Source organism: Elephas maximus, chromosome 11 (genome assembly GCF_024166365.1).
Source record: "Elephas maximus indicus isolate mEleMax1 chromosome 11, mEleMax1 primary haplotype, whole genome shotgun sequence".
Lineage (NCBI taxonomy): Eukaryota > Metazoa > Chordata > Mammalia > Proboscidea > Elephantidae > Elephas > Elephas maximus.
The window spans coordinates 90,528,687-90,600,775 of record NC_064829.1 but is presented as its reverse complement, the minus strand read 5'-3'; the positions used below and the strand labels follow the sequence as shown (position 1 = coordinate 90,600,775).

Below are 72,089 nucleotides of genomic sequence, written 5' to 3'. Positions count from 1 at the left end.
AACCATTTATTAGTGGAGAAGGGTGAGTATTTGCTTAGGGGGCATTGAGTTTATGTTCATGATGGTGGAATGATTCATAAAATGAGAGCAATAATCATGGCACAATGTGAAGAATGTAATCAATGTTACTGAATTGCATATGTGTAAATTGTTAAATTTGTGAAGGTTTGTTGTGTATACCTTTACCACACACACAAAAACATCAGTAAAAGGTATAAAAAACATTACACATGCCTTGACAGCAATTTAAGCAGGACACAATCAGGGCACAAAGAGTTAAGTTCTGGACACATATTGGACTTAATACCTGGCCCAAGACCATCTCTGGTAGTCTCTAGTGGTAAACTCTGAACTCAGACTTCTGTGACTCAGTTTCCAATTATTTGGAGGCGTGAGGAAAGGTACCATGAGGAGACAGAGTTGTGATTTCCCATGTTATTCCTTCTCAAAGCAGCAATCCCTTCCCACCCTGTCATTGGGCCAAATCCAACTCACACTCTTGTCGTCAGTGTAACTCAGTCCCCAGGATATACTTCCCCAACCACCTATTTCACATTAGAATCCCTCTAACGTTGTTACAAATTGCCAATCTGACACAAAGGGTCCTTGTCTTTTCCTGAGTAAGAATACACACGAAAGACAAACTTTATCTTCAGCAAGCTTTGTTTTGCTTGAGTCAAGCAAAAGGAGTCAGCAGGGATCTAAGCCTCTCCAAAAGACTGACTTGAAAAGGGAAGCAAGGCTAGGGCTTATATGGGTTCGGTGCAGACAATAGAGTAATTAATATTTAGTGGGCTTCTTTCAAGGGGCACGTACTTCTCAGAATGGCAGTGTATGGTAATTAGGTTGTGCACGCATCTGGAATCTAAGATGGAACCCGCTGATATTCAAGATGGAGTCCTCTCGGCAGCCCTTGGCATCACGTATTATGGGATATAGCACAAGAGCACTTGATCTTTGGCACTACATCGCCATCTTTGGAGGGCTAAGAAAGGTTAAACAGCAGTCACACTTTGTTCTTCTGTGCATGTGGACCCTGTAAAGGAGGATGAGACTAGAAAAACACTAAGAAGGAGATAGTAATTCATGGGTTGTTTCAATCTTATGTTGACGGGGGGGTTCCTGTTTACCCAACTTCTAGACGGTAATCTTTTAACATCTCTTTTGTTCAGCTGCTGGCACAGTTAACCCTATCTGTTCAATGTGATTCCAGTGGAATCCTGAATTCCCTGTGAATTGACAAGAGATCCACAGAGTCCCTTAATAGATAAGAACATGACCTACAGTAAAACCCTCACTTCTTGTGACTCCACTCAGTGACTGGGCAGCTAAAAGAAAATGATTGACCTTCCTGAGCCTTCATTTTCTTATAGGAAATAAATTATTGCATACACAGTTCTTTGCACCATAGGTCAACATAAGCATTTGGTGACAGAGGTGGTATAGAATTTTCAGTTTGGTGCAATGAGCTCTAAGACAATTTTAAGTAAAGCATGCTTAAGCATCAATTCTGGGCCTTTCCATTGAATGGTGCTCCGTGAGTGTCCCTAGGTCTTCAAGTTCAGTGCAATTGAGTTGATGGGAAATACCTTCCTGTTCAAGAAGAGATTCTCTAAGTTTGTAGGATTCCCTTAGTATTACCAACATCTCTCTGAAACATTTCATGTAGTTGGAGGGAAAAAAAAAGAAAAATCTTGATCAGACAATGCTCCCTTAATGTAACAAACTGGATTTAAGTATAATTTGTCTTTGCTACAATTGCCATGTTACTTCCATTTTCCATACCATCAACCCGGCAATGCACATTCAGTGCCCAACTGAGTTCCAAAGACTGGCCTTTGGGCATACACCATAAGACAATTTCAGTCATATCACATTGTCAATAAATGAACACATAATGAAAACAGAATGTGGTTATTTCCCCTTCAAAACCGACTTAAAAAAAACTTTCTGTGTCCTTCAATGTTAAATACTCATTCAAACACAAAATTAGTCTGTTGCTAAGCCTTATGAATCTTGAGAAAAAGCTTCCTGTTCAAATTTCTGCAGTTAATTATTAGCTTGAACCAAGGATTAAGTCCTTCTGAGGCAGAAATAATTACATAAAGTTGTTACATACATAGAATTCCAGCATCATTTAGGCTTATGTGACCTCGGCTGGCACCCATGAATCTCAGTATCTAAGAACCTGGAAGTGATTGGAATTAGACAAATTATACACATAAATGAGTAGCAGCATATTTAAGATCGGAGGATATTAAAAATTCTACCAATTTTATCAACACATAAACATTAGGCAAACTACTCAGGACATTTGTGAATATGGCTTACTCATTTTTTCCAGATTAAGTATTGTTAATCTAAATTATTTCTATGATTAGAATCCCATTTTTTCATGTGCTATAAACAAAGCATTGAATGTGGTGGATTCAAAATTTAGTCCATTAGTAGCTGAGTGTCCTATGAAAAAGTTCCAAGAGAATGAAAAGTACTACAGGACGGAGAATGAGGGTACAAATTAACGTTAATGGTTTCAAAATCCCTTTGTTTTGAAAATACACCCATCATTCATTAATCTTCTGCTTGTTTATTGACCTTGTAATCTCAGAAAGTACTCTGAGATAGCTAACGATTACTCAAGCTAACTCTAATTTGCTACATGCCAAAAAACCAAACCCTTTGCCATCGAGTCTATTCTAACTCAAAGTGACCCTGTAGTCATCCCTTTAACCCTCCTGATTTTTATAACTGAGACTCAGGAAGGAACCTTCAGCAAACCTTGCATTTTTCTGTACCAATCCATCATTTGCACCCAGATCGGATTTCTTAAAGGAGTGTCTCCAGCAGCATCAGAACTGAGAGCCAACTTCTTCTAAGACTGCTAACACTGAAACAATAAGGCCAAGCTTTTCAGGCGTCTTTGGGATGGTGTCATAGATTGAATTGTGTCTCCAAAAAATATGTGTCAACTTGGCTAAGCCATGATTCCCAGTATTGTGTGATTGTCCACCATTTTGTCTTCTGATTTTCCTATGTGTTCTTAACCCTACTTCATATCACCAAGAAAGCAGTGCCGAGAGCAAAGTGTGCCCTTTGGACCTGGGCTTCCTATATAGAGAAGCTCCTAGAGCAGGGAAAGATTGATGACAAGGGCCTTCCTCCAGGGCCGACAAAGAGAGAAAATCTTCCCTTGGAGCTGGAGCCCTGAATTCGGACTTCTAGACTCCTAGACTGTGAGAGAATAAATTTCTCTCTGTTAAAGCTATCTGCTTGTGGTATTTCTATTATAGAAGCACTAGATAACTAATGACAGGCCAAGGAAGCCAGGAGTTGCTTGGCCATTAGCAAGCGAAACCTTAGGTGATGGCAATGGGTGTGGCTTAGTTGGGAGCTGCTGAGACAAAGCAGAACCTGCCACCTCCTTTCCATTGCCCTCAGAGCACTGGGTGTGGCTCCAGCCATTCAAACCCAGTTTACTAGCCTTCATGCCAAATAAAAAATGCACTATGTCTTACTGCACCTGTGTGCCATGATAACCTATGCAGTCCATAATGTTTATATGCACTTCCTTGTGAGTTTTTTTTTTTTTTTTTTGTGAGAGACAGTATAAAAGATTCTGCCTTCCTTTGTTCAGAGAGTTTGATTTGAGGTATACACCTCCTTGCTCCTTGCCTGAACGTTTGCAATAAACACCCTTCCTCCCTCCTCACCTTGGTGTTTCTTTATTGACGAGAAGCTGTACTGAGCAGAACCTGTTTTAGGTAACAGTAAGGCCGAATTTGGTATCAAGAGATTGGGGTGCTGCTCTAACAAATACATAAACTGTGGAATCAGTTTTAAAACTGCGAATGGATAGATTCTGGAAGAGTTTTAAAGTGCTTCACAGTAAAAGCCTGGATTGCCTTGAAGAGACTGTTGATGGAATTATGATTGTGAAAGAAAATTCTGGTGAGGACTCAGAAGGAAATGAGGAAAGCTATTAAACTGGAGACAGTACAGATGGCGAGAAGCAACAGCAGAACCGGGAGACCAGCCCAAGATAGCACTGGAGACAACCCACAGAGTATGAGAGCTGAGCACCTTTGGCAAGAGACTTCCTGGTGGAGTGGGGTGCCTCTGGGGACTTATCAGTGGACCAGCTAATCTTGCCAACTCACACAGCAAGAGAGCTGAGTACCTTCTGGCCAAAGTTTACTGGAGAGGGGGGTGACTCCTGTTGTAGGGGAAAAAAAATCACAAAGTTTAGTCAAGCAAAAGGAGAGTTTTATTCGGCATATATTCAAAAAGGCAAAAGTGAGAAGCAGATGAGCATGTTGCTAGAGCCATGTCTGCCCGAGTCCAAGAAAGTATTACAGAATAAGCAAGGATGGGAAAATGGACAAGCATGCTGCCACAGCCATGTCTGCCTGAGTGCAGAGAATATTACAGAATAGACAGAAGTGGGAACACACACCAGCGTGCTGGCACAGCCATGTCTGTCTGAGTCCAAGGAAGGTTGCAGAGTCATCAGTATATATTAACATTACAAATGGGCAAAACCATTGAGAGCTTCACCTTTTCAGATTGGCTGGAAACTGTGATCCTACATTTTGAATTGTCTTTCTTGACAACCATTGGTACAGGTTCCAGTAACGACAATCAGGAGGGTCTTCATTGGTCCAACAAATTTCTATTCACTAAATGTTAATAGAAAAAGATAAGAATGGGAAATCTGTGTTCTGGCTTATGTGAAAGGTTCCCTGAAAGATGTTTTCCAAGATTATCTTAGCTATTGTCTTTATATCTCGGGGCCCATTTGATATGTCCTTGTAAGTCCTTGTGGGCACAACTCCAACTGGGTCACATTCTCTATGCTCAAGGACAGGGAATAATGACCCCAATATTATTTCCTAAATCACTCCAGGCACTTACTGGTGAAGCTACAGAGCCTTGGAACACTTGCCTCACCAGGGCAGAGGCCAAGGAACCAGGAAGCAGAAGCTGAAGAGACAAGGAAGACAGGAAGCAGAGCTGCCTCAGTCTCAAAGGGTGGAGTCACCACTCAGATGAACTATGAGAAAGGGGCCACCCAAAGTCAAGGGGGCAGCGTTGCCATCCCATTGGGCCTGGAAGGTGGAGGAGAAGCCCAGGGCAGAGGAGCCTCCACTTGGAATCCAGACATTGTGGCCAATACCTAGAGTCTGGAGGGCAGGGCCACTGTGTAAATGACCTCAGAGAACAAAGGATTATTTTTAAGGCTTGAGGGCTAATGTAATGTGTTCCACTGACTCACTTGGTGCCTGTTATCCCTTCTTTCCCTCTAATTTCTCCCATTTGTAATGGAAATGTCTAGTTTGTGCCTGTTCCACTATTATACTTTTGATAAACATAGCTTGTATTCTAGATTTCACAGACAAAGAGGAATTTTTGGATTTTGGGCTGAGTTGAATTAAGACTTTTGCTATGATATGATGGGGAGAACATGTTTTACACATTGCAAGGATGTGAATTTTAGGGGGGCCAAATGGTGGGAAGTCATGGATTGAGTTGTGTCCCCAAAAAATATGTGTCAACTTCACTAGGCTATGATTCCCAGTATTGTGTGGTTGTCCACCATTTTGTCATCTGATGTGATTTTCCTATGTGTTATAAATCCTGCCTCTATGATGTTAATGAGGCAGGATTAGAGGCAGTTATGTTAATGAGGCAGAGCTTAATCTACAAGATTAGATTATATCTTAAGTCAATCTCTTTTGAGATATAAAAGAAGCAAGCAGAGAAATAGGAGGATCTCATTACCACCAACTGAGAAGAGCTAGGAGAAGTGTCATTTGGACCTGGGGTCCCTGCACTGAAAAGCTCCTAGAGCAGAGGAAGATTGTTGACAAGGCCTTCCCCCCAGAGCCAACAGAGAGAGAAAGCCTTCCCCTGGAGTTTCGTTAAAGCCATCCACTTGTGATACTTCTGTTATAGTAGCACTAGATAACTAAGATAGCTACTGATTATTTGTGGTTTGAGGAAATTCCTTTCCCCAACAACACACATACTGCTGAAAGCTTGAAATTCTAGTGGGATGAATTTGTGGTGAGGAATGGAGATGTCATCGCACTTGCTTATTCAAAGTCAGATAAGAAAGCAGGATTTGAAACTGAGGAAAGCTGTGGATTGTTACCAATTGTGTGCCTTCTCTATGCCTTGAACTTGGAGATTATATATGTACACAAACCCATTGCAGTTGAGTCAACTTGGTCTCATAGCGACCCTATAGGACAGAATGGAACTACCCCTTAGTTTCCAAGGAGCAGCTGGTGAATTCCAACTGCTGACCTTTTGGTTAGCAGCGGAGCTCTTAACCATGTATATATACATATATGTGCATGTGTGTGTGTGTGTGTGTGTGACCAAAACCAAACCAAACCCATTACCGTCGAGTGTATTCCGACTCACAGTCAACCTATAGGACAGAGTAGGACTGCCGCATACGGTTTCCAATGAGCAGCTGGTGGATTTGAACTGCCAACATTTAGTTAACTGCCGAACGCTTAACCATTGCTCCACCAGAGCTATATATATATTTATATAAAAAACCCAGTAACCCAGTGCCGTCGAGTCGATTCCAACCAAAAACCAAACCAGTGCTGCCGAGTTGGTTCCAACTCATAGGGACCCTATAGGACAGAGTAGAACTGCCACATAGAGTTTCCAAGGAGTGCCTGCTGGATTAGAATTGCTGTCCTTCTGGTTAGCAGCCGTAGCACTTAACCACTACACCACCAGGGTTTCCATATATATATATATGGATTGCTATGCGTCAGAATTGGCTTGACAGCAACAGGTTCATGTTCAGGTATACATACACACATATATGTGTGTGTGTGTGTGTGTACATATATCTACATGGCCAAAATGTTGTCCTAATGTAGCTTTTAGTCAGAAAGAGAGATTAAGACAAGAAATTATAATTCAAAGGGATGTGGCAAATGGAATATTGTACAGTTTGGGGGGCAGTATAGGAGACAATCCTATTCCATGTTTTGGTGTTCATGTATGGTTGGTTATAAGGGACAGACTACTAAAGAATTTCTGGATAAAAAAATCACGTACCCTGAGATGTCTACAATGAATGTGAGAGAATTAGGTGAAGAGGGAACATAGCAGGGTAGGTTATACGTATAGAGTTATAGAGTTTAAAGTTACTGAGGTATATTCAAGGACCAGAAAAGACATGAGTAATTGCTTTGGAATTTGGGAGTAGGGAAGGGCAGAAAGTGAGGTTGAATATGTCTAAATAGTAAATTAAAGTGAAACCTGTTAAACCATGCTAAGAAATTAGGAAAACATACCAAATGCAGTGGAAATCCACGGAAAAGATCTAAATGGACGAGGGATAAAACATGCATTTAAAGATCACTAAGGGCTCTGTAAGTTGAAGGAATAAGTGTGTAGAATAAGAGTAGAAAGTATGAAGTTAAATCAGCAGACCGGAACAAGCAATAACTGTGATTAGAACTAGAAATTACACAGGAAATGGAAGAATTAGACCATATTGAGCAATAGTTAGGCCGTTTCAAAGGGATTGGGTCTTTGATTGAATAGAGCGGGGCTTGTCAACTTTGTAACTATTGACATTTTGGGAGGCTGACCTGTGCACTGTAGGACATTTAACCATGTCCCTGGACTTTATCCATTAGATGCCTGGAGCACACTCTTACACCATTCATGACAAACATGACAAACATAAACTTCTCCAGAAACAGAAAAATATCCCTTTTGTGGCACGATTGCCTGAAATTGAGAACTACTTGATTAGATGTTGAGAAAGAGAGAAACCTGCATCTATATCTGGAATTTCAGGCCAGAAGTACTAGGTGAAAGTTGGTGCTGTACCTTGAGACAGAAAGAATTGGAAGAAAACCATAACTATCAGAACTGGCATTAAAGAAATTAAGAGGCTTCATAGTTTTGATATGCTAGGTATAATATAAAAAGCGGAGAAATGTGAGTGGATTTAACCTAGAAACAAAAAAGTAAATACTAAGAAAGTGCATTTGTGTACTAGTCTATCGTGTCTTCGGTGTGTTTGCTTTTCTTTCTTTTTTTTTTTTACTTTATTTTCTCTTATATATTGTATATATTTCTCATGTATATACATATGTATGTATATACATATACACATATACATTGTGCTTTAGAGGAAGGTTTACAGAGCGAATTAGTTTCTCATTAAACAATTAATACACACATCTTTTTGTGACATTGGTTGCCAACCCCACGACGTGTCAACACTCTCCCCTTCTTGATCTTGGGCTCCCCATTTCCATTTGTCCAGTTTTCCTGTTCCCTCCTGCCTTCTCATCCCCACTCCTGGGCTGGTGTACCCATTTACTCCCGTATACATGATTGAGCTATGTGTATTATTGTTTGTTTTATAAGTCTGTGTAATCTTTGGCTAAAGGGTGAGTCTCAGGATTGACTTCAGTACTGAGTTAAAAGGGTGTCCAGGGGCCATACTCTCAGTTTCTCCAGACTCTGTCAGACCACTAAATCTTTTATGTGAGTTAAAATTTTTTTCTACATTTTTCTTCAGCTCTTTCTGGGACACTCTATTGTGATCCATGACAGAGCAGTCAGTGGTGGTAGCCAGGCAACATCTAGTTGTGCTGGACTCAGTCTGGTGGAGGCTGTGGTAGTTGAGGTCCATTAGTCCTTTGAACTAATCCTTCCCTTGTGTCTTTGGTTTTCTTTATTCTTCCTTACTCCATGTGGGGTGGGACCAGTGAAGTAACTTAGATGGCTGTTCACGATCTTAAAAGTCCCCAGGCCCTACTCGCTGAAGTAGGTTGGAGAACATTTTCTTTATAAACTCTGTTATGCAAATTGAACTAGATGTGCCCTGGAATCACGGTCCCCAGCCCTCAGCCCAGTAAGTCAATCCCTCAGACAGTTTGAATGTGTCTAAGAAGCTTCTATGACTTTGTCTTGGTCAAGTTGTGCTGACTTCCCCAATATTGTGTACTGTCTTACTCTTCACCAAAATTACCACTTATCTACTGTATATTTAGTGTTTTTCCCTCTCCCCCCACTCTAGTAACCATCAAAAACTGTTTCTTTCTGTGTGTAAACCTTTTCTTGAATTTTTATAATAGTGGTCTCATACAGTATTTGTTCTTTTGTGATTGACTTATTTCACTCAGCATAATGCCCTCCAGATTCATCCGTGTTGTGAGGTGTTTTGAAGATTCATCATTATTTATTGTTGCATAATATTTCATTGTGCGTGTGTACCATAGTTTGTTTACCCACTTATCTGTTGATGGGCACTTAGATTTTTTCCATCTTTTTGCTATTGTGAATAATGCTACAATGAACATGGGTGTGTATGTCTATTCATGTGACAGCTCTTATTTCTCTAGGATAAATTCTTAGGAGTGGGATTGCTGGATTGTATGCTATTTCTATTTCTAGCCTTTTAAGGAAGCATCATATAGTTTTCCAAAATGGTCATACCGTTTTGCATTTCCACCAGCAGTACATAAGAGTTCCAATCTCCCCACAGCCTTTCCAACATTTGTTATTTTCTGGGGGTTTTTTGTTTATGTTTTGATTTGTGCCAGTCATGTCGGGGTTAGAGGGCATCTCATTGTAGTTTTGATTTGTATTTCTCTAATGGCTAATGACCACGAGCGTTTCCTCGTGTGTCTGTTAGCTGCCCAAATGTCTTCTTTGGTAAATTGTCTGTTCATGTCCTTTGCCCATTTTTTAATTGGATTATTTGCCTTTTTGTTATAGAAGTGTTGGATTTCCCTATAGATTTTAAAAATTAAGCCTTTGTATGATATGTCATAGCCAAAATTTTTTTCCCAGTTGATAGGTTCTCTTCTTACTCTTTTGGTGAATTCTTCTAATTTTTAGAAGATCCCAGTTATCTAGCCTATCTTCTGGTGTTCGTATTGTTAGTTATGGTTTGTATCCTATTTACACCATGTATTAGGGCCTCTAGCCTTACCCCATTTTTTCTTCTATGATCTTTATATTCCTTGGTTTTATATTTAGTTTTTTATTTATCTTGAATTAGTTTTTGTGTATGGTGTGAGATATGGGTCCTGTTTCATTTTTTTTCTAATGGACTTCCAGTTTTGACAATCCTATTTGTTAAAAAAGATTGTCTTTTCTCCATTTAATGGACTATGGGCCTTTGTCAAAGATCAGGTGACCGTAGGTAGATGAATTTACATCGGGTTCTCAAGTCTGTTCCATTGGTCAAAATAATGGTTTTTATCGAGGTCACTTACTGAAGCCATCCTGTCCTGTTTTTTTAATATGTTTTGATATTGTGTGTTGTGTCCGGGACTTTCAGGAATTATTTTCTCCATTTATTGATTGTAGATTTGTTTGCTTCATCCTGCTTTTTTGTTTTATTTTGTTATATCTGGGCAGGCGGGCTGGGTGTGTTTTGTTGCTTGCTCATCTGTGGGCTTGATAATTCTCCCCACATTCTCCAGGTGGGCAGAGCACGTCACTTAGCTATGGTGTGGCAGGGCAGGTCCAGGGGAGGTGGAAGGGTGGGGATGGATCATTTATGGCATGAATAGGGGCCAGCATGGCAGGGATGGTGGGCAGTGCAGGATGAGGTCTAGGGCTCTGGTGGTCCACACAGTGCCACTCAGGGGTGTGGCACTCAATGCATGGTGTTGATCGGCAGAAGGGAAGGGAGATGATGTGATGTGTGGAGCAAAATGGGTGAGAGAAAGAAGAGACTGGAACAGAAGCAAAAAAAAAAAAAATGAAGAGAATTGAAGTAAATAACACGGCAGTGTGGAGGGTTTCAACAGTGAGGGCAGGGTTGACCCAAGGAGGCTGTGTGCCAGTGGCTTTCTAGCTATGTGTTGCAGCTTAGGCTGTTGAAAAGGGACATGTGAGGCACATGGCGCTAGGTGGGTGAGAGAAAGGAAAGGAAGAAGGGAAATAGAGAGAAGAAACAAACAACAAAAACAAAAATAAATATGGTGCTGAGGGAGTTGGCTGTTGCAGGCCGGGCAGAATCGTGTGGTGGCAAGTTTGTGTCTCTTTTGCAGGGCAGCCCAGCACAGCTCCTGAAGAAGAGGCGGAGGCAGTGCAGGGCCTAGGTGGGAGGGAGAAGGAAAAGGGAGAAGGGCAAAGATAAAGAAAAAAAAATATGGTGCCAAGGGAACTGGCCTGTGGGGGTGGCAGACCTGGGAAGGTTGCGTGCCAGTGGCTCTCTAGCCAAGTGGTGCAGCACAGCCCTTCGAGAAGGATCAAGGGCAGTGCACAGAGCTAGATGGGCATGAGAAAGGAAAAGAAGGAAGGGAGAGAGAGAGAAGAAACAACAACAACAAGACATGGTGCTGAGGGAGCTGGCTGGGGAGGTCAGCACATACCTGGAGAGGGCACATGCCAGTGGTTCTCTAGCAGTGCAATGAAATATGGCCCTTTGAGAAGGGGTGGGGATGGCACATGGGGCTAGGTGGTCAGGAGACAGGAAAGGAAGGAAGGGACAGAGAGAAAACAAACAACAACAACAAAAAACCCAAAACAACAGCAACACAAAACAAACAAACAAAAATGGTGCTGAGGGAGCTGGCCAGTAGTTGCAGCAAGAACTCGGGAAGGTCATATTCCAGTTGCTCTGTAGCCAAGCAGGGCTAGGTAGGCCAAGCCAGCTAGTTGGAGTGGCACAGACTTGGGGAGGCTGTGTCCCAGTGACTGTCTAGCTGAGTAGTGGAATAAGCAAATATATAGAATTCAAAGATTTGTAGTGGTTACCAAGGCTGGGAGGGAGGGGAAAAGGGGGGGTTTTTGCTTAGGGGGCATTGAGATTATGTTAATGATGGTGAAATAATTTGGAAAAGGATAATGAGGATGGTTGAGAATTTGAAGACCGTAACAAGCGTCACTGAATTATACATGTAGAAATTATTGTATTGGTAAATGTTTGGATGTATATATTTTCAACCCAATAAGAAAAAGAGAAAAGAAGAAGAAAACCCTATCAAGAACAGTTCTATTCTGACACACATGAGTTTGCCATAACTCATGGTAAACTCAATTGCAACTGTTTTTTTTTTTTTAATTTTGTATTCTTCATGAACAGAAGGTAAAAAGAGAATTTCTATAACTCATTTGCTCATTCCTCAAATACTTAGGCATACACAAAATGAGCCAGATTATACAAGCAAGTGAGCACACATGAATGAACCATACAGTCACCTTTTCTCTCCCATATAACTTGCAGTGTCGTTTGGATCATGGTTTGATCATATTCATGGCTGGCTGTCAATGAGAGGAAAGGAGAATTTCCTGATAATTTCATATGAGTTGCTGCATCAGGTAGCTGTTCTTCAAAAAACTTTACTCTTTCTTACCCCGTATCACAATAATCTAATTTCTGACACCAGCCATTCCCCCCACAGCAGTCACTATTTCTATACGGGTTTTGATAATTTGTTGCAAGGGCCATTGGCCTCTCTGTCACTGACTGGCCCAGCTCATAGCCAGTGTAGCAGCTAAGTTCTCTCAGATACTGCTCACCTAGCAACAACTCTCATCCATGGGCCTCTGTGCTGTCAGGCCATTTTTCAGGTGGCTCTCCTCTGTAGTCTTGTCCACTGCTAAATGGCCCAGTTCACAGCAAGTATAATGTGTTGCTAGGCTGTCTTAGCTGCTCCCTGCCATTAGGCCTCTCTGTCATCAAACCTCCCTACTGCTGGCTCTCTACCACTGGCTTCTCTATCACTAACTGGATGAGGACATAGCCAGTGTAGCAGCTTCAGAAACACTTGATCCCATATGATTCTGTTTCTCTGCCAGTCCACTCTTAACCAGAATCTCTTTCTCAACCAGAAGCCCTCTCAAAATTCTGCATTTCAGACATTTATATATCCCAATCCTCATCCATTACAAGGCAGGGCCTCCCTAATCATACCAGAGTTCAACCAATCCTCACTTCACATGAAATATTAATATACCACACAAAAGGATCAAACCATACAGTTGGTTACACTTCACTCAGGAAATGTCAATCAATCTGGGTTATCTTCTTGGCAAGAGTAAAAAATCACCTGTGGTAGAAAATAACCTGGGTACTCCCCCATTGCCCAAGTTGCTTCTCCAAGAACTAGGGCAAAGGTAAGTCCTCAGGGCTTAGGGGGGAAATCTCCCAAGCTGTTTTTTCAAAGAACCAAGCCAAAAAGGCCACATAAGTGTACTCGTTGCCAGTATACAGAGGATCAGTCGCTTCTAGGGCAAGAAACTAAGCCCAGAAGAACTCAACTCAGTTCTCAACAACATATCCTTCAAGGTCATGAAAGATAATAATATGAGCAATTGTTCCCTAGCCCCAAATGAGGTAATGGATCACAGCAAAGAGAAATTGATGAGAAAAGGTAAGCATTTTCTGATTTCAGAACATGAAGGAAATGGACAGATGTTTCACCTGCTTCTGTTAATACCCTCAAGACATGGGACAAGGGAAGTGTTTGAATTTTTAGATCCAGATACATGTGTGGTTACACTGCTAGGAAATTGTGGAAGTTATCCTCAGATTGATTCCATTGTATCAGTACAATTGAGTGAAGGTTATCATCTGAGAAACAAAATGGGGAGAAGTTATTGGAGTTAAAGCAAGAAAAGGGTATGCTCTTTATGGCATCATGACTGGGGGTCAGTAATCATAATTTTGAAGGAAGATTAGTGAGCAGGTTTGTCTGTATTATGTCCTTTTGTGTTTAAAGTTAGGTTTATCTTGGATTAGCAGAAGATGAAATGAATTCTGCATAGTGAGAAGTGGCAAGGGAGCTGAAGGTACAAGACAGTGATTATAATAATCAGTATTGATATTTAATGTGAATAATGAAGTAAATTAATTCATAAGGAGAGAGCAGGCAGTGAAAAGGAAGTAGAACCAATAGACTAGGAGTCTCAATGAGTTTGAAGTACTGGAGAAAATGAGGTGCTCACGCGAACGATCAGGAAGTACATGTTACATGCTGTCAAGTTGGTTCTGGCTCATAGTGACCCTATGTACAACAGAATGAAATACTGCCTGGTCCTACATCATTCTCACAATTATCGCTATGTTTGAGCCCACGGTTGCAGCTGCTGTGCCAACACATCTCATTGAGGTTTTTCCTCTTTTTCGCTGTCTACTTTACCAAAAATGATGTCCTTCTCCAGGAACTGGTGCCTCCTGATAATGATAGCCAACGTATCCAGGAGCTCCTTAGCCATTATCAAGCAAGACCTGCTACTCCTGTTCATTATTAAGCAAAACCTTAAGCAAAAATGCTATGCGTGGTTCAATTAGCAGCTGCTCAGACTAACCAGCGGCTACTCTCTCCTGTCCATTGTCCTCAGTGTGCTGAGTGTGGCTCGAACCAGTCAAACCCAGTTTACTACCCTACACACCAAAGGAAAAAAATGCAATTTGTCTTATTGTGCCTGTACACAGTGATAACCTATGAGCCCATAATGTTTGTATGTACTTCCTTGTGAAGGACGGTATAAAAAGTTCTGCCTCCCTTTGCTTAGGGAGCTGTATTTGAGGTATACACCTCCTTGCTCCGTGCCTGTGCACTTGCAATAAATGGTGTTCCTCCCTCCTCACCTCGCTGTCTTTACTGGTGAGAAGCCATACCAAGCAGGACCTGCCCAGGGTAACAAATTCAGGAGACAACAGATGGGACCAGCACTGCCCTACTCCTGAGATCACTTTCAGCTGATGAGAACTGACTCCTTCTCCCAAGTGCACACCAGTAACCTTTCTCCAGGGGAGATTTGTTTCGGCCCTCGAGGCCAGAGCTGACCTCAGACCCCTCAGTGGCAGACCACATGAGGAGGAGAGAGATTGTCATCAGGTTCCCCAGGAAGAGGGTAAGACTCCCTTGGTGAATATAGAAATAAGTTCTGTTTTTCAGAAAGTGGATAGACTGTAGATCTGATAATGTTAAGCCAATGAAGTTCAGGTCAAACACTCTCATTTTGAATAGGCGTCTGTGGCTTCGAGTTTGGTACAGAAATAAGTCCTATTTGTAGAAAATTAGACAGACTGTAAATGCTGGTAATGCTTAGCCTATGAAGGCCAGAATAAATACTTCTCTTTCATATAGACATCTGGTAGTTTTAGGTTTTGGTATCATGGGAAATAATTTGAGCATTCCAGAATATAGTCCTCTAGGGTATATTCTAAAGAATTGGTCTCATTTTGGGTATGATCCAATGGAAAAGTCTAAAATGACTTTTTTTTAACACTGCCTGGCTTCCTGGTGGCATAATGGTTAAGAGCTATGGCTGCTAACTAAAAGGTCAGCAGTTCAAATCCACCAGGTGCTCCTTGGAAACTCTATGGGGCAGTTCTACTCTGTCCTATAGGGTTGTTTGTGAGTCAGAATTGACTCAACGGCAATGAATTTGGCCTGGTCCCAATATGAGCTCAGGGATGGCAAACACTGGCTTGAGAATGGATTCTTAAATTATAACACCATAATGCAGTTAGATTTGTTCTGTACTAAAGAAAGAAAGTAGAATGGGAAAATGCAGGTTGCAACTTTTATGTCATTGTGGCAAGATAAGAGTTTACAGAAACAATGTAAAATCATGGTTCAAACCAAGATTAAAACCTGTTTTGTCTAGTCCTCCAGAAGAGGACCCACTTCTAACCAGAAGTCATAGTATCTTGTAAACATTTCATCAGCCCCTGAGGCCTCCGGAGCTGAAATGCTTTCCCCAGCACACACTCAAAACAGTGCCCAGTTTGGTCCAGGGGTCCCAGAACCCTCAACAGGGCTATACCCATTAAGGCAACACCCTGCACTAGGTGGAAGTGACGACAGGACAGTGGGAGCTCTGCCATGATCTGGGTACATAGCCCATTCAGGACTTCTGATTTATTCATTTGGAAAAACAATCTACCAGCGTAATGAGAGGATCCTAAGTGAATGCATGATCTTTTTGCTTCTATTTTGAAAACCCACTACCCAAATTGGGCAGTCAAGCTTTATGTAACATTTTACTCACTCTGGAGGAGGGAAGAATGGTTTTTGAAAAGGCTGGGGAATAAGGAGATAAGTTCCACCAGCAAAATGCGATGGCCAACCCCCTGTAGATTTGGCTGTGCTAGTCACTGAACCAGGCTGAGATCCAAACACCCAGGTCAGCCAAGCCAATTTAAGTCGGTAGTGTGACTACTTCCTCACTGGGCTCAAAAAGGGGCACTCAAACAAAAGAATTTAAACAAAGTATATGAAGTTAAACAAAACTGGAGGAAGATTCCACCACCTTCCTTGAATGAATTTTCACAGCTCTCAAACAATTCACTGATCTACATCCTGAGGCACCTGAAAACACTCATATGGTGAATGTGATATCCATAGGGCAGAGTGCCCCCGACATAGGAAAGAAATTACAGAAAGTAGAAGGCAGTGTAGGAATGAGAATTTCACAGCTGGTAGAAACAGCCTTCAAGGTCTATTCTAACCCAGAACAAGTGCAGGAGAAAAAGGAAAATCAGTGTGCCAAACAGCAAGTAGCTATGCTTTCAGCAGCCTTCCAGTCAAAAGGAAACTTCCACCCCTAACCATCAGGGAAGTTTTCCCCAGGGTCTGAGACCGGCCCAAGCTAGGGAAAAACCAATGCAAGTGGTATAAACAAGAAGGGCGTTGGAAGACAGAATGTCCTAAGAGACAGAGAGCCCTGAAAAAAAAAGGAACCCAAAAATGTTATGACACAACAAGGGTAAGAATTGGACTGAAGGGTAATGGGAACCAATCTTATTCATTTCCCCTGGTAAGTCCCTGATTAAAGTAAATGTGGGGAGAGAAATTTTTGACTTTCTATTAGACACAGGAGCCAATTATTCAGTTATTAACAATCTGAAGGGACCCTGATCAAAGAAATCAATACCGGTGGTGGGAGTTATGGGGAGAAAAATTACTAAGGATTTTATCCAACCCATGGAGTGTTCAGTCAGTGACTCTACTTTAACTCACTCTTTTCTCTACATGCCAGAGAGCCCAATTCCTTTACTTGGGTGAGATGTGCTTTGTGAATTACAAGCTCAGTTTCATTTCCAAGATGGTAATCTAAATTTAACAGTACATACGGATTAAGGGTGGAGAATGCAGGCCCACCTGTTGACTCTCATGATACTCATTGAAGCCCCCAATAAGACTGTGTCTAAACAGAGGATACAGTAGTTCCTTGGGTATGGGCACAAGGGCAACCAGGAAGAGCTAAAAATGTTGTTCCTGTTAAGGTTGAAATGTTACCAGGAATTGACCCACTACAGGTGAAACAATACCCTCTAAAGCTACAAGCGAAATGAGTCCTCTGCCTACTTATCCACCAATATCTAGAATATGGACTCATAAAACCATGCCAATCAGTTTATAATACACTAATTTTGCCCATAAAGTAATCTTATTCCAATGAGTGTAGGTTTGTTCAAGACCTCAGAACAATTAACCGAATAGTAGTTACAGTCCATGCTGTAGTGCCAAATTCATATACTTTGCTAGCCTCTCTTCCAGGAGATTTTGTCTGGTTTATTGTTCTAGACTTAAAAAATGCTTTCTTTTGTATACCATTAGAGTCTGAAAGCCAACAACTGTTTGCCTTTGAGTGGGAGGGCCCTGAAAGGGGTGATAAACAACAGTTCTGCTGGACTGTACTTCCACAGGGTTCAAAAATAGTCCCAAATTGTTTGGTACAGCTCTGGCTAAAGACTTAAGACAGTGTCTTAGTCATCTAGTACTATCATAACAGAAATACCACAAGTGGATGACTTTAACAAAGAGAAATTTATTCTCTTACAGTCCACTAGGATAGAAGTCCAAATTCAGGGTGCTGGCTCCAGGGGAAGGCTTTTTCTGTCTCTTGGCTCTGGAGGAAGGTCCTTGTCATCAGTCTTCCCTTGGTCTGGGAGCATCTCAGTACAGGAACCTCAGGTCCAAAGGACTTGCTCTGCTCCCGGCACTGCTTTCTTGGTGGTATGAGGTCCCCTCTCTCTGCTCCCTTCGCTTTCCTTTTAATCTCTTCAGAGATAAAAGGTGGTGCAAGCCACACCCCAGGAAAAATCCCTTTACATTAGATCAGAGCTGTGACCTGGGAAAGAATGTCACAATCCCGCCGTAATCCTCTTTAACATAAAATTACAGTCACAAAATGGATGACAACCACACAACACTGGGAATCATGGCCTAACCAAGTTGATACATATTTTGGGGGACACGATTCAATCCATGACAGGCAGTTAACCCTCCGAAATGGAGTCCTGCTTCAATATTTCGATGACTTGCTCATAGCAAGCAAGACTAAAGAAGAATCTGATTTAAATACTATCTCCACTCTTTTGGGGCCAGGTTGGATACAAAGTATTCAGACATAAGGCCCAGATTTCTCAAGCCAAGTTCACATTCCTAGGATTCTGCATCTCTCAGGGAAAAAGCGAACTGCTCCCAGAGAGAAAAAAGACTATTTGTGCAATCTCACCTCCCCAGTCCTGGAGGCAACCCCAAGAAATCCTGGAAATGGCAAGTTTTTGCAGAATCTGGATTCCCAACTTTGGTCTAATAGACAAGGCTTTATATAAAGTAACTGAAGGGAAAGATCCAGATCCTTTTATTTGGACTGATGAACAACAAAAATCCTTTTAGACAATTGAAGAAAAACTCATATCCATCCCAGCCCTGAGGCTCCGCAATCTAGCAAAACCCTTCAAACTCTTCATGAGTGAAAGTCAGGGAATAGCAACAGGCATCCTAACCCAAAAGCTGGGGGACTGGTGACAACCTATTGCTTGTTTTTCCAAGGTTCTAGACATGACCACTATGAGGTGCTTTGCCTATCTACTAGCTGTGGCAGCCACAGTGATAATTTTAAAAGAGGCAGAAAGCTAAGTTTGGGGCAACCAACCACTATGTTCCTCATTTGGTCTTGACAATATTAGAACGAAAAGGAGCCCACTAGATGACAGCAGGCTGGATAGCTCAGTATCAAGCTGCCTTATTAGATAATTTGGCTGCAACTTTAAAAGAAATTCCAACCACCTTAAATCCAGTTACATTGCTGCCATCACAAAACACCCCTGGTTTGGGACACAATTGTATACAAATAATAGATAAATCTTATTCCAGCAGGCCTGATTTGAGTGATAAGCCTCTCAAAAACCCTGACTTTGAGACTTTACAGATAGAAGTAGCTTCATGGAGAATGGAAGAGGATATGCTGGATATGCTGCAGTGACGCACTGGGAAATGCTTGAAGCTGACCCGCTTACACCAGGGACTTGAACTCAAACAGTTGAGCTCATCACCATGGTAAGGGCCTCCAACTCTCAAAAGGCAAAATAGTGAACGTTTGTTGTTAGGTGCCATTGAGCCGATTCCAACTCATAATGACCCTATGCACAACAGAACGAAACACTGCCTGATTCTGCGCCATCCTTAGAGTCTTTGTTATGGTTCAGTTCATTGTTGCAGCCACTGTGACAATCCACCTCGTTGAGGGTCTTCCTTTCTTCCGCTGACCCTGTACTTTGCCAAGCATGATGTCCTTCTCCAGGGATTGATCCCTCCTGACAACAAGTCCAAAGTATGTAAGACACAGTCTCACCATCCTTGCTTCTAAGGAACATTCTGGTTGCACTTCTTTCAAGACAGATTTGTTCGTTCTTTTGGTATATTCAATATTCTTTGCCGACACCATAATTCAAAGGCATCAATTCTTCTTCTTCAAAAAAAATTCTTCTTCAGTCTTCCTTATTCATCGTCCAGCTTTCACATGAATGTGATGCGATTGAAAATACCATGGCTTGGGTCGGGCGCACCTTAGTCTTCAAGGTGACATCTTTGCTCTTCAACACTTTAAAGAGGTCCTGTGAAGCAGATTCACCCAGTGCAACACGTCATTTGATTTCTTGACTGCTGCTTCCATGGGTGTCGATTGTGGATCCAAGTAAAATGAAATCCTTGACAACTTCAATCTTTTCTCTGTTTATCGTGATGTTGCTCATTGGTCCCGTTGTGAGGATTTTTGTTTTCTTTATGTTGAGGTGCAATCCATACTGAAGGCTGTGGTCTTTGATCTTCATTAGTAAGTGCTTCAAGTCCTGTTCACTTTCAGCAAGCAAGGTTGTGTCATCTGCATAACACAGGTTGTTAATGAGTCTTCCTCCAATCCTGATGCCCCATTCTTCTTCACATAGTCCAGCTTCTCAGATTATTTGCTCAGCATACAAATTGAATAGGTAAGGCGAAAGGATACAACCCTGATGCACACCTTTCCTGACTTTAAACCAATCACTATCCCCTGGTTCTGTCCAAACAACTGCCTCTTGATCTATGTAATGGTTCTTCATGACCACAATTAAGTGTTCTGGAATTCCCATTCTTCGCAATGTTATCCATAATTTGTTATGATCCACATGGTCAAATGCCTTTACATAGTGAATAAAACACAGGTAAACATCCTTCTGGTATTCTCTACTTTCAGCTAGGATCCATCGGACATCAGCAATGATATCCCTGGTTCCACATCCTCTTCTGAAACCGGCCTGAATTTCTGGCAGTTCTGTCAATACACTGCCGCAGCCGTTTTTGAATGATCTACAGCAAAATTTTGCTTGCGTGTGATATTAATGATATCGTCCTATAATTTCCACATTTGGTTGGATCACCTTTCTTAGGAATAGGCATAAATATGAATCTCATCCAGTCAGTTGACCAGGAAGCTGTCTTCCATATTTCTTCGCACATACCAGTGAGCACCTCCAGCGCTGCATCCGTTTGTTGAAATATCTCAATTGATACTCTGTCAATTCCTGTAGGCTTGTTTTTCACCAATGCCTTTAGAGCAGCTTGGACTTCTTCCTTTAGCACCATGGTTCCTGATCATATGCTGCCTCTTGAAATGGTTGAACATTGACTAATTCTTTTTGGTATAATGACTCTGTGTATTCCTTCCATCTTCCTTTGATGCTTTCTGCGTAGTTTAATGATTTCCCCATAGAAACCTTCACCATTGCAACTCGAGGCTTGAAGTTTTTCCTCAGTTCCTTCAGCTTGAGAAAAGCAGAGTGTGACTTCCCTTTTGGTTTTCTATCTCTAGCTTTTTGAACATGTCATTATAATACTTTACTTTGTCTTCTCGAGCTGCCCTTTGAAATCTTCTGTTCATTTCTTTTACTTCATCATTTCTTCCTTTTGCTTTAGCTGCTTGATGTTTGTGAGCAAGTTTCAGAGTCTCCTCTGACATCCATCTTGGCCTTTTCTTTTTTTCCTGTATTTTCAATGACCTCTTGCTTTCTTAATGTATGATGTCATTCCATAACTCGTCTGGTCTTCAGTCACTAGTCAAATCTACTCTTGAGACATGTGGGGGACTTAAAATATGCTTTGGGAATTTTGCATGCTCATGGAGCCTTTTGGAAAAAAGGGGCCTCCTCAATAATGCAGGACAGGAAATTTAATACGCAGCAGAAGTCCTCCAGGTACTAGAAGCTGTCTGGTTACAAAAGAAAGTAGTGGTCATCCATTGTCAAGGATACCATGAAGGAAATACAGACATTATTAAAGGAAACCAGAGAGCTGATGATGCCACAAAAGCAGTGGCCAAAACCCAAACACGATCTGCCACTGTGGCCCCCTTGATACCCCAGATAAAAAAAGAAAAAAAAAAAAAAACAAGCCCAGTGCCGTTGAGTCGATTCTGACTCATAGAGACCCTATAGGACAGAGTAGAACTGACACATAGAGTTTCCAAGGAGTGCCTGGCGGATTCGAACTGCCGACCCTTTGGTTAGCAGCTGTAGCACTTAACCACTGTACGACCAGGCTTTTCGATACCCCAGATAAAGACCCTAAAAGAAGAAGACCCAGGGTATTCAGAAGAAGACCTCAAATGGGCTGAAGAGTGGAGCGCCACTCAAGATGTAGGAAACTGGAAATGTACTATGAAAGGAATAGTTCTAGTTCCTGAACAGATGCCGTACCCCATTTTAATAAAAGCCCATGCACCTTCAAACTACGGACATGAAAGTATGTATGAATGGGTCATGTATTAAGCACTAAAGTTCATTCCACCATAGGCAAATTATCAAAAGGTGCCCTATCTATATAAAAAACAACCCAAACACTTATCATCCTCCCTTTTTCCCCAGAGTACAGTACCAAGGCCCAGCAAACGGAAAAGATTGGTAACTAGATTTTACTGAAATGCCTCGTACCATTGGAAATTACAACTATCTTTTGGTTTTTGTAGATACCTTTTCCAGTTGGGTTGAAGACTTCCATGTAGAACTGAAAAAGCTAAAGAAGTAGCTAAACATCTTATACATGACATCATTACATGGTTTGGATTACCTGCTTCCATGGGAAGTGATAACAGACCTCACTCTGTAGCTGATGTAACCCAAAAAGTCACACGTTTCCCAGACATCAAATGGAGATTACGTGCAGCCTGGAGACCACAATCCAGTGGAAAGGGTGAAAAAATGAACCAGATACTTTAAAGACACATAGCAAAGGTGTGTCAAGAAGCAAAATTAACATGGATACAGGCTCTTCCTATAGCCTTGCTTAGGATTAGGGCAGCTCCCAGAAGCAAGTTCGAATTAAACTCTTTTGAGCTGCTCTGCTGGAAGCTGCTCCTAAAAAATCATAGGCTGATGAATGGTAACCATTTAGCTGTATTATGTGAAAAAATGGTACAAGAATATTTGAGTTCTTTGTCTGCTCTTCTTTATTCTCTCCAAAGATTCACCCTTGCCAAACAAGAACAGCCTCCTGAGGTGATGGTCCACCCATTTCAGCCAGCAGACTGGGTTCTGCTGCATGAAGGAAAGATGAGCCTCTCCAGCCTAAGTTGAAAAGACCTTTTGAGGTGCTTCTTGTTACCCATACCGCAGTCAAACTGAAAGAAGTCAAACCTTGGATTCACCACACCCAGCTGAAAGCAGCACCTACACCAGAATCTGAACCTACAACGATAACTCTTCAGGACAACTGGAACCCTGAGCCATTACAAGACCTGAAATATCTGTTTAAGAGACTGAGCTTTTAATCTATAGAGTTTGTTAACTGTGTTTTTTTTTTCTTTCCTGTTCACATTTCACCTGTTTAAGGTGTTAGATCTCTTAACCTAAACCCTGTTTCACACAAATATGAAGCTGTGGTACCTCACCTTCTTTCTTTTCCTAACTCTGTCACTCACATGGTCTTGACATAGTAACACTTTTGTCAAATTAGTCCAATCAGTAACAAGTGTGACCAACATGACTAAATGTTGGATTTGCTGATACGTCAGAAAACTACTTGGCTTCATGTTCCTAACTAAGATAGGTCAAATATCTTTGACTGGCTCACCTCTTGGCTATCTAACTATAACTGGCTAAAGCATTGGTTTATCATTTTTATTTCTTTGATTGTAACAGGAGTTTTTGTCTGTTGTTCTATACAATACTTTCCTTTTCGTCTATCTCAGTGCAGCTAAAAACAAACAAACAAACAAAAAACAAGCATAGAAGCTTATGTTCAATACAATCTCGTATATCAAGGAGCCATTGCCCAATTTAGAAGATACATCCACTGCCCAGGGAATATGGCTTATTGGTATAACCCCAAAAGAAGGAGGGATTGATAGTCAATGCAGCCAGGAACATCCTAGCCACCATCAAGCAAGACCTTAAGTGATATCACTCTGTGCGGCTCAGTTTGCAGCTGCTCAGACCAAGCAGAACCTGCCGCCTCCTTTCCATTGCCCTCAAAGCACTGCATGTGGCTCAAGCCAGTAAAACCCAGTTTATTAGCCTACAGGCCAAATAAAAAATGCAATTTGTCTTATTGCACCTGTGTACCATGATAACCTATGTAGCCCAAAATGTTTGTATATACTTCCTTGTGAGGGACTATGTAAAAAGTTCTGCCTCCCTTTGTTTGGGGAGCTTGATTTGAGGTATACACCTATTTACTCCTTGCCTGTGCACTTGCAATAAACACTGTTCCTCACTCCTCACCTCAGTGTGTCTTTATTGATGAGAAGTGGCACCGAGCAGGACCTGCTTAGGGTAACATGTCCAAAGTATGTGAGATGAAGCCCCTAAGGGGCATTCTGACTGCACTTCTTCCATGACAGATTTGTTCATTCTTCTGACAGTCCATGGTGTAGTCAATATTCTTCACCAACACCATAATTCAAAAGCATCAATTTTTCTCCAGTCTTCGTTATTTATTGTCCAGCTTTTGCAGGCATATGAGGTGATTGAAAATACTATGGCTTGGATCAGGCACACGTTAGTCCTCTAAGTGACATCTTTGCTTTGTAACACTTTTTAAAGGAGCCTTTTGCAGCAGATTTGCCCAATGCTATATGTCATTTGATTTCTTGACTGCTGCTTCCATGGCATTGATTGCAAATGCCGTACCGAGAGTGGGATATGTAAAATGTGAGATCATGGGGGAAGAATTAGTAATGAGAAGATGCAGGATGAAACTTTGGGTTGAGAGTGTATTATGGTCATTAGAAGAGAAATGACTAAGGAACAAGCACCTGAGAATTAGAAGAATCATAACCTGGACATTGAAATCACCAAGAATTTTGTTTGTAATTGTTACGGAGAGAGTTTCAGAGAGGTATGAGCTAAAATTTTCATTGAATGAGGGGGTTTGACCTGAGGCATGGGAAAATTAAAACAATGAGATACGCTGGAGTTGGGTGCTATGAGATTCAAAAGTGGAGAGTAAAAGAAAAGAGAAGGGATGGTCTGGAGGAAACCAATTTTACTTGTATGACCAGATCAGAGGTAAATGTAACATGGAGAAAAAAAAATCAGCCCCTACCTTGAAAAGATGTTGGGAGTGCTAAATGAGTTGAACGTGTAAAATTTCCCCGCCCCAAAAAAGCCTGGCATAAAAGAATTACTAAATGCCTGTTATTATTATTGTTTATGTTACCTGTCATATGTATCAGCCCTCATGGTATTGTGATGCAGGTAATAAATGGCAGTAGGCTTTAGCGTGGGAGAAGTTCAAATAAGGTCTTGAGATGCTAATTGCAAATCTGATTTGACTTATTTTTGGTATTTGACAGGAATCAGTGGGAACTGCAAAAGTAACCAGAGTGAAGCCTTTGATAAAATATACCAAGAGATGATGAAAGGACTTCCTCAACTTTTCCAATGGGAATAATGGCCTAGTATTTCCAAATCTGACTTCCTTTACATACAGGCATACTTCAGTATATTGCAGGTTTGGTTCCAGACCACCACAATAAAGCAAATATCTCAATAAAATGAATCACACAAAATTTTTGGTTTCACAATACATATAAAAGTAATGTTTAACTCTGCCGTAGTCTATTCAGTACGCAATAGCGTAGTGTCTAAAAAAACAATGTATGTCCCTTTTCACTGCATACAAAAAAGAAAAAAGAATCTATATGTATTCTTCGTGTATTTACATTGAAGAATAAGCGAGAAGATAATGATGGTCTCTAAGGAAGAAAAGGAGTCCTGGTGGCACAGTAGTTAAAGCTCTTGGCTGCTAACCAAAAAGTTGGAGGTTTGAAACCACCAGCCACCCCATGGGACAAAGACATGGCACTCTGTTTACAGTAAATATTTACAGCCTTGGACACCCTACGGAGCAGTTCCACTCTGTTCTATAGACTGGTTATGAGTTGAAATCAACTCAATGGCAGTGTTTTGTTTGTTTGTTTGTTTTTCCTTTTTTTTTAAAGGGAAGAAAAATAGGTGGCTGATGTACACCATAGAAGAGAGGATCTCAATTTTTTAATAAACCAATACATACCTTAAAAATTTTGTACCACACATGTATAAAATTAAAAAAAAAAATTTCACGTGTATATATGCTATTAAAAAATAAATAAATTAAAAAAAAAAACCTTCTCTGAAAAATATGAATGACTTCTCAGGAAAGCTGAGGTTTTGTTTTTTTGAAGTAAAATACATATTCACCGCCTGTCTTTCAGTTGTCACACTGTGGTAGCATGAGTGTTGCCATGGTGCTGGAAGCTATGCTACTGCTATTTCAAAAACCAGCAGGGTCACCCATGGTGGACAGGTCTCAGTGGAACTTTCAGACTAAGAAGTAAGGCCTTGCCATCTACTTCCAAAAATTAGCCAGTGAAAACGATATGGACCACAACAGAACTTTGTCCAACATAGTGCTAGAAGCTAAAACCCTTAGGATGTAAAAGTCACTCAAAATACACAGTGGTTGTAACAATGGACTGAAGCATTCCAACCATTGTGAAGATGATGCAGCACTAGTCAATGTTTCATTTTGTTGTACATGGGGTTGCCATGAGTCAGAGGTGACGCGACAGAAACTAATGACAACTTTGAGTAAGTTATTTATACCCGTTGCTGTTGAGTCAATTTTAACTCATAGAAACCCTATAGGACAGAGTCTAACTGTCCCATGGGGTTTCCAAGGCTGTAAATCTTTAGGGGAGCAGACTGCTACATCTTTCTCCCATGGAGCAGCTGTTAGGTTTGAACTGCCAAACTTCAGTTAGCAGCTGAGTGCTTAACCACTGTGACACCATGCTTTATCACCCCGAAAAAAAAAGTTGCAGTTGAGTCAATTCCAACTCACACTGACCCTATAGGACAGAGTAGAACTGTGCCATATGGTTTCCAAGAGCAGCTGGTGAATTTGAACTGGATTAGAACTGCTGATCTTTTGGTTAGCAGCCATAGCTCTTAACCAATGCACCACCAGGGCTAAGGCTGATAAATTCCTTGGTAGCTATATACTCTTATTAACCTAACAAAACAGAGTTAATAAATGCTTATTAAAGGAATGACTGAATAAATCCATTTATCAGTTATTGAAAGGCAACTTTAAAATATCAGAAAAAAAATTCTTAAGAAATAGAGAGAAGGGAGAGCTGGAAGAAATGGAGCCCAGAGAACTGAAAACTGAGTTATAATTAGAGAGAAGGAAGCAAAATATGAGAAGAAACATAGAGAGGATGATATTTGGGGAAGCCCATGTTGGAGAGGCCTCAATTTTCTCCCCAGGCCCTGGGAACTTTGGAAGGTATTTTCCAACAAATATCTGAGAGAAGATACAACTGGAGAACAGTTTCCCCATCTCTAGTTACCCTGCACACGCCTCTTGTCATCTGTCTGTTCACCTCCTAGGGCTCTTTCCCTTGTTTCAATAAGGAAATTACATCTGGTTTAGAAATGCAAAGACCTGTATATGAAGAAAGATATGAAAATTGACTGTCATGGATTGCACTGTGTCCCCCAAAAATATCTATCAACTTGGCTAGGTCATGATTCCCAGTATTGTATGATTGTGTACCATTTTGCCATCTTCTGCGATTTTCCTATGTGTCATAAATCCTATCACTATGGTGCAATGAGATAGATTAGTGGCAGTTTTATTGATGAGATCTACAAGACTATGCAGTGTCTTAAGCCAATCTCTTTTGAGATATAAAAGAGAGAAGCAAGCAGAGAGACATGGGGACTTCACACCATCAAGAAAGAAGCACCAGGAGCAGAGTGCATCCTTTGGACCTGGGATTCCCACACAGAGAAGCACCTAGTCCAGGAAAACATTAATAAGAAGGACCTTCCTCCAGAGCTGAGAGAGAGAGAATGCCTTCCCCTGGAACTGACACCCTGAATTTGGACTTGTAGCCTACTCGACAGTGAGAGAATAAATTTCTCTTTGTTAAAAACATCCACTTGGTGGTATTTCTATTGTAGCAGCACTAGATGACTAAGACATTGACCATGATGTGAGTATCCCAAAACTATGATCCAGTCCTCATGGTCTTGAGAAAGAAGGTCAATGCAGGAAAATGCTGATTAAGGCAGTGTTATAAGTTGTGTCCCCCCCAAATATATGTTGTAAATCCTAACCTCTATGCCTGTGATGTAAACCCTGGTGGCATAGTGGTTAAAAGCTATGGCAGCTAACCAAAAGGTTGGCAGTTCGAATCCAGGCTCTCCTTGGAAACCCTGTGGGGCAGCTCTACTCTGTCCTATAGGGTTGCTATGAGCCGCAATCAACTTGATGTCAATGGGTTTTTATGCCTGTGATTATAATCTCATTTGGGAATAAGTCTTTTTGTTATGTTAATGAGACAGTGTTAATGTAGGGTGTCTTAAGTCAACCTCGTTTGACATATAAAACAGATTAAACAAGCAAGCCAGCAAGCACAGATGGGGGATGTCAGATGCCAGGCCACATGGAGATCTCCAAGGAACCAAGAATAGAAGATGAAGAGACAAGAACCTTCCCCAAGAGTCAACAGAGGGAGAAAGTCTTCCCCTAGAATCAGCACCCTGAATTCAGACTTCTAGTCTCCTAAAGTGTGAGAAAAGAAACTCGTGTTTGCTAAAGCCATCCACTTTTGTTATTTCTGTTATAGCAGCACCAGATAGCTAAGACAGGTACGAAGGACTTCTGAGTTACAGGAAGGCAGAAGGAGAAAAATACTCTTACCCATAGAGACTAGGTTCCTATAGTTCTCCAACACCATATTCCTGTACAAATTCCTCTCTTCTTGGGAACAGTCAAGAGCCACATTCATGAAAGTCACTAACCCCTGAAATGACAGACATGTTGTCATTAGGTGCCATCGAATCGGTTCCAACTCATAATGACCCCAAGTATAACGAAATGAAATATTACTTGGTCCTGTGCCATCTTTAAATAATTACTATGTTTGAGCCTACTGTTATTGCCACTGTGTGAATCCATCTCACTGAGGGTCTTCCTCTTTTTTGCTGACTCTCTACCAAGTGTGGTGCAATGGATCTCTTTTATATGGCCTTTCTTGTCATGTCTTGTAACTCCCACGAAATTTCGGGTGGAACTATGCAAATAAGGTGCTTACGGAGCACCAAGGGATTGGACAGCTTGCTAATAATGCAACTGAGGTGCAAGACACCCTTGTAGGGGTCATACCATGCAAATAAGGTGTAAGGAACCCTAATGAGGGGATTAGTCAGTTTTGCCATCCCACTAGGCTGAAAAGGAGCCATCCCAGGGACGGAGAGTGGGGACCTCACTACCACCAAGAAGAAGAAATGGAAGTGGAGTGCATTATTTGGACCCAGAGTCCCTGAGCATAGAACCTCCTAGACCCAGAAGACAGAGAGAGCACTATAACACTGGAGATGGCACAAGATGGTCAGAGGCGGCAGCAAAGAAACAGTAGCAGCAGAATCAGAAGACCAGTGTGAGACAGCACAGTGGGCTTCCCAGCTAGGCTTGCCAATCCACGGAGCAAGAGAGTTGAATGTCTTCAGGCAAGAGGCTTGCTGGTGGACTGGGTGTCTCTGGGCACTTATTGTCAGAGCTAGGCTTGCTGACCCACTGAGTAAGAGAGATGTGCACCTTCAGTCTGAGGCTTCCTGGAAGAATGGGGTGCCTTTGGGCATTTATCAGTGAAGCTAAAGAGTTTTGTAGCCTTTTCCCAAGCAGGGCAGAGGGTGGGCTGGCCCATGAGGCCTGAGAGTCAACGATCAGGGAGAGCCCTGCCTGTGGGTATAGTGGAGAAGCTTTCTTGACTAAAGAACTGCGTCCTGAGTTACTTCTTACCCTGTTACTTCCCTAGTAAACCCCATTATCATGAGTATTGTGTTTAAGTTCTGTGTGTCCATTGCAACAAAGTATCAAAACCAGCAGAGAAGTAGAGAGCGCCCTGGGAGGGTTGGCTGATGCCAGAATTGGTAAAAAGGCTAGAGAGAGGAGGTATGTCTGCTTCATTGGAATCAGCCTTGATCTTGATTCTATCTTCCTCCCCTTGTAAAGTTAGACAAGGAGGTCAGACAACCCCACCATGCCACTATTTTACAACAAACATGATGTCCCTCTCAAGGGACTGGCCCCTCCTGATAATAGGTTCAAAGTACATGAGACAAAGTCTCACCATCTTCACTTCTAAGGAGCACTGTGGTTGTACTTCTTCCAAGAAGGATTTGTGCATACTTCTGGTAGTCCATGGTATATGGCATATCCCAGAGATATTGCTGGTTCAGTTCCAGACCACCACAACAGAGTGAATATTGCAATAAAGAGAGTCACACACATTTTTTGGTTTCCCAGTACATATAAAAGTTATGTTTACACTGTACTGTAGTCTATTAAGTATGCAATAGCATTACATCTATCAAAAAAAGTACTTACCTTAATTAAAAAATACTACTTTGCTAAAAAATGCTAACCATCATCTGAGCCTTCAGTGGATTGTAATCTTATTGCTGGTAGAGGGTCTTGCCTCAATATTGATGGCTGCTGCCTGATAAGGGTGGTGGTTGCTGAAGGTAAGGGTTGTTGTGGGGACTTCTTAAAATAAGACAACAGTGAAATTTGCCACATTGATTGATTCTTCCTTTCATGAAAGATTTCTCTGTAGCATGCAATGCTGTTGATAGCATTTTACACACAGTATGACTTTTTTCAAAATTGGAGTCAATCCTCTAAATACCTGTTGCTGTTTTATCAACTGAGTTTATGTAATATTCTAAATTCTTTGTTGTCATTTCAACAATGTTCATAGCACCTTCACCAGGGGTAAACTCCATCTCAAGAAACCACTTTTATTGCTCATCTATAAGAAGCAACTCCTCATTCATTGAAGTTTTATCACACACACACACAAAAATTTCATATTGCAGTAATTCAGTTGTATCTTCAGGCTCCACTTCTAATTCTCTTGCTATTTCTACCCCATCTGCAGCTACTTGTTCCACTGAAGTGCTGAAACCTTCCAATTGCTCCATGAGGGTTGGAATCAACATCTTCCAAACCCCTGTTAATGTTGATATTTTGACCTCTTCCCATGAATCACAAATGTTCTTAATGACATCTAGAATGATGAATCCCTTCCGGAATGTTTTCAACTTACTTTGCCCAGACCCATCAGAGCAATCACTATCTATGGCAGTATGAAATATATTTCTTAAATAATAAGACTCAAAAGTCAAAATTACTCCTTGAACCATGGGCTACAGAACGGATGTTGTGTTAGCAGGTATGAAAAAACATTAATCTTGTACATCTCCATCAGAACTCTTGGGTGACCACGTGCATTGTCAACAAGCAGTAATATTTTGAAAGGAATCCTTTTTTCTGAGCAGTAACTCTCAACAGTGGGCTTAAAATATTTAGTAAACCAAGTTGTAAGCAGATGTGCTATCATCCAGGCTTTGTTGTTCCACTTATAGAGCACAGACAGATTTAGCATAATTCTTAAGGGCTCTAGGGTTTTCAGAATGGTAAATGAGCATTGGCTTCAACTTAAAGTCACCAGCTGCATTAGCCCCTAACGAGGGAGTCAGCCTGTCCTTTGAAGCTTTGAAGCCAGGCACTGACTTCTCCTCTCTAGCAATGAAAGTCTTCTTCCAGTGTAAGGCTGTTTTCTCTAGACTGAAAATCTGTTGTTCAGTGGAGCCACTTTCGTCAATCATCTTAGCTAGACCTTCTGGGTAACTTGCTGCAGCTCCTACAACAGCACTTGCCGCTTCACCTTGCACTTTTATGTTATGGAGACGGCTTCTTTCCTTAAACCTCATGAGGCAACCTCTGCTAGCTTCAAACTTTTCTTCTACAGCTTCCTCACCTCTCTCAGCCTCCATAAATTGAAAAGAGCTAGGACCTTGCTCTGGATTCGTCTTGGATTAAGGGAATGTTGTGGCTGGTTTGACCTTCTACCCAGACCACGAAAACTTTTTCCGTATAAGCAATAAGGCTGTTCAGCTTTCTTATCAATTGTGTGTTCACTGGAGTAGCACTTTTAACTTCCTTCAAAAACTTTTTCTTTGCATTCACAACCTGACATCCAAAAACTTGTAAGTGGTTGGGAGTAGAAAAATTGTGTAAGTCAATGAGTAACAGCACATTTCACATTAAAGAGATGTTAAAAATTCTACCAAATTCAACACATGAACATTAAAAATACTGCTGGAATCGTGTTAACACGGCTTACACTTTTTGTCATAACAAATATCCTAAGAATTTCAACTATTGCTATCAGTAGAGTCATCTTTTATTATGTGCTTTGGAAAAATAATTGGGTGTGACAGATTCAAAATTTAATAGATTACTGGCTATGTGACAGTGGAAAAGTATCCAGAGAATGAGAATAATTGTAGGGCAGGAACTTAGAGTTTCAAGTTAACATTCATGATTTCTAAATTCTCTTCAATTAAAAGGACATCCATGTTTCTTTGGTCATCTGAATATTTACTAAACTTTGGATACATCTGAAATCAATGTAATATAAAACAGCAGCAACAATGTAACCCCCGGAAGTACTCTAAGTTAGCTAATGATTATTCAAACTAACTCTCACTGGTTAGATAGCCATCTTAATAATCCTCCCCATTTCTATAACTGAGGCTCAGGAAGGAAACCTCAGCAAACTTTTGATTGTTCTGTCCAATCTCTCCATCATTTGCACCTAGATCTGTCTTACTTAAATAGTCTCTCCAGAAGCATCAGGAAAGAGAGCGAGCTGTTTGTAACACTGCTAACACTGGGAAAAAAGGCCAAGCCTGGCATGTGGTTCCTGGGATGGCTACTGATTATCTGAGGTTGGAAGGGATTTCTTTCTACAGAATATACACAGTATTGTAATCTTAAAACACTTGCGGGATGAATTTGTGGTGAGGGATGGAGATATCATCACACTTGCTTATTGAAAATCAGGTAAAGAAGGATATGAAATTGAGAAAGTCTGTGGAATGATATTACTAATTGTGTGCCTTTTCTATGCCTCAAACTTGATTTTATATATATATATATATATATATATTTTTTTGGTGTGTTTTCTTAAAAACCCTTTGGACCAGGCCTCCATTTTGTTGCTGGTCTCCTTAGGACTAGTGTAAATAAACTGATGTAATAGTGTATGTGTAGGCAGCTGCATGTAATTGGACACCTGAGTAACATATTTTAAACAAATGCTCTTTGTCTCTTTTCTTTCCTTTTATAATAAAATGTCTAAAGAAAGGATGTTGATGTCATTAGCTCTAAGGGTCAATGATTCAGTCTCCAGACTGTATGGGTATCTTTCTTATCTAGGCTGCTATTACAGAAACACAACAAGTGGATGGCTTTACCAAAGATAAATTTTTTCTGTCACAGTTTAACAGGCCAGAAGTCCAATTCAGGGTGCCATCTCCAAGGGAAGGCTTCCTCTCTGTTGGCTCTGGGGAAGGTCTTTTTCATCAATCAACCACTGGTCTAGGAGCTTCTCAGCACAGGGACCCTTGGTCCAAAGGATGCAGCATTTGTGGGCAGTAAGTCCTCGTAGATAATTCAAAGGCAGGAAGCAGATATCTTCCTATGGAATTGTCTTTCCTCAGTAGGAGTGTATTTTACCTGAACAAGATAAGTTTTCTCTCTTAGGTCCTGTCAGTACATTTGCTCACTTACCCTCAGAAAACTAGTCACGTGGTTACTCCTAGTTTCAACTGAGTAGGAGAAAAATTAATATATGGCAGTTTTAAATAAAAAAACAATGTCTGCTCCCCTGAGAGTGAATCTACTTTTTCTTCCCAGCCCTATCTAAAGGCACTACGTTCATGGGGTTAACACTGGCATGAAAGAGGGTAGAGCTCATTCTTCTGGTGGAGTTACAAACGTCTGTGGAAGCTTTCCACTTGGTTATTCTCTCTTTCCGTTGCCAACTAGTACTCTAGAGAGTCTTTACATATGTGTTAAATATGACACATTAGTTAGAGGGTTGAATATTAGATGAGGAGGATAAATGGGGATTAAACAATAGGAGCAAGAATACTAGGAGTGTGGTCTCATGGAAGACAAAAATTATTTCATGAATGAAGAAGTAATTAAATGTTCTGGCATGGTTGAAAGTCAGAATGAAGTAAGTCAAAGTCTTTCCTTATCTATCCAGGAACCAACTGGATGATGGAGATCATCAGTCTCATCCACTCCAAGGGAGATCCCTGCTGAGTCCAATCTGATTTCAACTCCTATCATTCACCATGGTAGAAAAAATATACGGGTAAGAATGTGTAAAGAATCAGAAAGATCAACGAATGTGCTCTTCACACCTCCCAATTCGATTATTTCCCAAGTCATTCTTCAATTCGAAGGCTGAGGTGAGCTAATAATTGCAAAGACAGAATTGAGAACTTCTCTGTCTTGAATGCCTTCCTTTGTGTACAGAGTTAAAATGTGATTCATGAGAGTGAACATAAGAGAAAATCTTTTTCCAAACCACACTTTTATATACTAGGCTATCTCCTTGATGTTCCTTCCTAGATACTCATTCTTCATTGTTTTTTGTTGTTAGTTGCCATCATATTGGCTCTAACTCATGGCTACCTCCTTACATAACAGAACAAAACCTTGCCTTGTCCTGCACCATCTTCATGATTGTTAGTATGTTTGAGTCCACTGTCGCAGCTATCGTGTAGGAACTTCCAACTGAGGGGCACATCTTCCAGCACCATATGGGACAATATTCTGTTGTGATCCATAAAGTTTTCATTGGATAATTTTCTAAAGTAGTCAGGCCTTTCCTCCCATTCTTCATTAGTAAATTATATCTCTGCACCCCTGAAAAAGTACTTTATATTGAGTTCCTTGTGGTAGAAGCAATTGAATTATAAATTAGCACCTACAATTCAGAGGATTTGTCTATGTTGTGCTCACATATGACACACAGTTGTGCTTCTTTAATCATGATATCATCTACGTGCACTATGTCTTTCCCAGTCAACATCTCCACAGGACTCTGATGTGTAATTTCAGGTACTATAGAGGAAAGTTCTTATGTAGAGTCTTCAAGAGTCCCCTCAAGAGTCCCTGAGGATATAATGGTGAATTTCTTTTATGTTATTGATTTTTATTGTGGTAAATATATATATCACAAAACTTTTACCTTTTGAGCACTTGTCACACGTACAACTCACTGACATTGAGGTCACCCTGTTGTGCAACCAACCCCACATAATGAGTACTTGAGATAAAGTTTGTTAAATAAATGAATTGGAGAAGACCAAACTGCAGTTAAACATTTGTTGGGGACTGTTTTTTTCACCATTTGTCAAGATTTAGGATTAGGGGATTGGGTGCATTCATTTTCATTATTTATTTATTTAAACTTCAGGCTATTTACTCAATCAGCAGTCCCAGAGATGTTATTACTTCTGGTTTTTACTTCAACAAAGCACTGAAGTGTGTCCAGAATCCAGAGTTATTTGAACAATTGTTTTGAATGGTTTTTCTAGGGAAATGGTGAGCCTCACTCAGGATAGGGGATCTGGATGGAATGGTGGAGGTCTTTACCTCATATCACAACCAGAACATCTCCATGTTTGATTATCTCAGTGTTTAAACAGCCACATGGCCTTAGACACCTAGAGTTTGTTAAATTCTGTACCACCTCCCATGTAACAACAGGATCTCAATCTCCATGCTCTGCTCTTTTGAAAACTCTCTCAGAATAATTTTGAGTCAATAGAATACTAATGTTAGCTAAGATGCTAATGTGGGAAATTCAGGATATAACATCATAATCTGTCTGTATTCTTTCTTATACCTGCATATGAATCTAAATTTATTTCAAAGTAAAAGGTTTAGTTTTATATAAAAAAATGACTACTATATGGCGAGAGAAATCAGAAAAAAAAAATTGTCTCAGGCTTTGTATAACCTAAATGCTGGTAGCACGTTTCAATTTTGCCAATTCCTGCAACTTAAACTAAATATCTATCCTTTTTTCTGAGCTTCAATCTTTTAAACATTTTCAGCTGATAATTTTTTTTTAATAATTTTTATTGTGCTTTAAGTGAAAGACTACAAATCAAGTCAGTCTCTCACACAAAAACCCATATACACCTTGCTACACACTCCCAATTACTCTCCCCCTAATGAGACAGCCTGCTTTCTCCCTCCACTCTCTCTTTTTGTGTCCATTTCGCCAGCTTCTAACTCCCTCCACCCTCTCATCTCCCCTCCAGGCAGGAGACGCCAACACAGTCTCAAGTGTCCACCTGATCCAAGAAGCTCACTCCTCACCAGCATCCCTCTCCAACCCTTGTCCAGTCCTATCCATATCTGAAGAGTTGGCTTTGGGAATGGTTCCTGTCCTGGGGCAACAGAAGGTCTGGGGGCCATGACCACCGGGGTCCCTCTAGTCTCAGTCAGACCATTAAGTCTGGTCTTATGAGAATTTGGGGTCTGCATCCCACCGCTCTCCTGCTCCCTCAGGGGTTCTCTGTTGTGTTCCCTGTCAGGGCAGTCATCGGTTGTAGCCAGACACCATCTAGTTCTTCTGGTCTCAGAATGATGTAGTCTCTGGTTCATGTGGCCCTTTCTGTCTCTTGGGCTCATAATCGCCTTGTGTCCCTGGTGTTCTTCATCCTCCTTTGATCCAGGTAGGTTGAGACCAATTGATGCATCTTAGATGGCTGCTTGCTAGTGTTTAAGTCCCCAAATCCCAGTCTTCAAAGTGGGATGCAGAATGTTTTCTTAATAGATTTTATTATGCCAATTGACTTAGATGTCCCCTGAAACCATGGTTCCCAGACCCCTGCCCCTGCTACACTGGCCTTCAAAGCATTCAGTTTATTCAGGAAAATTCTTTTCAGCTGATAATTTTTAGTTTTTATTAAACAAAGTACAAAATACTATCAAAAGAACAAGTAATGGCATAATGACCCCTCTTCTAACACACCCATCAACTGCATCAGAATTTCAATTAATTGACCATCATTTCTTTCACACCCTCCAACTTATCCCATCCCACCCACTGTATTATATCTAAGGAAAATTCAAATGTGAATGTTGAAATAATCAGGAAAAGATAGTCTGCCACATTCAAATTAAGAGGAAGGTGGATTTAATTACACTGAGGTAATTACATTGAGGCACCATGCTTCACAAATCCTTTAGCAAGCAATCAAAAGATTTAAAACATACAACATTGTATAAACAGGCATACTCGTATATCGTTGGTGTGGATAAAAAATAGTACAAGTCCATCTAGGGTAATTCTGAAAACTCTAACAAAATTAGATTAGCACTTACAAGTTGATGCAGGAATTTGGAAAAACCAAACCAAACTTACAAGGAATACTGAAGGAAGTTCTTCAGTTAGAGAACCAATGATATCAGGGAACAACAGGAGTCTGGGACACAGGACAGCATCATCCAGATACCAGCCTACGTAAAGAACTCTCAATCAAAAAAACAAAGCTAAAAGGCTTAAAACAGGGAAGCAGAGACATCAATCTGTAAATGACAACAACATCAGAATAATAAAAGGGGGATTAAACGGGGTAGGTATAGAATTTTCAAATGGAGAGGAATTAAAGCAATATTAAGTAATGGAATGTTTCAAACTTAGTAAGATAAGGGTAAATTTCAAGGTAACCACAAAGAAAGCTAACATACCTACCCATCATAATAAAAAAGAAGAAAAACGTAGTCTCAGTAGACAAAAAAAATCTATAATAACAAAGAAAAGAAAATCCACAAACAAAAGGAACCAGCACAGCAGAGTAAGAGGAACAAAGAAAATGTCAGCATGACCAAAAAAAAAAAAAAAAAGCATAACAATATGACAGCAATAAACTCATACCTATTGATATCAATAAAAAAAAAAAAAAAAATTTTTTTTTTTATTGATAATTACACTAGATGCAAATGGCTTAGATGTGGCTGTAAAGAAATAGAAAGTGGCAGACTGGATAAAAAAGGACATGACCCATCAATACGCTGTCTAAGAGAGACACAACTTAGATATAAAGACAAATACATTAAAAATCAAAGGATGGAAAAAAATGTATCAAGCAAACAGTAACCAAAAATGGGCAGAAGTTGGAATACTAATCACAGACAAGTTGATAACACATTTCTAACTTTTACACTGGAAAAAAATAAAAGAGCAAAAATGCATAAAGGATGAATATGCAAGCTGTTCAATGAAAACTTATTTGTAATTGTAATAATAAAAACTAAGAAAAGAACTAAATGTCCACCAGCTATACATTGGAATATTATCTCCCTTAAAAAAAAAAAAAAAGAAAGAAACAATACTGTTGTACTACCGAAGAATGGTCTCTGAAATCCATTGCTAAGGGAAAAAATAAACATGTGCAAAAAAACCAGGCAGATTATACTGCCACTGAACTAACAGTAAGGGGACAAACACAGGATATTGTACAAGGAGAGAAGAGTTGAAACAGCAACAGTTGGGGAAGGTTGGTTAAGAATGGACGCTAATATTATCTGCAGGGTCAAGATCATGGATAGCATTACACATTAGATTAGAGATCTTGGGATTTAACCTAGATTCCAAATAAAAACATTATTTTTAAAGAGTACCTCAGGTTTGGCAACAGGGTTTCCATAAATGACATTTAGTTTCAAAGAGTTGTAATGACCAACATAAAACTACGTAACTCATGTTTTGGTTTTGTCAGCATACCTGATTTTCTGACATTTTATGGGACTCCATGGTATACATGTGGAGTAACTATGCATGTAATTACAATGATTTTTCATTCATCATAGAATGCCTCCAATTGGCCTGGTCTTGCCTGTTTCTGCCTCAAATGCTCTCCTGTCTGGGAGTTTTCACTGCGTTCAAATTTTGATTAGTTGACCTTTTATTAGCAGTTTATTGGAGTTAAGAATGACATAATTTTTATGAGCCTCAAGCTCCTTTATTGATCAAATGGGGTTTGAGTATGCATAAATTGAGGTAGTTCCTAGAACTGGTTAGTACTTAGAATTTGAGGTGTTTATCTCAAGGTAGAAAATAACTTCTGTTTTGATATTTGAAGTGCTGATTCCAAAGTCTGCTTACAGTTTATCATATCCATTTTATCAGTCAGTTTACTTCACTCTGTGATGTTTGGGCCATCCTCTTAACAACCAAAGCTCTTATTTAGTTAGACCACACTCTTAAAGAAAATTAAATACGTTTAAAAAGTAAAAAAAAAAAAAAAGATACCTCCAAAACAAAGGACGTTAAGAAAATGCCAGTTTTTTCTCAATTAATCTAAGAATTCAGTTCAATCTCTTATGGAAATATGTAGAACCATGAAATCAAAGGAAATATCCTAAATCTCTGTGCTTTTCTGTTTAAAAATTTTATTGTTCTTGTGCCAGCATAGATTACTATTATTTTATGTTCATTTGACCTGAAAAAAAAATCTGACATTTCACAAATGTGGGGACTTATGTATCATTGTCAAGATATATAAAGAGATCAACAATTTCTCTCTCAATTACAATAACAAAAGTTTTCAGGGAAGAAGTACTCATTGGCATGGGTCAGTTGTCTCTTTATGGATGTATGAATGATATCCAAGTGATAGGATCTCTTAGGACACGACACCTTCAGTCAGAGTTTCCTGAATAGGCTGACCATCTCAAGAAATTTCTCACAATATGTGACATGGGCATGTGGTAACAGTGTGGTATGGGCGAAGGCCAAAAAGAACATAGGTGTGCCCCCCAGTAAACAGTATCTTTGTTCTGGTGTAGGAGAAAGAAATGATAGACAAGGGAGAAGTAACAAAATCATTGACTCCCAAATCAATTGAGTTCACATTTAGTTGTTACATTTGCTAATTCATGCCCTTCAAATTTCCAAATCTCAGTTCTCTTCCATGTAGATGGGAAACAGTCCTTAAATATTTTATCTTACTTAGCACCCAGTGTTTTTCAAAAGGTTAGAGGTTGAGTTCACCCAGAGGCACAGCAGAGGAGAGTCCTTGTGATGTACTTTGAAAAATCACCCAAAAAACCCTATGGAGCACAGTTCTACTCTGACACGCATGAGGTCGCTATAAGTAGAAAAGGAAAACACAGCAACTGCATTTGGAATCCCTAGATGGTGCAAATGATCGCTGTGCTTGGCTGCTAACCAAAATGTTGGAGGTTTGAGTCCACCCAGAAGGCTTCAGAAGAAAAGCATTGCAATTTACTCCTGGAAAAAAAAAATCATTCATTGAAAACCATATGACATGCCACAACATGGATCATCCTTGAAAACATCATGTTGAGCAGAAATGTCTGTTGCAAAAAGATAAATTCTATATGATCTCCTTTATATGGAATAAGCAAATATATAGAAACCAAGAATTTGTGGCAGTTGCTAAAAGGGTGGGAGGGAGGGGAAAATGAAGTTTTTGCTCAGGGTGCATTGAGATTATGTTAATGATGATGAAATAATTTGGAAAAGGATAGTGAGAATGACTGAGAACTTGAACAATGTGTCACTGAATTATACACGTAGAAATTGTTGTATTGGCAAATATTTGGATGTGTATATTTTCAATGCAATAAAAAAAAAAGAAAACCCTATCAAAGACACTTCTACCTTATCACACATGGGTTTTCCCCAATACACGGCGAACTCAGTGGAAACTTTTTCTTTTTTCTTTTTTAATTCTTCATGGAAATAAGGTAAAAAGAGGAGAACGTCCACAATTCATGTACTTATTCCCCAAACATTTAGACATACACAAAATGAGCCAGATTACACAAGCAAGTGAGTGCACAAGAGTGAACCACACAATCACCTTTTCTTCCCCCATTCACTTGCAGTGCCATATGGATCTTGGTTTGACCATACTCTCGGCTGGATGTCAATGAGAGGAAAAGAGAATTTCCTGATAATTTCATATGAGGAGCTGCATCAGGTATCCATTCTTCCAAAAAAATTTACTCTCTCTCATCCCATATCACAGTAATATAAATTCTGACACCATATGTCCCTGGGCCTTGGCATTCTCTGCTTCTCTAGGGTTTGATAATTTGTTGCAAGGTCCATTGGCTTCTTGCCAGTAACTGGCCCAGCTCATAGCCAGTGCATCAGCTCACCAACTTATCTCAGCTGCTGCTCCGCTAGCAACCCCCCCTTGGTCAGTCTCTGCCCGTAGGGTTATTCTACCAGCAGCTCTCCACTGTAGTCCTCGCCACTGCTAACTGGCTCAGGTCACAGCCAACCTAGTGACTTGCTCAGCTGTCTTAGCTGCTCCCTGCTCTCAGGTCTCTACCTTGTCAAGCCTCCCTGCTGCTGACTCTCTGCCATTGACTTTGCCTCTACTAACTGACCCAGCTGAAAGCCAGTGTACCACTACAGGGTCACTCAGTCCTATGTGCTGTTTCTCTGCCAGTCCACTCTTAGGCAGCATCTCTCTCTCAACCAGGAGTTTTGACAAAACTCTGTGTTTCAGCCATTTATATATCCCAATCCTCATCCATTACAAGGTGGGGGCTCCCTCACCACACCAGAGTTCAACCAGTCTTTAATTAGCTATGAGATCTTCACTTACCACACAAAAGAATCAAACCATCAAGTTGTTTATAGCTTACTCAGGAAATGTCAATCAACTTGGAAAATCCCCTGGGCAAAAGTAACAAATCCTCTGTGGTAGAAAAAAACCTATTAACCCCCTTTGCCCAAGTTGCTTCTCTAAGAACTAGGGCAAAGAGGGATCCTAGGGCTCCTCAAGGCTAAGGGGGAACATCTCGTAAGCTGTTTCTTCCAAAGAACCAAGACAAAAGACGACATAAAGGAACTCATTGTACCACACACAGGATTTAAACAGTCTACTTGGCCTTAAAGATCTTTCTCTTGTAAACGCCCTCCTCTCTCTAATTCTCACATGGCATGTGTGCTAATGCTTCTGATAATATGTAAGCACGTTGTGTAAAACTTGATGTGCTGTTCAAATGAAAGTTATGAAAAACTGTTATTATATGTTACAGCCATGACTTAAAGACAAGTATCACATCAAGAATTGAGTTCCATCTACATGGGGTGCGTTTCTTATCTTTAATAACCTTGTGTGTATAAAGTACATCTGGAAATTGTCCTTGAAACTTTGAGACCATTCTCTTATTTATACAGTTCTATGAACTTAGCTACAGAGGAGTTCAATATTGATCTTGTTATCATTACTATATGGTCATCTTTTTTCTTCCTCTCCCTTACTTCCAACTAACCTTTATTTTCTTTTCTGTCCAATGTACTCTTACTTAGTGTTCAACACCTTTCAGAGGAGCATAAACAATTCATCCTCTTTCTGCTTTATTTCATTTTTTCTCCACTTCATCATTCTCATGCCCTTCCTAGGCTTGTTCTGCTTTTTCCCTGTTGTATTTTTCTTCACGTCCTCTCCTTTATTTTTCTTATTCTAGGACATAAGGACCAGTGTAGAGAGGATCAGCCAGTTCTTGGGCAAGAAGCTGAGCTCAGATGAACTCAATTCGGTCCTCAAGAACATATCCTTCGAGGTCATGAAAGATAATAAAATGAACGATTTGTCCCCAGCACCAGATGAGGTAATGGATTGCAGCAAAGGGAAATTATTGAGAAAAGGTAAGACAGAGTTTTCTGATTTCAGAACCTGAAGGAAATAGCCAGACAAATAATCTGCTTTTATTGATACTCTCAAAACATGGCAGGAAGGAAGTATTTGAATCTTCAGATACAGACATATGGGTGGTTACACTGCTAGGAAATCATGGAAGTTATCTTCAGATTGATTCCATTGTATCAATACAACTGAGTCAAGGTTATCAGCTTAGAAACAAAATGGGGAGAAGTTATTGAAGTTAAAGCAAGATGAATGGATATGTTCATTATGGCATCATGACTGGTGTCAGTGGTCATAATTTTAAAGGAAGACCAGTGAGCAGGTTTGTCTGTATACTGTCCTGTCATGTTTCAAGTTGGGTTTATCTTGAATTAGTATAATATGAAATAAATTCTACACAATGAGGAGGGACAAGAGAGCTGAAAGTGCAAGACAGTAATTACAATAATCAATTTTGAGTTTGTTCTGGTTAATGAAGTAATTTCATGAGGAGAGAGCAGGATAGTGAAAAGGAGATGGAACCAATAGATTAGGGGTCTCAGTAGAGTTGAAGTATTGGAAAAACTGAGGTGCTCATGCGAATGATCAGGAAGTAGGGAAGCTGATATTCTGAAAATGGGATATTTGAAAGTCAGATAATGGAGGAAGAATGAATAATGAGAATATACAGCATGTAACTTTGGACTGCATGGAGTATAAGATCATTGGAAAAGAAACAATCAAGGAACAGAGACCAGAGTATTAGAAGAATAGTAATCTAGAATTAAAATCACAAAGAATTTTTATTATACTTGTTATCAAGAGTGTTCCAGTGAACTATGAGCTAAAATCTTCCTTGAATTAGGGGTTTGACCTGAGCCATGGTAGAAAGTTACAATAATGAAATAGCCTGGTAGTTGGGTGCTATGAGATTCAAAGGTGGAGAGTAAAAAGGAAAGAGGAAGGCTGGTCTGGAGGCAACAGTGAGGAGAAAGAGTACCATTTGTACCTGTATGAGCAAACCAGTGTCAAGTGTGACATGAAGAAAAACAACCAGTCTTGAAAAGATTTTGAAGTATTAAATGAGGAATAGTTGTGAAATCCTTCAGAAAAAAAAAAAAAGTGTGAGAAATAAAAAATCGAACATAAAAGAACAACTAAATGTCATTTATTTATTATTATTGGTGGCGTTGCCTCTCATATCTATTCAGTCCTCACAGTATTGTGAGGCAGGTAGTAGATGTTAGTAGGCTGTGGTATTGGAGAAGTTCAAATGAGGTTTTAACGTACTAGTTGCTAATCTGACCTGGTCTTACTTTTGGTATTTGACAGGCATCGTTGGGGATTGGAAAAATCATTTCACAGTGAAGTCTTCAATAAAATATACCAAGAGAAGATGGGGGAACTTCCTCAAGGGCTTTTCCCATGGGAATAATAGCCTAATATTTTCAATCTGGCACGGACACTGACTTCCTTTATACACGTCTGTGTGGGATTGCTTTTATGAGGCATAATTTGTATAATTGTATCCTGGAGACTTTAATCCTACAAAGCAATTACACATTCAATAGTTGAAAACATCCTAGTTCCTTATCGGCTTTATGAACAAGCCTAAAAATGTTATGTAATATTTTAATCATGCATAATAAAGTAATACTTAAAACCCATGTATTTCTTTTACCAGATTAAAAAGAATAAAAGTTAATACTTTACCATTTTGTAGAAAATCTCTATGAAATGAATTAGCTCCACAGACAACACTTGTTCTGTAAACATCACCAATTTCATTTCCTTCAGAGTTTCACCATAATTAACGGCCACGCACTATTTAATGTGTATATTTCTTTAATAAAAGCTCTTGCTGCTTACCCAGATCACCAAAACTATGCCTGCACTCCAATTGCTGTGAATGAGAGCTGCTAATAGCTTACAGCTTCCTTCTGCACTGCAAAATGGCACTCAGCCAAATAAGAGACACCTTTCCAGAAAGATAAAAAAAAAAAAAACAAACCCACGTCTTCCCACTAATTACTGATCTACATTGCCAAGGAACCTATTTAGAGGCATTTTTAGAAACATTCGTCTCCTGCAGTCACAGCACAGACAGACCTAAATTCCAGGTTCATCACTGTATTGAAATAGGGAAAGTAACACAAACAAAGCTCAATTTCCCATCTAGTCAGTGTTCCTATGCCAAATTCTGGTCCCTGATGAGGAAAGAGCTGTCCCTAGGACTAAGGAGCGTTTTTTTGTAGATGTGGTTGTAATTACTTAGGAGTCAAATTCCTCTGGCTCCCTTGGTCTTTAGAATTTCTAGTGTTTCCCTCCGCGTTCTTAAAAGAAAAGGACCACTGGTTTGAAGACTAAGCAGAGGAACCATTTGAGGAGTGTGCATCACAATTCAATGCCCAACCTTCTCAGGAAGACCTCTAGCTCTCTTCCTGGCTACCAAACCCATAAAGTTCAGCATAACCAGACTGGTGAAGTGCTGCACTTGGGAACAAAAGAAAGGGATTCCACTCCAAAGAAACTCCGTCTTCCTTCTTTTAATTCCATCTTTTATACCTTTCCATACATTTAAAATGCTAATTTTGAACATGAAGTCCTTCAACTCTAAATTCTGATACCTTTGCTGAAATGATGGTGATGTTTACTGGATCTTACTCCTGGTGACTGATTTCCTTATGCACCTGTTGATTTTGTTTGTTTTTGTAGTTTCTTTTGACACCTGTTCATAGTAGTTAAAAGTTATTAAATATGAAGCCTGGAAGGGTGTTTTCCTTGAGTTGGTTAACTAGCTTGCATTATAAAAAAAGCACTCAAGTAAATATAAAACACAATTTTAAATATTTTAAAACAATGCAGCAAATGTCAGCTGCCTCACACAAATGAAACCTTTTTGAGTAGAGCCTAGACTAATACATGAACAATTAATTATTTCCTTACTATCTTGCTTTGTGGGTGATAATTTACTTATTTATAATTTCATAGAGTTTTTAATAATGTGGCATAACTGGCCATTATAAGATACGGACCTATCAGGATTCCTCTCACAAAAATCTACCTTGGCAAAAATGAAATATAAGGTCATTGATGAAACAACGACAACAGCAATGGATGAACTTCCCAGGAAGATTGCATACCATAGTCTCCTGTTTAAAAAGCTTGGTTACAGTCTGGTCGGGGGGTGGGGAGGGTAGTAGCCAAAATCAAACATAATTTCCACCACTTACTCACGTACTCTAAATTCTTATGACAAACATAAAATGAACCAGTATTGCACACACAGTTGAGCACACAAAGGTGAAACCAAGAGCCACCGTTTCTCCCTACTTGAAATTTTTTTTAATGCAGTCATCCCTATAAAAGTAGAAAAACTTACTACTACATAAACTACATGAAAACAAAGATACTAAATGTGCAAAATTTATCACTTCCTGGTGGCCCAGTGGTTAAGAGCTTGGCTGCTAACCAAAGGTCGGCAGTACAAATCTTCCAGCCACTCCTTGGGAACACTATGGGGCAGTTCTACTCTATCCTATCGGGTTGCTACCAGCTGGAATACACTTAACTGCAACGAATTTGGTTATTTTTCCATTTAATCATTTTAATCTCAATCATTCTCATGTGGATTTTTGTGCCTATTGTATCTGTATGGTAGAAATGAATATAATGGCATGGTTATGCACATCTCTTTCCAGCTCCCTACTCTGTGATGTCATATTGGTAGATCGAAATCTACTGTGATGGGAGAACTCAACTGGGCACTCTGTTTTAGGATGCTCAGGACACTCTGCCTTCCAATGGCCTCTCTTTATAATACCCACATTGGTCTGGCTCCATACTCACCAGCTGATAAGGAAATTTTCGTGGAAGTCGTGGTCTCCGGGATCCTCTAGGGTTACCTCAGGGTGGGCCCTGAAGTGCTACTGCCAAAGATCAGGCCCTTTTCTTCATTTTATCCTCTGCTGTCAGTTCTCTGTTGTTAAAGACTTTAAAGGCTTCCTCAACCAGCCGTGAGAGTGGAGTCTGGAGTCCTGCCTCTATCTTTTGCAGCTTTCTTCTAATATCTGCTGCAGACTGGGTAATAAAATGCATAGCTAGTTAAGTCTTTCTTTCTGGGCTCTCAGGGTCAGTGTTAGTATATTTCCTAAAAGCCTCAGTCAGCCTGGTGAGGAAGACCGCTGGTTTCTCCCTTGCTGTCTGGGTAATTTCTTTCACTCTATCATAGTTAACAGGCTTGGCTACAGAGTTCTGAATCCCGTCTATGACACAAGAAGCTAAATGTTTGCCTGACGTCTGGCTCTTTCTTTACCATCCGCATTGTAATCTCAATTAGGTTCTGCATCAGGGACTGCTTTCCCTCCCCGTCTGAAAATAACATGCGTTGGTTATGTGGGGTTAGCATCATCTGCCTGTTCTCCAGCCTTAGCCAGGATCTTAGTTTTCTCATCCATACTACAACAGTGAGTTAAAATGACCACCACATCTCCCCACGTCAAATTAAAATTCAAGCTGAGTTTCATGGAAAAAAAAAAAAATTTTTTTTTTTTTTTTTTTTTTTGAGTTTCATGAACTCATCCTTAAGTCTCTCAGGGTCTTCTGACACACCCCCTAACTTTTCTTTGCACTGGCTTAAGTCTGACTGAGACTGAAAATGGCACATGAACTCTGGTTGTGCCTCTAGTTCCATAGTGATTGATAAATTTCATAAAGATTTCTCTAATTTAACTATGCCATAAATAGGAATTCAAGTTACCAATCATTCCCTGAGTGTTGGACTGATGGGCTTTCTTCTGACTCTCATTTTACAGTGGGTAACAAAATTAACATTATCTTTTTAATATTTACTATGAATATCTAAAGATAATCCTGAAGTTCCCAAAGTATACTGTCCACACATTCCCTAGGAATCTAAATAAGAGATTGCCCATGTAAATTCACGGTCAGTTGGAAAGGGATCATCTAAACAGGTATAGTTGGATCTACCACACAAAAACATATATCTATAAAGGGCACTCAAAATTTGTCTAGAGAAAACAGAAGGTATAGAAAAATTTACATATGACAAACAAGTTTCTATTAAAAAGAATACATGATTAGCTAGATAATACAGGATGGACTTCTCCTGTTGGAGGTCTCCAGTCAATCTGTCTAAAAGATACTAAGTGTTCTTCCCAAGGGAAGGTGCCCCTCTTTGGTTTACCTATTACCAGTCATGGATCACTGTCTCAAAAGCAGAAGTGGAATCTAATACAAATTGGAGTCTGAGCCATGAGGTCAATCTCTTTTGAGAACCTGATTTAAGATACATAATTTTCTGCATAGCAAGCGGGTGAGAGTTTGATTACAAACATCACACAGGTGTTTTATACAACATTGTCTTGAAGACTGATTAAAGCGATTACTGATTTACCCTAAACATAACTCTCAGTCCAATCTTTGGAGGCAGTTTCTCAAAACAAACTGAATTCTTCAAAAAAAAAAAAAAGCACAATGCCCAGAGCAAAAATGGTCTTGCTAGTTTCTCTGGACAATTGTTTGACTCCAAGTGGCTTCAGGAATCAGTTTTTTCCAAAGCTTGAGGTTCAAAAGGACTCCCAAAGTCAATGGCCTTTGTGGGTTGCCCCAACTTCTATGAAAGGCAAAAATCTGGATTTCAGGAGAATTATAACTCTTTTATGGTTCCTTCTTTTGGATCATGATCTTGTTACAGAAACTTTTGATCAAAAATGTTCAATAAATGGTAATTGGGCACTATCTGGTTTTTAAGATCTCAGTCACCATACAGCAAATCAGGAGGTAAAATAGAAACACTAACAAATAATATTAGGCCAATTCTCTGAAGTAACCAATGAAACCATGACTCTAAGGTCTTTGAACCAAGGAAACAAATCTCATGAAGCGTTTGTTTATGCATAAACAGCATCAGTAACTGCTTTTCATGTGCCTCAGTAGCAACTACACTCTCTAAGACTGTGTATTAACATAAACACAACAACATTTATCTTTTAAGGCACAAAATATTCCTTGAGAGAACTATAGGAAATCTAATGTTATTCTAATTTGTAAACTCATAGTTCAAATTTTAGACACTTTTCTGGTTATGATATTTATAACTTTGTTAAGCTTACCAACAGGAACTTCTAATTCGAGAGTTAAAATAACTAAACCCATGAGTTAGATAATTTAGAAGGAAAATGGTTTCTCATCTTCAGAAAGTAGGACCTTCGAGCATTTCTTATTTCCAGAAAGAAAGACTTAAAAACATCAGCAGTATTTTTACATAAAACCCATAGTATCATTTCATTTACTCAGTCTTATGTAGTTAATTTCTGTTCCAAATGATTCTGGATCAACCGCAGTCTGGGAACCCATCAGCATCTGCGTAAGTGTTCTGGAAATCTTGATTGAGTTTAGTCACAGTCCCTTTCATAAGTCCAATATAGTCCATCTTTTTTGTTGAGATATTATGGTCAAATGTTTTCAGAAAATCAGCGAAAGAAAAACTTGTCTGTAGATGACAAAACTTAATATGGCCATGAAATAATTTATAAACATAATTCTTAATAGTGAAAGGCCTGATAGAAATTAATTACAAGCATAAATGTAAAAGCCAAATAAAATCAGTTAAAAAAAACTTTAGATAAAAATATTTCTAATAATAACTATTAACTGTGTTTTTAAAGAGCTTCAGATATAACACATAATAATCTTGAGACATAATACCATATAGTCAGGATATATTGAGTATATTAAGATTATCAAGTCTCTAAGTACCTGAATAGTAATAAAAATAACTTCGTAGGTAAATGATGTGAATTCTTCAATTAATCCATTGGCTTTGATGTTGTTAGATCCAAAAAAATAAAGTTTCAATCAAGTTAGCAGTAAAATAATAATAACCCAACCCAGTGCTGTTGAGTCGATTCCAACTCATAGCAACCCTATAAGACAGAGTAGAACTGCCCCATAGAGTTTCCAAGGAGCGCCTGGCAGATTTGAACTGCTGACCATTTGGTCAGCAGCTGTAGCACTTAACCACTACGCCACCAGGGTTTTCAAAATAATAATAAAACTATGATATGATATTATGCATTTGCTGCCTAATATTGAGCAAAAACAGAAGAGGAAATACTAATATACAAATTTTAACCCAAAGAGAATTAGGCACTTCTCTTGATTTTAACAACTTGTTCCACATAATTTGTAACATATTAAACAAAACTTTTTAGCACTCTTTCTTTATTTAAAAAAAAGTTTTGTGGCTTTTGAACTTGCCAGAAGTTTATTATAAGTTACCAAGAAACAGTACTTTAGTTATTTAACCAAAGATCTTAAAATAAAAACCTTAGCTTTTTCTTTTTCCCTGTAACCATGTGGCTTGGTTTCCAACTCAGGAATCTTATTCTAAGAAAAGAACCATTAAACTTTAGTCAGACAGACATTTTTGAAAGGCAAAAGAGAACTAATTTCTTTCCCTTTTACTGTTCTAGAACTGTTACTTTTACCTTAAGACAAATTATCTTTTTTCTATAACCCATCTAGAGCAAAAAATGACTGATTGCTCAGTGACAGCCCAATCGATGAATTCTCAGAAGTCTCTATAAGTGTGTTCTAATTTAACCTGAATTTGTTTTCACCAATTAATTTCTATGTATCACACAGAAATTACACATAAGACACAGACACGACTGAAATAATCTTGCAGTCTCAACCTCCTAAACAGTCCCAGTCACACATAAGATTCACACATAAGATGAACAGACAGAGTGCCTGGGCCAGACAAGCCAGAAAGGGAAAGGCGGAATGAGGATGATCTTAGTGAGGTCTAACACATTACTAGGAACATCTGAATCTCCACTGCGATTTTCCAGATACCACTTATCCCCAATCCCTGACGGAGGGACTTTGATCTCTCAATCTAGAGTAGAGTCATCTACAACCATTCCCCAGAACCAGGGTGCACCATTTAGAGACAGACAATATCCAAACACACAAACGACAGCCACCACACATTCATATGCCTGCCAAACTTTAGAGTCTACAAGAGTCCCTCCTTGCCATCACAAATGCAATAATCGGACTGAATTGGATAACAATTAAGAATTGAAACCATACAAAAGTAATCACAAACTTGAGGCCCCCATAAGCAGGGGCACAGGGAGGAAAAATAATGGGGCATTAGAAACGCACTAACTGGGCAAAACCCCAGCATGAGAGGAAAGGAAAGAGAAGGGAAGGGACGGGTGCGGTTCCTGTCAAGAGTGTACTACCAGCTGACCAGAAACTCCCTACTCCCTGGTGTCAAAAAGAAGGCGTCCCTTGTTCCCTGTCAGAAAACCCGTGGCACTGCAGACCTTTCACCCTTCACTGGTGACTCTGGCCCCCACAGAATGAGACACCCGTCCATGGAGGACTCCCAGGTGGCCTGACCAGGGTGAGCTACACTTAATCCACCACTCAGATATCTATTGAATCCTCATTACTACAGTTCACATTTCCAAGGAAAGACAGACAGAATAGAAGGAGGGAAGAAAGTGAAACTAAGATTAGATTGTGAGGCATAAGGCAGGAAGTCCTTACTGGGTGGAGAAATGCAAGAAAAAAGTCAGTTTCGGCAGGTACTTGTTCATCCGCCAGGGTCAGGCATTTCTCCTCTCCACGTTGCCTCAGGTCTGAGAACGGGACTTAAAGGGTCCCCTTGTGGCTCCTGCCTGGCTTGCCAAATTGTTGCCGGCGCCTTTGCACCTTTAATTAAATAAGGTCTTGACTCTCACTGGTCAAGAATGAACACATAAGGCACAGAGAATTTTATTAAAAGAGGTTTGCAAGTGGAGACAAGGAGGACCTAGGCAACGCTTACCCCCACCTCCCAGAACAAAGGATTTGCACGGGTTTTTTAAAGATTTTTGAGCAGGAAAAGATTTATGTTTATTCATATATATATGCGGGGTTTTCCGGTAAGTGGCCCATCTAGGCAGGGATATGTTAACTACGATGAGCGACCAGCAGCTTTCTTAGATGGCTTTAAGATGGCTCCTGTCCCAGAGGCTTCTGGGATTCACAGCAGGACTTCTCAGGAGGTGTCACACCTGTGCAGTCCCTCCTGTGGTGCGGGTTTGATTCTTGTCTCAGGAACTTGCATCAGGCAGAAGTCATCCATCAGCCACCTTGCAGATGTCTGCACATGCTCCAAGGACCAGATCCGGCAGGTACTTCTGAGAAACATATTACAAGGGAGTACATTTTTTTTCTTTCCTTATCGCACATTCCAGGATGGGGGTTTTATGTCATTAGCCAAACACACAGTATTGTAAGTAAGTTGCAAGTTGCAGGTGTTGCATGGTTCCTTGCCCCAGGGCTCAGTCCCTGTTTCTTCCCTATCTCAACTGGGCCAAATTAAACTCATACCCTCATCCTCAGTGTAACTATCAGTCCTCAGGCAGTACTTCCCTGGCCACCTTGTTCACATTAGAATTCCTCCACTGTGATTTCAGTGGAATCCTGAATTCCGTGTTGATGGATGAGAGATCTGCGGATTCCCTTAACAAATAAGAGCATGACCTACTGTAAACCATCGTTTCCCCTTGATACTCCACTTAGTGACTGGGTGGCTAAAGGAAAACAATTAACCTTTTTGAGCCTCCGTTTCCTTGTAGGAAATGAAGTATTGCACGCACAGTGCTTTGCATCATACAATTTGATCAGTCAGCTTAAGCATTTGCTCACATAGGTAGTATAGAATTTTCAGTTTGGTGTGATGAACTCCAAGGCGATTTTAAATAGACCATACTGGAAGCATCAATCCTGGACATTTTCACTAAGTGGTGCCCCATGAGTCCCTAGTTCTTCAAGTTCTACGCAGTTGAGTTGATGGCAAATGACTTCTTGTTCAAGAGAATGTTCTCTCAGTTTGTGAGATTCCCTGAGTATGCTCTTACAAAGCCTTCTATACCCTTACCAACATTGCCCCGAAACATGTGGTTGGAGGAAAAAAGGCCTTAATTAGACAATGTCCCTCAATATACCACACTGGATTTAATTGTAATTTCTGTCTTTGCTACAATTGCCATGTCACTTCCATTGTCCATACCAGCAACCAGGCAATGCACATGGTCATTCAGTGCGCAGCTGAGTCCCAAAGACCAGCCTTTGGGCATATACAGTGAGCCTATTGTAGGCATATCATATCCTCAATAAATGAACACTTAGTACTGACAGTATGTAGCTATTTCTCCTTTGAAACTAACTTTTTAAAAAACTCTGTGTTCTTCAATGTTAAATACTGACACAAACACAAAATTAATCTACTGTTAAGTTTTATAAAATGTGTGAAAAACTTTGTGTTCAAATTTCTGCAGTTAATTCTTAGCTTGAACCAAGGATTAAGTCCTTCTGATGTAGAAATAATAACAAAAAGCTGTTGCTTTTGAAGCATGCCAGTGTCAGTTAGGTTTATGTGAACTAGGCTCATCCCCCATGAATCAGCATCCAAGAACCTGGAAATGGTTGAAGTTAGAAAAGTTATGCCAGTAAATGAGTTGCAGAACGTTGTTGTTGTTAGGTGCCGTCAAGTCTGTTCGGACTCATAGTGACCCCATGCACAACAGAACAAAACACTGCCCAGTCCTGCACCATCATCACAATTGTTGCTGTGCTTGAATTGAGCCCACCATTGCAGCCACCATGTCAGTCCATCTCATTGAGGGTCTTCCTCTTTTACACTGACCATGTGCTTTACCAAGCATGATGTCCTTCTCCGGGGACTCATCCCTCCTGCTAACATATTCAAAGTATGTGAGATGTAGTCTCACCATCCATGCTTCTAAAGAGCATTATGGTTGTCCTTCAAAGACAGATTTGTTCATTCTTTTTGCAGTCCATGCTACATTCAATAATCTTCGCCAACACCACAATTTGAAGGCATCAATTCTTCAGTCTTCCTTATTCGTTTTCCAGCTTTCGCATGCATATGAGGTGATTGAAAACACCATGGCTTCTGTCAGGTACCCCTTAGTCCTCAAAAGAGGATGCTAAAAATTATACCCGCTTCATCAACAGTAAGCATTAAGGAAACTTCTTGGGACATTTATGAATACGGCTTACACATCTTTTCCAGATTAAATATTATATTCATCTAATTTCTATGATTGGAATCCCATTTTTTCATGTGCTATAGACAAAGCACTGAATATGGTTGGATTCAAAATTTAGTGAATTAGAAGTTCGTGATCTAGGAAAAAGTTTGCAGAGAATGAGGATAACTACAGGACAGAGAATGAGAGCACAAGTTTTTAAAATTCATGACTTCAAAATTCCTTTGTTTTGAAAGCATATTTATCATTTATTAATCCTCTGCTTGTTTATCGATCTTGTAACCTCAGAAAGTACTCTGAGACACCTAATGATTACTCAAGCTAACTCTCATTGACTAGAAAGCCATTCCTTTAACACTCCTCATTTTTACAACGGAGAACCACGAAGTAAACCTCAGCAAACTTTGGATTGGTCTGTACAATCTCTCTATAACGCGCACCCAGATCAGATTACTTAAAGTGTCTCCAGCAGCACCAGGAAGGAAAGCCAACTGCTTTTAAGACTGCTTACACTGGAAAAATAAGGCCAAGCTTGGCAGGCGGTTCATGGGATGGCTACAGATTATTGCAGGTTTGAAGGGACTTCTTTCTTGAAGAATGCAAACAGTATTGAAATCTTAAAATCCTTGTGGGATGAATTTGTGGTGAGGGACGGAGATGTCATCACACTTCGTTATCTAAAATCAGGTAAGGAAGCAGGATATGAAATTGAAGAAGACTGTGGAATGATGTTGCTAATTGTGTGCCTTTTCTATCTTTCAAAATTGAATATATGTGTGTGTGTGGTGTATATACATATAACCCAAAACAAAAACCCAGTGCCATCGAGTCGATCCCAACTCATAGCGACCCTGTAGGACAGAGTAGAACTGCCCCATAGAGTTTCCAAGGAGCGCCTGGGGGATTCAAACTGCTGACCCTTTGGTTAGCAGCTGTAGCACTTAACCACTACGCCACCAGGGTTTCCTATACATATATATATACACAAAACCATATATGTATGTATATATATATATATACACATACATATGCATATATTATTTTGCACAAAAGCATGACCTAATGGAGCAGTTAGTCATAGAAACAGATTAATACAGGCAATAATACTTCAAGGATATATGACAAATGCAGTATTGTAGAGTTTTGGGGACCTTTTTATAGGAGAGAATGCTATTTCCTGATTTAGTGTTCACGCAGGATTGTTTAGAGCGGACCAATTGTTGAAGAACGCGGGTGAAAAAAAAGCATATACCCTGAAATGTCTACAATGAACGTGAAAGTGTTTTGTGAGGAGGGAACAGAACAGGGTGGGTTACATGTGTAAAGGTCTAGAATTGAAAGATGCTGAGGTATATTCAAAGATCTGAGACGACATGGATAATTGTGGAGTGTAGGGGTAGAGAGGGGCAGGAAGTGAAGTAGGAGATGTTTTAATAGTAAATCATGTGGACCTGTAAGCCATGCTAAGGATTTAGGGAAATACACCAAATGCAGTGGAAGTCCACGGAAAGGTTTTAAATGGAGAAGTGATGATACCTTTATCTAAACATCACAAGGGCCTCTGTATGTTGAAGGAATAATTGTGTAGAATAAGAGCAGAAAAGAAAAGACCTGATCTAGCAAATAACTGGGATTAGGACTACGAATTACACAGGAAATGTTAGAATTCTGCCATATTGAGCAATATGTAGGCAGTATCAAGGGTTGGGCCTTTGACTGAATAGTGCAGGGTTTGTTAGCTTTATTATTACTATTGGCATTTTGGGCTTAATGATCCTTTATTTTAGAAGTCTGTTCTGTACATTGTAGGATGTTTAACCACATCACGGGGTTTATTCAATAGACGCCTGTAGCACACACTCACCCCACTGATGAAAAAAAAACTTCTCCAGAAATAGAAAAACGTCCCTTTTGTGGCATTGGAGAACTACTTGATCACATGTTGTGGAAGAGAAAAGCCTACATATATTTCTGAGATTCCAGACCACAAAAACTAGGTGGATGTTGGTGCCAAACACTGAAACAGAAAGAGCTGAAAGAAAAGCATATCTATTGGAGCTGGCATTATGGGCATTTAGAGACTTCATAGTTTTGATATACTGGGTATATAATATAACAGGTGGAGAAATGTGAGTGGATTTAAGCTAGAAAGAAAAAGGTAAATACTAAAAAAGTACATTTGTATACTGGTCCGTCATATTTTTGGTGTGCTTTCTTAAGAATCCTTTGGACCAGGCCTCCATTTTATTGCTGGTCTCATTAGGACTAGTGTAAATAAATCAATGCAATAATGTATGTGTAGGTAGCTGCATGTAATTGGACACATGAGTAACATATTTGAAAGAAATATTGTTCTTTTCTTCTCTTTTATAATGAAATGTCTAGAGAAAGGATGTTGATGTCATTAGCTCTAAGGGTCAATGATTCAGTCTCCAGAATGGCATATCTGATTGCATGGGGGGTTTTTTGTTATCTAGGGCTGCTATTACAGAAATACAAGTGGATGGCTTTGACAAAAGGAAATTTATTCTGTCACAGTTTAGGAGGCTAAAATTCCAAACTCAGGGTGCCAGCTCCAGGAGTAGGCTTTCTCTCTTTGTTGGCTCTAGGGGAAGGTCCTTGTCATCAATCATCCACTGGTCTAGGAGCTTCTCAGCACAGGGATCCTGGATCCAAATGACCCAGCATTTGTGGCCAGTAAGTCCTCCTAAATAATTCAAAGGCAGGTGGCAGATAGCTTCCTATGGAATTTATTTTTCTTCTGTAGGACTGTATTTAACAAGAACAAGATAAGTTTTTACTCCTAACTGAGTAGGAGAAAAAATAATATTTGGCAGTTTTATATAAAAAATAATGTCTGCTCTCCTGAGAGTGAATCCATTTTTTTCTTCCGAGCCCTATCCAAAGGCACTATGTCCATGGGGTTAACACTGGCATGAAAAATGGTAGTGCTCATTCTTCTGGCGGAGTTATGAATGTCTATGGAAGTTTTCCACTTGATTCTCCTTTTCATTGCCAGCTACTACTCTAGACAGTCTTTATATATGTGTCAAATATGACAAATTGGTTAGAGGGTTGATTATTAGATGAGGAGGATGCATGGAAATTGAACATCAGGAGCAAGAATACTAGGAGTGTGGTCTCATGGAAGAGAAAAAGTATTTTATGAATGAAGAAGTAATTAAACCCTGTGCCATGGCTGAAAGTCAGAATGAAGTATATGGAAGTCTTTCCTTCTCTATCCAGGAACCAATGGGATGATGGAGATCGTCGGTCTCATCCACTCCAAGGAAGATCCCCACTGGGTCCAATCTGTTTTCAACTGGGATCATTTACCATGGATAGAAACAAAATATGGTTATGAACGTGTAAAGAATCAGAAAGATCCACGAATGTACTCCTCACACCTCCCAAGTCATTCTTCAATTCGAAGACCAAGGTGAGCCAATAATTGCAACGATAGAATTGAAAACTTCTATGTCTTGAATGCCTTCCTTTGCATAAAAAAAAACCCTGTGCCTTTGCACACAGAGTTAAAATGTGACTCTCGAAAGTGAACATGAGAAAAGACCTTGTTCCAAACCACAGTATTATACACTAGGTTATCTCCTTGATGTTGCTCCATAGATACTCATTCTTCATTGTTTTTGTTGTTAGTTGCCATCACTTTGGCTCCAACTCACGGCTACCTCATAGACAACATAACAAAATTTTGTCCTGTCCTGCAACATCTTCATCTTCGTTAGTATGTTTGAGTCCATTGTTGCAGCTATTGTGTAGGAACTTCCAACGGAGGGGAGCACATCTTCCAGCACTATACTGGACACTATTCTCTTGTGATCCATATATTTTTCTTTGGATAGATTTTGGAAGTAGATCTTCAGGCCTTTCTTCCCTTTCTTAATTAGTTAATTATATCTCTGCACCACTGAAAAAGTACTTTATATTGAATTACTCGTGATAGAAGTAATTGAATTATAAATTAGCACCTAAAATTCAGAGGATTTGTTAGTATGGTGCTCACATATGAAGCCCAGTTGTGCTTCTTTAATCTTGATATCATCTACGTGTACTATGTCTTTCCCAGTGAACATCTCCATAGGACTTTGACGTGTAATTTCAGAGGAAGGTTCTCATGCTTAGAGTCCCTGAGGATATAACTGTGAATTTCTCTTAAGTTATTGATTTTATTGTGATAAATATATATATATATATCACAAAACTTTTACCATTTGAGTATTTTTTACATGTACAACTCACTGACATTGTGTCCATCCTGTTGGGTAACCATCCCCACATAATGGGTACTTGAGACAAAGTTCGTTAAATGGATGAATTGTAGAAGATGAAATTGCAGTTAAGCATTTGTTGGGGATTGGCTTTTTTACCATTTGTCGAGATTTAGGAATAGGGGATTGGGTGCATTTATTTTCATTACTATTATTATTGTAAGTGTAATCTAATTTTGTTAGAGTTTCCAAAATTACAAGAAATTCTAAAGGGAGTTTTTTAGTTAGAGAACCAAGGACATCAGACAACAACTGGAGTCTGGGAACAGGACAGCATTAGCCAGATACCAACCTAGGTAAAGAACCCTCACTAATAAAACAAAGCTAAAAGACTTAAAACAGGGAAACAGAGATGTCGATCTGTAAATGACAACAACATCAGAATAATAAAAGGGGGAATAAACAGGGTAGGTATAGAATTTTCAAATGGAGAGGAATTCGAGGCAATATCAAGTAATAAAGCAATGCTTCGAAGAGGCGGGGCCAAGATGGCAGAATAGCCAGACACTTCCGATGATCCCTCTTACAGCAAAGACCCAAAAAAACAAGTGAAATGATTATATTTATGACAAGCTAGGAGCCCTGAACATCAAAGGCAAAGTTAGAAACTGGACTGAGCAGCAGAAGCGGAGAGGAGTTGCCAGACCTGAACTGCCAGGATCCCTCAGGCGCCATTCTGGGGAGCGGCTGTGGTGGGCTGGTAGTAGCGTTCAGCCGCAGTTTCCTCAGGGAGAAGCAGCCAGCTGCACACCCTACTCACACCTCCAGAACCAGAGAAGAATGGTGATCTTGGAAAAAGCTAAGTACTTGCATATATTTTACCATGCTCCCCACCGCCAAGCTGGCTTCAGAGGCTGTTGATTTCCCTGGGCCTGAGATAGGCCCTGTTCAGCACCTGGAACCATTCTCCTGGCCTTGGAGAAGGAATAAATTTGAAACTGGGGGAAATGATGATTTGCCAGCTCCACTAACCTGGGAAGCTCCAGACAGAAGCAGCTCCTATCCAGGCATAAACGGTTTGTGGACTTTGAATAACTCTCCCCCCTGCATGGACCTGCATGGGCCTATTTCGTGAGAATAGGCCCTTGTTGGCAGACTACAACTGTTTCAGCTGTGCCGTGGAGAGGTGGGTGTTTGATGATTGACACCACTTTCCTACGAAACAGGGTCCTCACCTGCCCACATCAGGGGTCTAAGGACTGGTGGTTCCACTCAGGTCACACAGCCAACCACAACAGGAGTCCCAGGATAACTGGTACCTCACAGTCCTTACAACCAAAAGCGTTAGGTACCCATGGTCCATCTGCAGAACCCACCCACAAGGATGCTCTAGGGAAGAGGGATGTGCTTTCCTCAGAGACAGTTGGGGGACAATTCTCAGCCCCTGCCTTGACCAGAGTGAGACCCCTGCTGCAGCCAGGTGCCAGTACCTACACCAACCACCCCTGCCCCTCTAAGACTGTAGGACAGACCCTGTACTACACATTTGATGACCATCTACCTGGACACCTGAGCTGAACCCATACAAGAAAAGTGAATGGACTCCTAGACTGAGATACCTGATAACAGCTCTAACCATCTGGTGACAGGGTGTGAGAGCTTTAAAGGCAAAAGCAATCAAGCTAGCTCACTCAAGCCACCTATTTGGGCACATCAAAACAAAACAAAGCAAGAAGCTAGAATACAGTAAACAAACATAAACTAATACAATAACTTATAGATGGCTCGGAGACAACAGTCAATATCAAATCACATAAAGAAACAGACTACGATCACTTCAACAAGCTCTCGAAACAAAGAATCAAAGGATCTTCTAGAGGAAAGTGCCTTCCTGGAATTACCAGGTGCATAATACAAAAGGTTAATATACAAAACCCTTCACGACATCAGGAAGGAGATCAGGCGATATGTAGAACAAGCCAAGGAACACAGATAAAGCAGTTGAAGAAATTAAAAAGGTTATTCAAGAACATAATGGAAAATTCAATAAGCTGCAAGTATTCATAGAGATGGTAATCAGAAATTCAGAAAATTAACAATAAATTTACAGAATTAGATGACTCAGTAGAAAGTCAGGGGAGCAGAACTGAGCAAGTGGAAGGCAGAGTTGGTGAGCGTGAAGATAAAGCACTTGGCACCAATATATTTGAAAAAAAATCACATAAAAGAATTTTTTTTAATTAATTTTTATTAAGCTTCAAGTGAACATTTACCATTCCAATCAGTCTGTCACATGTAGGTTTACATACATCTTACTCCCTTCTCCCACTTGCTCTCCCCCTATTGAGTCAGCCCTTTCAGTCTCTCGTTTCGTGCCAATTTTGCCGTCTTCCCTCTCTCTCTATCTTCCCACCCCCCTCCAGTCAAGAGTTGCCAACACACTCTCCAGTGTCCACCTGATTTAATTAGCTCACTCTTCATCAGCATCTCTCTCCCCCCCGCTGACCAGTCCTTTTCATGTCTGATGAGTTGTCTTCGGGGATGGTTCCTGTCCTGTGCCATCAGAAGGTCTGGGGAGCATTGCCTCCGGGATTCCTCTAGTCACAGTCATACCATTAAGTATGGTCTTTTTATGAGAATTTGGGGTCTGTATCCCATTGGTCTCCTGCTCCCTCAGGAGTTGTCTGTTGTGCTCCCTGACAGGGCAGACATCGATTGTGGCCGGGCACCAACTAGTTCTTCTGGTCTCAGGATAATGTAGGTCTCTGGTTCATGTGGCCCTTTCTGTCTCTTGGGTACTTAGTTGTCGTGTGACCTTGGTGTTGTTCCTTTGCCTTTGCTCCAGGTGGGTTGAGACCAACTGATGTATCTTAGATGTCTGCTTGTTGGCATTTAGGACCCCAGACGCCACATTTCAAAGTGGGATGCAGAATGTTTTCATAATAGAATTATTTTGCCAATTGACTTAGAAGTCCCCTCAAACCATGAAAAGAATTTTTAAAGAATGAAGAAACCTTAAGACTCATGTGGGACTGTATCAAGAGAAATAACCTACAAGTGATTGGAGTACCTGAACAGGGAGGGATAACAGAAAATACAATGAGAATTGTTGAAGATTTGTTGGCAGAAAACTTCCCTGTAACTGTGAAAGAGGGGAAGATATCTATCCAAGATGCTCATCGAACTTCACATAAGGAAGATTTAAAAAGAAAGTCACTAAGACATATTATAATCAAACTTGCCAAAACCAAAGATAAAAAGAGAGTTTTAAGAGCAGTTAGGGATAAACGAAAAGTCACCTACAAAGAAGAGTCAATACGAATAACTTCAGGTTACTAGACAGAAGCCATGCAGGCAAGAAGACAATGGGATGACTTATATAAAGCATTGGAGGGAAAAAACTGCCAGCCAAGAATCATATATCGAGCAAAACTGTCTCTCAAATATGAAAGTGAATTAGGATATTTCCAGACAAACAGAATTTTAGAGAATTTGTAAAAACCAAACCAAAACAAGAAATACTAAAGGAAGTTCTTCAATTAGAAAATCAATAATATCAGGTATCAACCCAAGAACAGAAAACTGGACAAAGCAATCAGACATCAACCCAGACAGGGAAATCACAAAAATAAATCCAAATTTAAAAACGCTCAAAACAGGGTAACAGTGATGTTATTATGTAAAAGAAGACATCGTTAAAACAAGAAAAAGGGACTAAGAAATGTAGTCGTAGATCTTTCAAATGGAGAGGAAGACAAGGCAATACAAAAAAATAAAAGTTAGTTTTAAATTTAGAAAAATAGGGGTAAATATTAAGGTAACCACAAAGGAGACTAACTTTCCTACTCATCAAAATAAAACACAAGAAAAATAGAGACTCAGCAGAAACAAAATCAACATCAACGAGTAAGAGGAAAAGACAATATATAAAGATAAATTACTCAGCACAAAAAATTAAGTGGGAAAAGAAACTGTTAACAACACACAAAAAAAGACATCAAAATCACAGCACTAAACTCATAAAAAAAAGCTACCCATAATTATGCTGAAAGTAAATGGGCTAAAACACCAATAGAGTGGCAGCATGGATTAAAAAAAAAAAACACAATCCATCTATATGCTACCTGCAAGAGACACACCTTAGACTTAGAGACACAAACAAACTAAAACTCAAAGGATGGAAAAAAATATATCAAGCAAACAACAATCAAAAAAGAGCAGGAGTGGCAATATTAATTTCTGACAAAATAGACTTTAAAGTTAAACCCACCACAAAGGATAAGGAAGCATACCATATAATGATTAAAGGGACAATATACAAGGAGGATATAACCATATTAAATACATATGCACCCAATAACAGGGCTGAAAGATACATAAAACAAACTCTAACAGTACTGAAAAATGAGATAGCCCCACAACTATAGTAGGAGACTTCAACATACCACTTTTGGTGAACGACAGGAGGTCCAGAAAGAAGCTCAATAAATACATGGAAGATCTAAATGTCACAATCAACCAAATTGACCTTATAGACATATACAGAACACTTTGCCCAACAGCAGCCAAGTATACTTTCTTTTCTAGTACACACGAAACATTGTCTAGAGTAGACCACATATTAGGTCATAAAGCAAGCCTTAGGAGAATCCAAAACATGGAAATATTACAAAGCATCTTCTCAGACCATAAGGCCATAAAAGTAGAAATCAATAACAGAAAAAGCAGGGAAAAGAAATCAAACACTTGGAAACTGAATAATACCCTGCACAAAAAAGACTGGGTTATAGAGGACATTATGAATGGAATAAAGAAATTGATAGAATCCAATGAAAATGAAAACATTTCCTATCAGAACCTTTGGGACACAGCAAAAGCAGTGCTCAGAGGTCAATTTATATCAATAAATGCACACATACAAAAAGAAGAAAGGGCCAAAATCAAAGAATTATCCCTACAACTTGAACAAATAGAAAGAGAGCCACAAAAGAAACCCACAGGCACCAGAAGAAAACAAATAATAAAAAATAGAGCAGAAATAAATGAAATGGAAAACAGAAAAACAACTGAAAGAATTGACAAGACCAAAAGCTGGTTCTTTGAAAAAATCAACAAAATTGATAAACCATTGGCCAAACTGACAAAAGAAAAATAGGAGAGGAAGCAAATAACCCAAGTAAGAAATGAGATGGGTGATATTACAACAGACCCAACTGAAATTAAAAGAATCATATCAGATTACTATGAAAACTGTACTCTAAGAAATTTGAATACCTAGAAGAAATGGATGAATTCCTAGAAACACACTACCTACCTAAACTAACACAAACAGAGGTAGAACAACTAAATAGACCCATAACAAAAGAAGAGATTGAAAAGGTAATCAAAAAACTCCCAACCAAAAAAAAAGCCCTGGTCCAGACAGCTTCACTGCAGAGTTCTACCAAACTTTTAGAGAAGAGTTACCACTGCTACTACTAAAGGTATTTCAGAGCATGGAAAAGGACAGAATACTACCAAATTCATTCTATGAAGCCACCATATCCCTGATACCAAAACCAGGTAAAGACACCACAAGAAAAGAAAATTATAGGCCTATATCCCTCATGAATGTAGATGCAAAAATTCTCAACAAAATTCTACCCAATAGAATTCAACAACTTATCAAAAAAATAATTCACCATGACCAAGTGGGATTCATACCAGGTATGTAGGGATGGTTCAACATTACATAAACAATTAATGTAATCCATCATATAAATAAAACAAAAGATAAGAATCACATGATTTTATCAATTGATGCAGAAAAGGCATTTGACAAAGTTCAACACCCATTCATGATAAAAACACTCAGCAAAATAGGAACAGAAGGAAAAAAGGGCATTTTATACAAACCCAAGAGCCAACATCATCCTAAATGGAGAGAGCCTGAAAGCATTCCCCTTGAGAATGGAACCAGACGAGGAGGCCCTTTATCACCATTCTTATTCAACATTGTGCTGGAGGTCCTAGCCAGAGCAATTAGGTTAGATAAAGACATAAAGGGCATCCAGATTGGCAAGGAAGAAGTAAAAGTATCTCCATTTCCAGATGACATGATCTTATACAGAGAAAACCCTAAAGAATCCTCAAGAAAACTACTGAAACTAATTCAAGAGTTCAGCAGAGTGTCAGGATACAAGATAAACATTAGAAAAAATCAATTGGATTCCTCTACACCAACAAGAAGAATATCAAAGAGGAAATCACCAAATCAATACTATTTACAGTAGCCCCCAAGAAGATAAAATGCTTAGGAACAAATCTTATCAGATATGTAAAAGACCTATACAAAGAATACTACAAGACACTACTGCAAGAAACCAAAAGAGACCTACATAAGTGGGAAAATATACCTTGCTCATGGATAGGAAGATTTAACATTGTAAATATGTCTGTTCTACCAAAAGCTATCTATAGATACAAGGCAATTCCAATCCAAATTCCAATGGCATTTTTTAATGAGATGGAGAAACAAATCACCACTTCATATGGAAGGGAAAGAGGCCCCGAATAAGTAAAGCATTACTGAAAAAGAAGAACAAGGTGTGAGGCCTCATTCAACCTGATCTTAAAAACTACTACACTGCCACAGTAGTCAAAACAACCTGGTACTGGTGCAAGAACAAATACATAGTCCAATGGAACAGAATCAAGAATCCAGACATAAATCCACCCACATATGAGCTGCTGATATTTGACAAAGGCCCAAAGTCAGTTAAATGGGGAAAAGACAGTGTTTTTAACAAGTGTTGCCGGCATAACTGGCTATCCATCTGCAAAAAAATGAAACAAGATCCATACCTCACACCATGTACAAAAACAGACTCAAAATTGATCAAAGACCTAAATATAAAATCTAAAACGATAAAGATCATGGAAGAAAAAATAGGGACAATGCTAGCAGCCCTAATACATGGCATAAACAGTATACAAAACATTGTTAACAATGCAGAAGAAAAACTAGATAACTGGGAGCTCCTAAAAATCAAACACCTATGGTCATCCAAAGACTTCACCAAGAGAGTAAAAAGATTACCTACAGACTGGGAAAAAGTTCTTAGCTATGACATTTCTGATCAGCCCCTGATCTCTAAAATCTACATGATGCTGGAAAAACTCAACTACAAAAAGACAACCCAATTAAAAAATGGGCAAAAGATATGAACAGGCACTTCCCTAAAGAAGACATTCAGGTGGTAAAGAGATACATGAGGAAATGCTCACCATCATTAGCCACTAGAGAAATGCAAATCAAAACTACAATGAGATTCCATCTCACTCCAACAAGGCTGGCATTAACCCAAAAAACACAAAATAACAAATGTTGGAGGGGTTGTAGAGAGACTGGAACACTTATACACTGCTGGTAGGAATGTAAAACGGTACAACCACTTTGGAAATCAATTTGACGCTTCCTTAAAAAGCTAGAAATAGAACTACCATAGTATCCAGCAATCCCACTCCTTGGAATATATCCTAGAGAAATAAGAGCCTTTACGTGAACAGATGTATGCAGACCCATGTTCACTGAAGCTCTGTTTACAATAGCAAAAAGATGGAAGCAACCAAGGTACTCATCAATGGATGAATGGATAAATAAATTATGGTATATTCACACAATGGAATACTATGCATCGATGAAGAACAATGATGAATCCACGAAACATTTCATAACATGGAGGAATCTGGAAGGCATTATGATGAGTGAAATTAGTCAGTTGCAAAAGGACAAATATCGTATAAGACCACTACTATAAGAACTCGAGAAATAGTTTAAACAGAGACAAAAATATTCTTCGATGGTTACGAGAGGTGGAAGGGAGGGAGGGAGAATGGTTTTCACTAATTTAGATAGTAGATAAGAACTATTTTAGGTGAAGGGAAAAACAACATACAATACAGGAGAGGTCAGCAAAACTGGACTAAACCAAAAGCAAAGAAGTCTCCTGAATAAACCGAACACTTGGAAGGCTAGCATAGCAGGGGTGGGGGTTTGGGGATCATGGTTTCAAGGGACATATAAGTCAATTGGCATAATAAAATCTATTAAGAAAACATTCTGCATCCCACTTTGGAGAGTGGTGTCTGCAGTCTGAAACGCTAGCAAGCACCCATCTCAGATGCATCAATAGGTCTCAACCCACCTGGAGCAAAGGAGAATGAAGAATACCAAAGACACAACGTAATTATGAGCCCAAGAGACAGGAAGGGCCACGTACAGCAGAGACTACATCAGCCTGCGACCAGAAGAACCAGATGGTGCCCGGCTACAACAGGTGACTGCTCTGACAGGGAACACAACACAGAACCCCTGAGGGAGCAGCAGAGCAGTGAGATGCAGACTCCAAATTCTCGTGAAAAGACCAGACGTAATGCTCTGACTGAGACTAGAAGAACACCAGGGGTCATGATCCCCAGACCTTCTGTTAGCCCAAGGCAGGAACCATTCCCAAAGCCAACTCTTCAGACAGGGATTGGACTGGACAAGGGGTTGGAGAGGGATGCTGGTGAGGAGTGAGCTTCTTGGATCAAGTAGACACACGAGACTATGTTGGCATTTCCTGTCTGGAGGTGAGATGGGAGGGTGGAGGGGGTCAGAAGCTGGCTGAATGGACACGAAAAAAGAGAGTGGAGGAAAGGAGTGTGCTGTCTCATTGGGGGAGAGCAATTAGGAGTATATAGCAAGGTGTGTATAAATTTTTGTATGAGACACTGACCTGATTTGTAAACTTTCACTTAAAGCACAATAAAAATTAAAAAAATATATATTTCAAACTTAGTAAGATAAAGGTAATTTTCAAGGTAACCACAAAGAAAGCTAAGAAACCTACCCATCATAATAAAAAAGAAGAAAAACATAATCTCAGTAAACACAAAATCTGTAACAACAAAAGAAATGAGAATCCATAACCAAAAGGAACTCAGCACAGCAGAGTAAGAGGAACAAAGAAAACCTCAGCATGGCACACACAGACACGCACACACACACAGAAAGCATAACAATATGACAGCAATAAACTCATACCTATTGATAATCACACTGGATGCAAATGGCTTAAATGCACCCATGAAGAAAAAGAGAGTGGTAGAATTAAAAAAAAAAAAAAAAAGACCCATCAATACACTGTCTACAAGAGACACAACTTAGACACAAAGACTAACTACATTAAAAATCAAAGGATGGAAAAAAATATATCAAGCAAACAGTGACCAAAAAAGGGCAGAAGTTGCAATATTAACCTCAGTCAAGTTGATACACATTTCTAACTTTTGCACTGGAAAAAAATACAGGAGCAAAAATGCATAAAAATGAATATGCAAGCTTTTCGATGAAGACTTGTTTGTAAACGTAATAATAAAAACGAAGAACTAAATATCCACCAGCTATTTTTTTTTATATATATTGGAATATTATCTACCTTAAAAAAGAAAAGAAAAGAAAACAATGCTGCTGCACTACTGAAGAGCGGTCTCTGAAATCCATTAAGGGAAAAAATAAACGTGGAAAAAAGTGTGCAGATTATAATATCACTGAACTAAGATGGAGGGGACAAACCAGGATATTGTACAAGGAGAGAAGTTGAAACATAGCAACAGCTGGGGAAGGTTGGTTAAGAATGGATGCTAATAGAATCTGCAGGGTCAAGATCATAGATAACATTACCTACTAGATTAGAGATCTGGGATTTAACCTAGATTCCAAATAAAAACATTATTTTTAAAGAGTACTTTAGGTTCGGCAACAGGATTTCCATAAATGACATTTAGTTTCAAAGGGCTGTAATGACCAACAAAAAACTTCATAACTCATGTTTTAGCTTTGTCAGCATATCCAATTTTCTGACATTTTATGGGGCTCCATGGTATGTATGTGAGATAACTGTGCATGTAATTACAATGATTTTTCCCTCATCATTGTATGCCTCCAACTGGCATGGTCTTGCCTGTTTCTGCCTCAAATGTTCTGCTGTCTGGGAGCTTTCACTGTGCTCAAATTTTGATTATTTGACCTTTTATTAGCTGTTTATCAGAGGAAGAATGATGTAAGATTTATGAGCCTCAAGCCCCTTATTGATCAAATGGGGTTTGAGGATGTATAAATTGAGGTAGTTCCTAGAACTGGTTAGTACTTAGAATTTTAGGTGTTTATCTCAAGCTAGAAAATAACATTCATTTTGATATTTGAAGTGCTGATTCCAAAGTCTGCTTACAGTTTATCATATCCATTTTATCAGTCAGTTTATTTCACAATTTGATATTTGGGCCATCCTCTTAACAACCAAAGCTCTTATTTAGTTAAAAGAACATTAAATCTGTCCAAAAAAAAAAAAAAAAAACTCAAAAACAATGGAAGTTAAGAAAATGCCAGTTTTTTCCTCTATTAATCTAATTTAAAAATTCAGTCTCTTAGGGAAATAATGTAGAACCATGAAATCAAACAAAATATCCTAAATCTCTGTACTTTTCTGTTTGAAAGTTTTATTGTTCTTGGAGTCAGCATAGATTGCTATAATTGTATATTGGTTTGACCTGGAAAAAAAAAAAATCTGACATTTCCCAAATTAGGGGATTTATGTATCGTTGTCAAGATATATAAAGCGATCAACAATTATCTCTCTCAATTACAATAACAAAAGTTTCCAGGGAAGAAGTACTGGTTGCTATGGGTCAGTTGTCCCTTCATGGTTGTATTAATGATATCTGTAGAAATTGCTACTCAGCTATATACTTCCCCTCCCTAATAGAATCAGCTTTGCTCTTCCCCGAAGCATGCTGGGATGAATTCAGGATGGACTTGGGCTAAGGTACAAGGCCGAGAGTGGCATGACTGGGCCAGTGGCCAAGGCCAAAGAATGACTTAGCAACAAGAAGTAAAACATCTGGGCTTGGACGTGATGTCCCTGGGAACACTGACTGCCCAAGGATGTGGGAGAAAGCAATGAGCCTTGGTTCCAGCTAAAATGGTATATAAACTTGGGTTCCTTGCTAGGTGGTTACAGAAAATACTCCAGCCAGCCACCACTGGAGAGCAGCTGCTTGCCCGTGTCAATGAGTTTCCCTGAATAAACTTGTAAATCTGGAAAGGGCTACGGGTCAGCTCTTCTGATTATCTGCAAGGGCGCACAGTGAGGGTTTTTCCTTGCTGGGGCTGTCCCTGACAATATCCGAGTGAGAGGATCTTTTAGGACATGACCCTTCCAGTCAGAGCTTCCTGAATAGACTGACCATCTTAGGAAATTTCTCGCAATATGTGATATGGGCATGTGGTAGCACTTGGTATGAGTGAAGGCCAAAAAGAACATAGGTGTGCTCCCCAGTAAACAGTATCATTGTTTTGGTGTAGGAGAAAGAAATGATAGACACTGTAGAAGTAACAAAATCATCAACTCCAAAATCAATTGAGTTCATATTTCGTTGTCACATTTGCTAACTCATTCCCTTCAAATTTCCAAATCTCAGTTTCCTTCCATGTCGATGGGAAACAGTCCTTAAATATTTTATCTTACGTAGCACCCAGTGTTTTTCAAAAGGCTAGAAGTTGAGTTCACCCAGAGGCACAGCAGAGGAGAGTCCTTGAGATCTATTTTGGAAGATCACCCAAAAAACCCTATGGAGCACACAGTTCTACTCTGACACGCATGAGGTCACTATAAGTAGGAATCAAAACCACAGTAACTGTGTTTGAATCACTAGATGGTGCAAATGATCACTGTGTTTCACTGCTAACCAAAAAGCTGGAGGTTTAAGTCCACCCAGAAAAAAAGCATGGTGATTTACTCCAAGAAAAAAAAAAAAAATCAGTCATCAAAAACCATAGGAAAGGCCACAACATGGATGAGCCTTGAAAAGATCATGTTGAGCAAAATAAGTCTGTCACAAAAGGACAAATTCTATATGATCTCCTTTATATGAAATAAGTGAATATATAGAAACCAAAGATTTGTAGCAGTTACCAAGGGTGGGAGGGAGGGGAAAATGGAAGTTTTTGTTCAGGGGGCATCGAGATTATGTTAATGATGATGAAATCATTTGGAAAAGGATAGTGAGAACGATTGAGAACCTGAAGAATGCAATCAGTGTAGAAATTGAATTGGCAAATGTTTGGACGTGTATATTTTCAATGCAATTAGAAAAAATGCAAAAAGAGAAAAAGAAAGCCCTATCAAAAACACTTCTACTCTGTCACACATGGGTTTTCCCTAATACATGGTGAACTCAATGGAAACTGTTCATTTTTTGTCTGCTGTTTTTAATTCTTCATGGAAATAAGGTAAAACAAACAAAAACCAAACCCAGTGCCATCGAGTCAATTCTGACTCATAGCAACCCTATAGGACAGAGTAGAACTGCCCCATAGAGTTTCCAAGGAGCGCCTGGTGGATTCGAACTGCTGACCCTTTGGTTAGCAGCCATAGCATTTAACCACTACGCTGCCAGGGTTTCTGGAAATAGGGTAAAAAGAAGAGAATTTCCACAACTCACTTGTTTATTCCCCAAATATTAAAAAAAAAAAAAAAAATTATTTAGACATACACAAAATGAGCCAGATTATACAAGCAAGTGAGCACACAAGACTGAACCATACAATCTCCTTTTCTTCCTAAATTCACTTGCAGTGTCATTTGGATCTTGGTTTGACCATACTCATGGCTGGAAAAAGAGAATTTCCTGATAATTTCATATGAGGAGCTGCATCAGGTAACCATTCTTCCAAAAAATTTACTCTCTCTCAAACCATATCACAGTAATCCGAATTATGACACCAGATCGGCCCACTCCTCCTCCTTGGCATTCCCTCCTTCTTTAGGGTTTGATAACTTGTTGCAATGTCCATGGGCTTCTCTGGCAATAACTGGCCCAGCTCATAGCCAGCGCATCAGCTCACTAAGCTATCTCAGCTGCCACTCCCCTAGCAACAACTCTCCTTGGTCGGCCTCTGCCTGTCAGGTTGTTCTACCAGCAGCTCTCCACTCTAGTCCTCTCCACTGCTAACTGGCCCAGTTCACGGCCAACCTAGTGACTTGCTCAGCTGTCTTAGCTGCTCCCTGCTCTCAGGTCTCTACCTTGTCAAGCCTCCCTGCTGCTGGCTCTCTGCCATTGACCTTGCCTCTGCTAACTGACCCAGCTGAAAGCCAGTGTACCATTACGGGACCACTGGATTCCATGTGGCTCTGTTTGTCTGCCAGTCCACTCTTAGCCAGCATTTCTCTCTCAATCAGGAGTCTTCTCAAACCTCTGTGTTTCAGCCATTTATATATCCCAATCCTCATCCATTACAAGGTGGGGGCTCCCTCACCACACCAGAGTTGAACCAGTTTTTAATTAGCCGTGAGATGTTCATTTACTCAGGTCTTGTTAACTATCACACAAAAGGATCAAATTATCAAGTTGTTTATAGCTTACCCAGGAAATGTTAACCAACCTGGGAAATCCCCTGGGCAAAAGTAACAAATCCTCCTGGTAGAAAAAAGCCTATTAACCCCCTTTGTCCAAGTTGCTTCTCTAAGAACTAGGGCAAAGGGGGCTCCTAGGGCACCACAGGGCTAAGGGAGAACATCTCCTAAGCTGTTTTTTCCAAAGAACTGTGACAAAAGACCACATAAAGGAACTCATTGCACTAACCTAGGATTTAAAAAGTTTATTTGGCCTTAAAGATCTTTCTCTTGTAAACGCCCTCTTCTCTCTCATTCTCACATGGCATGTGTGCTAACACTTCTGATAATATGTAAGCATGTTGTGTAAAACTTGATCAGCTGTTCAAATGAAAGTTATGAAACTGTTATTACATGTTAGAGCCATGACTTAAAGACAAGTATCATATCGAGAATTGAGTTCCATCTACCTGAGGTGCATTTCTTATCTCTAATAACCTTGTGTGTCCATCTGGAAATTGTCCTTGAAAATTCAAGACCATTCTCTCTTATTTCTACAATTCCATGAACTTGGGCACAGAAGCATTCAAAACTGATCTTGGCATCATTACTATATGGTCATCTTGTTTCTTCCTCTCCATTACTTCCAACTTACCTTTATTTTCTTTTTTGTCCAATGCACTCTTATTCAGTGTTCATCACTTTTCAGAGGAGCATAAACAATTCATCCTCTTTCTGCTTTATTTCATTTTTTCTCCACTTCATCATTCTCCTGCCCTTCCTATGTTCATTGTTCTTTTTCTTCCCCGTTATATTTTTCTTCATGTCCTCTCCTTTGTGTTTCTTATTCTAGGACATAAGAGCCAGTGTAGAGAGGATCAGCCAGTTCTTGGGCAAGAAGCTGAGCTCAGATGAACTCAACTCGGTCCTCAAGAACCTATCCTTCGAGGTCGTGAAAGATAATAAAATGACCAATTTCTCCCTAATGCCAGATGATATAATGGATCACAACAAAGGG

General features: G+C 39.7%; 2 pseudogenes; one reads left to right on the top strand and one right to left on the bottom strand.

Annotated features, from left to right (window-relative positions):
• Window positions 1-30,197: 30,197 nt before the first annotated feature.
• On the bottom strand, window positions 30,198-32,022 carry LOC126086179 (tigger transposable element-derived protein 1-like; annotated as a pseudogene).
• Window positions 32,023-32,115: 93 nt separating this feature from the next.
• Window positions 32,116-43,763, top strand: LOC126086178 (sulfotransferase 2A1-like; annotated as a pseudogene).
• The last annotated feature ends 28,326 nt before the right edge of the window (window positions 43,764-72,089 follow it).